The sequence below is a fragment of the Octodon degus genome, unplaced genomic scaffold, assembly GCF_000260255.1.
Source record: "Octodon degus isolate 3935 unplaced genomic scaffold, OctDeg1.0 scaffold00073, whole genome shotgun sequence".
NCBI classification, from domain to species: Eukaryota; Metazoa; Chordata; class Mammalia; order Rodentia; family Octodontidae; genus Octodon; species Octodon degus.
Window position 1 is genome coordinate 3,576,844 of NW_004524649.1, and position 69,415 is coordinate 3,646,258.

Consider the following 69,415-nt stretch of genomic DNA (forward strand, 5'->3'; position numbering starts at 1 on the left):
ACTATGCCATATGAAGGTGTCACCTTTGTTATTCTCCATTTTCCATAAGTAAAGCATCCACCTAATTTTAAAACTTGTCAGGAGACTTTCATGTCAACTGATAGAAAGCATCACATTTACTACTGACAATAATATAATTTGTATTTTCTCATCAGCGTTTATTTTGATTTGTTATTTATTGTTTCCCCTAGCAGATTTTTGTGAATATTTAATTTTACCTTTTCTAACTTTTTTGGTGTAAATTTTATAATTTCTTGAGGAAATGTTTGATTACATTTTAAAATCTGCATTCAGGATTATTTGTAGCAATTTTGACACCGTGTTAAATGTCATCTGCACACAAACACACACACACACACACACACACATATAAACTACTGTTGTTTTGAAAAGCTTCTGAATAATGAAAGACACATCTAATGCTGCCTCTGAAATATGATGCTCAAATGTTCCTGGCTTTGCAAGTCCATGAAGAAAATAAAAAGAATTGCTGGGAACAAAAGTTAAATTCCGGGGGCAGTGAGGTAGCTCAGCTGACTAAAGTGCCTTAGGCAAGCTGTGCCAGCTCCGCCCCTAGGGCTGACTGAGCCAGCCACAAAAAAAAGGAAGTTAAATTTCATGCCTAAGGTTTGGAGCCTCCTGTCAGGTACAGAGATTTTGGGTATAGAGACTTCCAGAAAGACATCGTTCCTCCCTGCCTGCTGATGCCCCAGCTCAGCACTCCAGGGTACCTGGCCTGGTGTCACTAGGCCTCTCTTAGGGCCACATGCATCAGGCCACAATGGCTCTGAGGACTCCAGCCTCACACTCAAGTCAGCGTGACCCCAGAGAACCAGATTGGGGACTGAAGGTTCAAACTGGGAATCTGCAGAGACCTCCCATCAAGAGAGGGGTCCAACACTCCCAAAAGTGGGCAAACCTCCTCCATTTGCTTCAATGTGGAAAAGCATGCACATAAATTTACCGAGTGGATCGTGACAAGTGAGAAGACCCCTTCTCCTGAGAAATCTCCTTTTATCCATCTTTCGCCGTCTTCTGACCTTGGGGCGGGGGGGTGGTCCTCAGATGACTTTGGCCTGATCTTTGGCAAGTGGATCCTGTCCCTTGCAGCCCAGTTCCCCAGTGTGCTGATTCAGTGTCCACATGACCCCAGATCTGCCTTCCAGGAGAGGCCAGTAGATCCTGCACTGGTCAGGGACAGGCTCTTCCTTTTCAGCCAGGGTTTCAGGGTTAATGCCATACCTACTTCCCGCTTGCTGGGGATCCTGGTCCCAGCATGTCAGTGTTGGAAACAGGGCCTAGCGAGGGGTCTCTGGGATACTGGAGCTTGCCCTTGACCATTGGGGGTATGAAGAGCAACAGCCCCTCCTGTCACTTTCTGCTTCTTTCTTAGCACACAATGTAGGCAGGTCACTCTGGCGTATGCTCTCCTCACAATTCCCTGTCCTCTCCACAGGCCCTAATGCACCCACCACTTGGACATGAGCTAAAATCAATCTTTCTGTTTCTGAGTTGCCACCTCAGATATTCCACTACATTAGTGGAATATTAATGGAAAAGGCTGATTGATACACAAGGGGAACATTGGCCACTGTGGCTCACCAGCAACAGTAATACACTGACCTGTACAGTCCGCCCAGTAGGATTTTGTACTTTATTTGCTATGACTTAATTGAAATGTAAATTCAACATATGCCAGTGCTTGCATACTAGTCAATATGGCCTGGACACTGGGGACCTGGACCTTTCTGAGACAGCTTCCTGGCCCACAGTGGGGTGGTAGTTCTCTTTTCCCTTCCACCTCCCCAGTGAGTCCTCTCTTTCAAGGTTCATCCCTCGGCCCTGCTCCATCTCTTCATCTAGCTCCTCTGTCTCAGTTACTCTTCTCTGCTGGGACAAATACCCCATACCCAGAATTAAGAAAGGATTTATTTAATTCATGGTCAGTAGAGGTTTCAGTCTATACTCAGCTAGCTCCAAGGCAAAGTGGCACATGGCAGAAAGCAACCATTCAGTAGCAGCAGAAAGTAAAGAGAATAAAGGGAGGGGCAGCAGCTATGCCATCTGGTAAGCCTCTCTCTTCTCACATTTTGTATGTGGAGCATCCACCCCAGGGCACTCACACCCACAATCTCAGCGTTGGATCAAGAATCACAAACACCAGAAGTGGCCCCATGACTGCATGAGGCACTGGGAGGACACCTACACACAAACCCTAATACCCTGGAAGAAAACCTTATTCCAGGCAGCAGCTAAGTTTCACGTTTTTCTACCATTTTGGTATGGACTGTGGAAGGGTGAGACTGTTCATATTTTCCTATCAAGAGAGAAGAGAATGAGGTGAATAGCTATAAACAACCACCCTCTGCAACAAGTTCTAGTTGAGGGAGCTGACCATTCTGGCTCTGCTTTGGCTGACAACAGATTTGATAATTTGGAATTGTGAGCTTTAGAACAGGGGTGGAGGGTATAGCGGTATAAGACAGAAGGCTGATATGCCCAGAGAGCAAAGAGCAATAAACAGAGTCCAAGGAAAACTGGTGTCTCTTGTAAATTCCAGCAAGCTGTGATACAAGGCCAGATAACACCTTTTCCTTTAGGTATCCTGTCTGTTCTTGTGATCCTTCACCTTGGATGTTATCTTGGCTAATATAGAGTTTGGTGAATGTCAGAAGGCAATACAGATAGCAATTTGTTTACACCAAATTAGTTATGTACATTCCTTAGCCTGTTTTAGCCCTCAATGAATGTGAGATATTTCGGTGGCTGGGGCTCACTTACAGCAGGACTAAGTTGAGTGAGACCTCTGAGGCTGTATTAATCCAGTCTTCCTTTACTTACAACATACAACAGAGGGGCCTTTCAAAAATGCACATTTTCTGGATCCAGGCACAAAAAGCTAGTTGTCTAGGTGTCAGTATTCTTGAGCCACTAAAATCCGGGCCTGGGAGCTGTTTGAACACGCTGAAGCACTGTGAGCTGTTAAGTTGCAGGGTTGGCCCAGTTCCCTACAAGGTTCTGCTCTGTCCACCTTTACAGCTTTTCTCTTCACGACTACATCTACTGCCACTTTCAGTTTTCTGCCTCTCCCTTCCTCCACAGCGCTCCCAAACACAGACCGTAGCTCTTCAAAGTCAGAATAGCACCTAGTAACTATAGGTGAGCCCTGGGGTGAGCTCAGAGTTCCCCTCACCTCTACAAGGTCCTGTGAGAATCTTTCCAGGAGCTTGGCCCCTCCAGCCTTGCTCTCTAAGGACAAGCTGTACTTCCTTTGGCCTGTCTTGCTTGCCAGTGGCCACAGCTATTTATTAATAGTGCAGAATTGCCATAAATCCTCCTTTGGCAGTGATTCGCCTATCTGTCCCAGCACTTCTGCCTTGGCATCGCCAAGCGTAAACAGTCTAGACATCGCTTTGGAAAGAGCTCCCTCTGGGACCGGCAGGGACCTCACTGGCACAGGACAGCCTCTATCTATGTCATACTTAAGATAAGGTTTCCTGGAAGACAAGAACTTTGCCCCAGGAGATCTAGCTTTGGGGCCAGCATCCCATAAAGGACAAGAAAGCTCTATGGCTTGTATCCATTTAATAGAATTCGATTTAAAGAGCGGATCCTACAACAAGCCGCTCATTTCAGTGTGTAACTCGCTTCTGACCAAGGAAGAGAGACCCAACAGAGAGCTGCAGTTTGGGGGAATTGAGAAACAACCCTGAGTTTACATCAGGGAGGACGATGCATTCGCAAACGTCTAGGAGAGGAGATGGAGATGAAAATAGCTGTTCCCGCCAGCTGCTGCTCCTTTGGCAGAGTCGGGTGGGCGGCGGCGGCGGCCGAGCCAACTGCTGTCACCGAGGCTCCGGAGCTCCCATCCCCCGCCCGCCAGTCGTGTCGAGCGCGGGGTCCTGGTGCTGCGGCTTCTAAGTCATCTTGGGGTCGGAGATATAACCCAGTGGCATAAACGACTGCCTGGCAAGGTCCTGAGTTCGATGCCCGGTACCAAAAAAAAAAAAAAAAAAAGGATCTTTACTGGAAGTCACGGGCCGTCTTCCGGTCCGCACACTAGGGTCCAACCGAGAACGCGACCCGGCCCCTAGCGGCCTCCCTGAGTTGTCCTAGGCAACTCCGCCGCGGGCAGCCGCAAACTCCAAGTCCCGGCAGGCCCTGCGCCGCGCCTGCGCGCCTACTCTCTTTACGCGTCACTCTGTGGGAGCCACGTACTACTAGTCCCGAGAGGCCTTGCGCCGCTCCCGCCCCCTTGCCCTCTACACCGACGCTCGGGACTATTCATGGACTACAAGTCCCGGCAAATCCCGCGCCGCGCCTGCGCACCCAGCCCTCGCTACCGGCTGAGCGCCTGCGCACTGCGCTCAACCAGCTAGAGGGAGGCCGAGACTAGCCGGCGCATCGCGAGCAGGTTGAGGAGTCTGTAGCGGCGGCGGGCGACATGGACAACGCGGGGAAGGAACGAGAGGCAGTGCAGCTGATGGCGGAGGCCGAGAAGCGAGTCAAGGCCTCGCACTCCTTCCTCCGAGGGCTGTTCGGGTGAGCGCCAGTGTGCGTGCCCTGTGGGTCCCCGCAGAGTCCCCACTTTCCGGACCCCGGAACGCGCTTAGGCGTCCGCCGCTCTCCAAGACCCTTCTGAGCCCCCACCCACCCCGCGCCCGGGCCCGCGCGCGCTCCTGAGCCCCGACTCTCACCCGGTACCCCAGAGCCTCTCAAGCGCCCCAGCTTTGCCGACCCGCAGGGGTGCAGGTTCCCCACGGGACCAGCCGATGGCCCCGCGCCTGGCCCGGGGCCCAGCGGGCGCTCGGCGTGGCTCCTGGGTGGAGGGTGCGGCTCCCCTGGCTCCGTGTTCTTCCTTTGGCAGAGACTGATCCGTGGCCGGGCCTGGTGAGGGAGGACACGGCTCCTGGCTGGAGTCGGCCGCGTTAGGGAATCCCGTTAATGCCCTGAAGGCTTCGCGGGAGGCAGAGCTGCACGGACAGCTTGTGGAGGAAATCTTGGCCGTTGATTATGTGAATGATTCAGCTGTTTAGGATCAGAAAGGGAGAGAAAGCGTGTGTTTTCTTTTTCCTTTTGGGAGATGAAGGCTCCTCTGATGTCACTCAGCAGATTTTTCTTGAGACGGACCAGCGATACATACGTAGCAAACCCGGCGTTATTAGACAGTTTTTCTGCACACAGTTCAACTCGGACTCTTAGTTCAGAAAACGCACCCTTCGAACTTTGGCTTGTTTTGCAAACATCATTCTTTGACTGCAAATTTGGGTGTTGAACTGTTATTGCTAACCCTCCAGTAAATGGGTACAGGCCAGTTTCATGCAGTTCATGGTAGTGTGGCTGCTAAGATCCGTTAAGAGGAAGGTCTGTATCCTCAGGGACCTCCCAGAGGACGCTTATCACAACTGGTTCCAGAATTTCTCTTGTGATGTGTAGTTGGACGATAGGGCTATTATAAGGCGTACTGCCTAGTATTGCTGATGCCAAACAGTAACTCCTTTATTTCACAAAGCATTTCAGATTCGCACAGATGAAATTGAATGTCATGGCAGCTCACACCGGGGGTGATTTTTCTTGTGTTGTGTATTCAATCAGATTGTGCCTCCCGGGGGAAGAGTTTGCAGCTGGCAGAGGAAAAAAGCTGCACCGGAGGAGTTTAGGCTAGGAGTTGTTTTGTTGTTTTTAGGAAACTAGGTCAGATCTTGAGCCAGTAGTCCTAAAAAGATTTCGAAGAACCTTTTAAAGAAACTGACCGTTGCTGGCCTGTCATTAAAGGGTCATGTAGGAAGACTCTTCATTCATTAGGGTTGTGCAAATGGTGCTGCATCTGAAACACTTACTCACCCCTGGGCTGAATACTCAACTCCGGTGACTAAAAGTTTATTTTGGCTCAAGTTTTCAGTCCACAGTGGGTTGGCTGGCTCTAGGGCCAAAGGCCCTAGAGAAGTTCAGCTGCTCCTCCCTGGGCAGCCCTGGAGCAGAAAGCCTGGAGGAGCTGGGACTGCGGTTGTAGCTCTCTGGGTCATGCTCCCACAGGCCAGGCCCCGCCTTCTCACAGCTACTTCTTCCCCACATTCCAGTCAGCTCCACAAGCGCCCCCCCCCAATATGGGAGGCATTTGGGGGAGAGACTAGATCTGAATCCTCACAGTAACTCAAGTGTAACAGGTTAATTTATAATCCCAGGTTTGGGACCAAGGACGTGTTAACTTTGCTTTTCTGTGGCTCAGTCTCCTTTCCTACAAAATAAAGATAACTGCATTTCATCATTTGTAAGGACAGGTGTGGTGGCGCATGCCTATATTCCCAGCACTGAGGAGGCTGATGCAGAAGGATCACCAGGAGTTCCAGGTCATCGTAGGCTACACAGTCAGTTCAAGGTTACATTGAACAGTATAGCAAGAGCCTGTCCTTAAAAACAGAAAAGAAAAATACGTTGTGAGGGTTTAGTGAGTTTATGTAAGGCATTCAGAACCATAGATATTGTCAGTGATAATTAATAGATAATTATCATAGTCATCAAAATGTTCAACTCGGTTCTTGTCAAGGAGCCAGGGCCCCAGATGGAGTAGATGACTTTTGTAGGATCTCAGAGTGAAAGGCTCAATCACTGGTATTCTAATGCAATGAATACCTGGGAGAGCTTTAAGCAGTTAAAGAACTGTGCAAGCATTACTTATGCTGAAAGAACTGTGTTCTTTACAGCAAAACTTGGCTCCTGGAAATCTTGGGGAAAGAAGAGTGCTTAGAATTCTAAGTCTTAATAGTATTATGTAATTACTTGAAGCAAAAAAAAAAAAAAAAAAAAAAAAAAAAACAGGTCTAGTTCCCTAAGATTTTGTATCAGTTTTGGACTATTAGAATCCTGCATTATGTGTGACATTGAATGCATTTGACATCATCTTTCTAGACCAGAATATGTGTTACTTGGCTCTTCCCTTTCTTGTTACTCTTTATTTAAAATAGTGCTGTCTGTCCTCAGGTCCAGCTCCTGAATTAACACATAATTAGGACACATTGACCTGAGTATCGTTGGGGCTCGCATACTTAGGGCTGACCCACTGGTGCTTTCAGCGGGACATAACATGTTTTTAGGATGTGGCAGCCATTAGAAGGTGCTGCAGATGTTGCTTGCCACCGATGATCTTAATGTCCTAACTACAGATTAAAGCCAGTTGTGAGTGCGTCTCGTCCCTCCCTTGGTGTGTGTGCCCTACCCACAATGGTTTTGTGACAGTTCTGTATTATGGAAACTGTTCCAGAGCTCTTGTTTTGTTGCTGTCAGTAAAGTAGATGGAAATAGGCATGGATACCCACAGGAACAGCCAGGAAGACTTCTGTGCCTTCTCTGCTCAGTACACAGCATTCCTTCCTGCAAGACCCACCAGTGCTCCCCACCCCTAGGCAGCAAAGCCTTCGGACTGGAGTGCTTGCTACTCTTCTGCCTAATGACCAGTTAAATAATGGTGTACAGCTGTGGAAACAAATTCAACCTTCTCTTTTCTGAAGAGCATAGTATAGTAAAACTACCACCGAAGGAGTTTTGTTTTTTGTTTCATCAAAGAGATAAATTTTGTAATTTTTAGTTTTTATTATAGTCTTTAAGAACTGCTGGTATGATCTCAAACTGGCCAGAGTATGACTGAGAGTTTTGAATTGCAGAGACCTCAACCTTACTAGCTTTTCTACCTTGTTGCTAGGAGACCAAGACCAGATAGAGGATAACATGCACAGTGCTCATCTGATGTGATATATCTTAAGCATGATAGGAAGTATGGACTGCATAGCCAGTGTTTGCTTTTTATCACTCCTCAATCTCAGAGCTTATCAAAGAGCAACAAATTGGCAGTGGCCCAATACTTGGGAGGCTGAGGCAGGAAGATTGCTGTGAGATGGAGAGCATAATGATTTTTTTAAAGTTTAATTTATACTTGAATCTCAATTGTGGCCAGATATAGTGCACACACCTGTAATCCCAGCACTGAGGATGACTGAGGCAGGAGGATTGCAAGTTCAAGTCCCACCTGAGCAACTTAGCAGAACTGTCTCAAATAAAAAAATAAAAAGGGTTGAGATTGTAGCCAGGTATGATGAGCCTAAGTTCAAGAGCTAGTTCTGGGGAAAGATGGAAGGAAAGAAAAAAGGCAGGCAGGCCCACCATTATAATTAAGACCTAGTTCCTCTTTTCTGGCCGGAGGCATGGAGGGTGTAGAAGAGAAGAAAAAGAAGATTCCTGCTGTGCCAGAAACCCTTAAGAAAAAGCAAAGACATTTCACAGAGATAAATCACCTGAGGGGACCGGGGAGATGGCTCAGTAGAATAAGCACTTCCCTGGCAAGCTCAAGGGTCTAAGTTCAATTCCCTTTTCTGCAAAAAAAAAAAAAAAAAAAAAGGTAAATCTCCTGAGAAGTTTGCTCAGAAGACACTTTGCAAGGCGAGGAGAAAGCTCATCTATGAAAAAGCCAGACACTGTCATAAGGAGTACAGACAGATGTACAGAACTGAGATCCGAATGGCTGGGATGGCGAGAAAAGCTGGCAACTTCTATGTCCCTGCAGAGCCCAAAGTGGCATTTGTCATCCGGATCGGGGTATCAGTGGTGTGAGTCCAAAGGTCCGCAAGGTGTTGCAGCTTCTCTGCCTTCACCAAATCTTCAGTGGTACCTTCGTTAAGCTCAACAAGGCTTCAATTAACATGCCGAGCATTGTGGAGCCATACATTGCATGGGGTACCCAAACCTGAAGTCAGTGAACAAACTAATATACAAGCGTGGCTATGGCAAAATCATTAAGCGAATTGCCTTGACGGATAATTCATTGATTGTTGGATCTCTTCGTAAATATGGACTCATCTGCATGGAGGATGTGATTCCTGAGATCTATACTGTTGGAAAACGCTTCGAAGAGGCAGATAACTTCCTATGGCCGGTCAAGTTACCTCCACGAGGTGGAATGAAGAAAAAGACCATCCATTTTGTGGACGGTGGCGATGCTGGACATAGGGAAGACCAGATCAACAGGCTTATTAGAAGGATGAACTAAGGTATCTCCCTTGGTGTTTTTATGATTTGGTCAGTTAATAAAGTATCTGCTTCCAAAATAAAAAAGATCTGAATGCTTTGCAAAGGTGGTCACATAGCTCCATTATATGCTCACAAAACTTAGACAATCTTCACTGAGGTAAAGTTAAGCAAAGAATACACAACTCCTAAGAAATATGCATTTTAGAGGCTGGCCAAATATAAAGCACCTGCAAGCAGGCTCAGAGGCTGGGCTTTGATCCCTGGGCCTGCCACACCAGCCCTTCCTCCCGGGGTGTGCTGAGAGGGCAATTGAGCCTGGGCGTGGTGGCACGGGCCTGTAATCTCAGTTCTTGAGAGGCTGTAAACAGGCGGATCACAAGTCAGATCTAGTAGTGAGACCCTGAGCACTCTGTAGATCCTTCCCTAAAAATACAAAAGAAATATTCATTTTAACAAATAGCTAGTAAATTGTAGATTCATCATTACCAGCTAGTAAATTATAGATTCATTGTTACTTCAAAAAAAATTCAATAGAACCCTCAATTAAATTTATACTGACACTATCAATTTCTCTTCTTTGTTCTTTCCTTGAGACAGACTCTTGTTATATAGTCCACTCTAACCCTGAACTCATTATGCTCAGGCTTACTTACCGAGGCAACGGGTAGTGTGATAAATACATGTATATAGTGCTTGGTAGGCCTAAGATAATCTACACTGGATAATACCCATCATTACGTGTGGAAAGACAGCATAGACTGTGGTTCTCATGTTTACTGTTCTGAAAAAAAAAAAAAAAAGAAAACCATGGTATAAAATTTCCAAACAAGATTATAGGAGAGTAACGATGGTTAGCACATTGTATATTCTTATCTTGCAGTAGTTGCTCATATTACAAGATACAGGCATGAGAAGTTTATCAAACAATATAGGTATAAACCTTTCTTTTCAGTGCCCTAATAACAATTAGTGGTATATCTTCACTATCATGTTTTTTTTCTTTTTCCCTTCTTTTTTCCTTTCCCACATTCCAGTTTCTCTTTTCTTTGAAACAGTTTCTTCCCATTTCACAATCTCTCTTGTACATTTTGGGGCTTCTTTACTCTTTTAGCCTAGGGTGACAATATGATGCTTACATATATGAGACCGATTTTAGCGTTGTATTTTGTTTTGGTTTTGGTACTGGGACTCGAACTCACAACTTCATGCTTGCCAGGCAGACAAGGCACTGCTAGGCTGTATCCCTGGCAGTGCTGTATTTTGAAGCCCTTTTCAGTATCTGGAAATCAGTAAGCTTTTTCTCCTCAGAGTTATTAATTGATGTAGAACCTCCTATTGAACTATGCTTGTATTCCTGGAACAAACTCTAGAGTATACTGTATTGCTTTTTAATGAAGTCTGTTGGATTCTGTTTTTATATATTTTATATAGGATTGTTTTACTTATAAATCTTTTTGTATAGTCATTATCAAGTTGAAGTGTTGATGTTACAGGTTCTTCATAAAAAGAATTTGATCTGTTACTTTTTTGCCAGTCTGGTCTTTGAAGGTTAAAGTAGAATCCACTTGTGATGAAACCAGTGGGCTTATTGGTAGTTATTTCCTTAATAACTTTCTCTTTTTCTCCTTGGGGGGCAGGGCCTGCCCATTAGCTCAGGTGTTTAAGTGCCTGCTGAAACAAAGCAGTCAGGCTCCGGATGCTGTGGTTCAATCCCCTCATCCTCAAGCCAAACCAGACCTGCCCCGAAGGCGTCCTGCGCAGCCCCCCAAAAAATAATAATAATAAAATAAAACTCCTCCTAGGAACTTATAATGTTTAAATTACCAATTTGCATTGCTCACCTTTTCACAGATTAATAAAACTCAGGTGTTCCAGTTAGCTATCCCCCCTGGCTGGATTTAGGATCCCTTTGGCTCCCCACAACTTCAAATGTGCTTTTAGTGTCTTCATTCTCCCCATGGGTTGCACTAGCAAGGAGTGCTGGATTGGAATTAACTTGCTAGAATTCCAATAACTTTCCATGAAAGTACAAATAATAAACTTCCTGGACAATGACAACGACTGGAAAGGACTCTCCAAAGCTGTGTTCAAGTTGGCTTTGAAATCTCTGTGTAGCCCAGGCTGGCCTCAAACTTGGAATCCTGTTGACTCAGCATTCTGCGTCCTGGGATTATAGGTGTGCCCTGCTCCATTTTCTTGTCCATTTCATCCATTGATAGACACCTGTGTTGTCCTGGGGCCTCTGTATCTTCTCTGTTGCAGAAATCTCTGCTTTTTATAGCTCATGAAAGAAGATGGGCTGTTTCAAAATATATTAAACCCAGCTATAAAATAATCTGTAATTACAGAAGTGAAGCATCAGATGAAAAAAATTTTGGAGTTGATACTATCACAGAATTGTTCTCTAGGGCAGAGAGATTTCTAAGCGTATTAAATCAGGCCTTCCTTTGCTAGATATGAGACGTGGGAAAAGCTGTAACATGGACAGGTCTTCCTGTAAGCTTGCGAAGCTGTTGGCACTGTCATTGTAACCCTGTCCCTTCCACCAGAGACTGGGCACCTGGCAGGAAGCGCTGCTGGCAAATTCGGAGCCCACCATGACCCCTATACTGCAGGGCATCCTGATGAGGAAGCCCATCTTTCCTGGTTCATCACTACAGTGCTGCCATTGTGACTTCAAAATATTTCTGCTCTAATAGCGGGTGATTTTAGCAGCAGTTTTATTTCTGTGTGGCAGCTGTCACGGCTTTCTTTCAGGTGCATCAACTAGTGTGTGTCATTCATTCCCACTACTTTGATACATCCCTCTCCCACCCACAACGCTGGTGCTGTAGTTGCCTGCAGTGCAGTCTTTGCCTTCAGATACCGCTGCTCTTCTATGGATGGGCAGAGTGTAGTCCTAGCTGCAGTGATAATGACTGGCACGATGCTGAAACGCCAGGCGTAAACCGAGCAAAGGACAGGAGTTCTGTAATTCTCTGCTGCACGTGTCTCTGAAAATAATGGCTGAAGCACATCTTAATTAAGCTAGTTTTATTTGGAAACCTGTAATGAGAATCACTACACAGTAATTACAGGTCAAGATCTCTGGTACTGTTTAGAAGCACACGATCTAAGAAGGTGGTAGTGCTTGGTGCTAGGGAGTGATGGCTGAGGCTGAAAATGCTCTCAGGTTAGGAATTTTCCACTGGGGAAACCTAGCTAATTTCTGGGAGGTTTGGGGTGTTTTTGTTTTTTTAAATAAGGAGTTGTGAAATGTTAAAAAAAAAAAAAAAAGGACATGAGGTGTGAGAGAAAGATTTGCTTATTTGGACACTTGTTTTTGGTGTGGTTCATTCGCCCCTTTTATTCACTTTGTGATGTCACCCAGGAAGGTTTTCTTATTGGGGTGGAGTAGCAGCTTTGTTGAAATAACAGCTGCTGTGCAGTTCACCTATCTAATGTGTAACATTCAGTGATACTTTTTGTGTATCCGTATCTGTGCAACCAGTTTTATTTTTTTTTTTTTTGTGTGTGTGTGTGTGTGTGTGTGTGTGTGTGTGTTTTGTGTGGTATCGAGGATCAGGGTATTGAACTTGGGACCTTGTGCTTTCCAGGCAGGTGCTTATGCCACTGAGCTAGATCCCCAGCTGTATGCAAAAAATTTTAGAATGTGGATCTTCACCCCCCAAAGGAAACAGTGCATCCCTTTACTCTCACTCCCTTTCCCCCACTTTCCGCGTGTTCCCAGAATCTGGTGACTTGTTTGGGTTGCCACAGAACACCTGAGGTCATACAGCTAATGAAGAGCAAGAGCGTCTCACAATTCTGGAGACTGGAGAGTGCAGGGGTGAAGCCCTGGTGAAGTCAGAGTAGGGTGAATGGTGGCAAGATTGTGTCCTCAGAGCAGAGAACTCTAAGGAGCCACTCTGTAAGCTCTTTCTGTAGTAGCATTAACCCGTTGATGGTGACCCAAGCATTTTCATAAGGCCCTACCTCCCCCAGTAGCACTGGGGACTGATTTTCAGCATGTGTTTGGGAAGCAACAGCACTGGGCAGCAGTCTGGATCTCCAGATTGGCCTATCCTAGAATTCTACATACCTGGAATCCTAATGTGACTGGCATCTTTCATTTCGTATGGCATTTTCAGGGCTCAGCCTTATGAAGTATTTTGGAATATCACTCGTTTTCATTGGTTGGTTATACTCTGTTGGATGTGTACACATTTTATTTATCTTTATCAGTTGATGTACATTTGAGATGTTTCTATTTAATGGCTGTTAGGATGAATACTACTGTGAGCATTTATATATAGTGTTTGTACAGACGTGTTTTCATTTCTCGGATAGAACTGCAGGAGCACATGGAACTTGTTTAACCTTTGAGCAGCTGTCAAGCCATTTTGCAGATTGGCAGCTACGCCAACTTATAGTTCTCCACGAGTAATTTCTGAGAGTCCCAGTTTCACCACATTGCTCCCCAGCAGTTCTCAGCCATCCAGATGTGTCACACACATGGTTTTAATTTGCATATCCTGTTGGCTGATGTTGAGGAGCTTGTGTTTGCTTAATGGGCACTGTATATCATTGGGAAAATGTCTATTTAAACCTTTACTTGGTTTTGAGCTGAGTTACCTTTATCCCAAGTTGTAGGATTTTTGAAGATCCTTGTATGTTATATGATGTACACGTATTTCTTCAGTACATGGGTTGTTACAATAACCATCTGGGTTGAGGACCTCCTGTGGGTCAGCTCTGCCAGGGCAACTATAGAATGATTATTATTTTTTTAATTCCCATTAGTGATAACCCAGAGGTAGAAATGATGTTACCCTTAGTTTATATATGCAAAGACATAGGCCTAAGCAAGTTAAGAACTAGCCAGATCAAGCTGTAGATGGGTAGTGTGTAAGGTCCAAGCCACTCGTGGGCCTCCTGTATGCACAGCCTGGCCTCTGCTGGGACGTGTGCCCACATGGCACTGCACACCTCGGGCCGGGGCTGGAGGTTCCTGCGTGCCTAGCATGTGGGTTCAGGCTGCGAGTGTTCATATAGAGTCTAGTCTGCAAGTGGGTGCTCCTGTCTCTGAGTTCTCTGAGTCTCTGACTGAGCACAGTCCACGGGGCCTCAGTTTTCCTGTGGTTATTTTTATTTGTAATGTAGTTAGACAAGATGGATGAAATGTCTTTCATAAATGAGCCTTAGCTTGGTAAAAGCAGCGCTGAATTAGGACTCTGGGGAATTACACATGATGAGTCTGGCTGTTACATAAGAAGGATCGCCTGAGCAGCCGAAGCATCCCCCAGCCCCGGTGGGGTCAGCTGATGGGTGCCCAGCTTTCCAGAACTCATTCACACAGCAGTGCAGGGCCATGTTCCCGGATGTCACAGAATGCCTTTCTGTCCCAGGAGGGCTTTACCCAGCACCTGTGGGCTGGGAGGATGGTGCCCTTCCCAGGCTGGCAGGTGGTACCTCATAGAGCAGGTTGCTGCCTCTTCTGTGCTGTAGCTCAGGTTTTTAAGTCTGCATAAACAGTAGTAAACTCTGGAAAATTGTAGGATAGCACCATCTTTACCTTTCAGAATTTAATCTTCTTTGAAAAATATACTTCTAGGATATAAGAGGATAATAGAGGTAATAGATGTGATCAAAATATGTGTATAGATTAAAATATCATATTGAAATCCAGTATTTTGTAAAATTAATAGGCACTAATAAAATATAACTTAAAAAAAAAAAGAACTGAAAGTTGGCCTGCTAAAAGGGATAGTGGGCTTCCAGACTGAAAGTAATTGTGGTGTAATCAGGTGTAACAGCAATAAATCAAGTTAAATTTTACTTTTAAAAATCTGCTTATTGGGGCCGGGGAAATGGCTCAGTGGAATAAGCACTTCCCTGGCAAGCGCAAGGGCCTGAGTTCAATCCCCGGTTCTGCAAAAAAAAAAAAAAAAAAAAAAAAAAAAAATCTGCTTATTACCAGACCAATGTAAAACTGAGTTTTCGTCATACTCTTTGGCGGGTGCTGCAAATTTAGCCAGGCAAGTCTGGAGTCTCTCATCAGCGATGTCTGCAGGCGGTCTGGATGGAGCCTTTCCACGTGTGCCTCAGTCTTCACATCTGGAGGGCGGGGTCCCTGACGTCTGCTCTGAAGAGCTCCGGGGACCCTGCAACACCTGTGGGACTCCTGACTCCTAGTGCTCGGGATGTGTCTGCAATAATACTGAGGGTGCTAAGATGAGGGACTTGGATGGCCGGTGTGATAAAATGTAACCTTGTATTTGAATTTTTTCTTAGAGGAAACACAAGAATAGAAGAGGCATGTGAAATGTATACTAGAGCTGCAAACATGTTCAAGATGGCTAAAAACTGGAGTGGTATGTACAACTTTTTATTTTTTGACTTTCAGACAAATAGTTAAAAATCATTTTGTAGGAGGACTGGACTGCTTTTATTTCCCATGGGCTGGAGACAAGAGTTAGTGCGATAAAGACCTCACCCCGGTGAATCCAGCTGGAAACCTAATGTCAGGCTTCAGCACGGGCAGTGTCAGGTTTAGTGTCTATAGACTGCCTAATACACTAAGCTTAAGATAACTGAAGAGAGGTAAAGTGACTTGAAATTAGGGAGAGTGATCTTTGCCGCTTACTAATGTGCTAAAACAGGTGCTACAGGAATGAGGTTGAAGCAGAACTCAATAAAGCCAGCAGGATAAAATACAAGTGCCTCATTTTCTTCGTGTAAGCATTAGTTGGGAATTTCTAACTGTTCCCAGCTCTGAGAAGGTGACTGAGTCCACTGGGAACTGCTGTTCGGGGGGATCTTTTGCAAGCACCCGAGCAGGTGCTCCCATTGCCTCAAGTCACAGGACAGAATCAGCAGGATTACTCTTGGCCTGCCAGGGGATGACTCTTTCCAACAGTGGCTTGAGAGGCTGGTATATCGCCTCCCTGAAAGAGAGTTTCAAGGCTTGGTTGGTGCCTCCAGGAGACCTGGTCCCTGGCTCTGGGCACGGTGCTGCGAGGTGGACAGCAATTTCCATGCCTCCTGTGAGCTGTTGCCCCTTTGCTTACAGGGCAGTTACTTTAAAATCATTTCAAAGGGAAAGTGCTTCTTTTATAGCTTTAGTTTTGGATAGGACTGTAGTTAGGGGAGATACTATGTTTTCGAAATGTGTCTACATCTGAATTATATATTGAAAAATGGAGAGGCGAAAATACTATACTGGTATCCTCACCTTTTGTTCACGTCTGTAACCCTAAGTTAAGTATCTTTCCCAAGAGAACACACACTTAATGATCTAGTGAGTGGATCGTCTCCCCCTCAATGCCGTCACCAGGCTGACGTGCCCACGCTGCACTCCCCCACCCTGTTCAGGCTCTTCTCTACAGTCATCTTAGCTTTCTGCCTGGGTCACTCTTCCCAGAAACTTCCTTCCCTTTGCTCCAGTGCCCTTCATCGTGGGCTGGCAACAGTAAATGGATCGTGTAGTGTTTGTTACTTCTGTTTGTGCTTTTGTTATTTAGTGGCCCTTATTAGAATATACACCTTGGAAGAGCAGGGTGCTTCCTTTATCCCTGCTGTCTCCAGGCCAGAATTTGTATCTGTAGCATAGCAGGTGTTCAATATATTTGTTAGTGAATGAATAATCAGACACCATTCCATCTCTGGGTGATTTTTAAAAGTTCTTTTATGATAAGCCACTGCCTTTGTTAACTCAGCTTTGGGAGATCATTATGGCAAGTATTAGAGCAGTTTTACAGATAAGGAAATGTAGCCTGAGAAGTTGGATGCCTTCACAGAGACCATTGAGTATGGCGTGTCTTAAAAGACACTTCCAGGCCTGGAGGGACCAAGCTGGCATTGCTAGCAGTGATTGAATGAGTACTCAGAGTGTACTCCCAAGCCAGAGGCCGGCTGGGAATGAGTCAGAGTGCAGGACTGCACTGCGTGGAGAGCAGAGGCTGCCAAGAGAGCCTGGGAGTTGTGCCCTCCGCTCAGCAGTGCACAGGGAGACCATGAGTGCTCCTAGGACAGCGGACATTGACTGTTGAAAATGCAGTGCTGGCAGGAGAGGGATGTAAGTTGTAAAGAACAATGGAATGTAAATATGTCCAAGCCCAGACAGAGTGAAGGGAAGATTTACACACTGTCATGAACTTGATGTGGCCTGGGCCTGGCCCTTCCAGGCACTCAGTGGAGCCATATGGCTGGGGCGCTCTGAGGAGGCAGAGCCTTCAGAGCCACTGTCCAGCTGGCGCCTCCCTCTCTGCCTCTTGGTGGTGAGCCACTCCCTGAAAACACCTTGGGCATCACCCTGGCAGAGGCCTGAGCCCTCCTCTGGCCTCCTGCCTGTGAGTCACCGAGCTGGTAGCATCTACTCTCTCTGGTGGGAGCCTCCCTTTGTCTGGAAATTGCCATAACCTAGTAATTTATAAAACAGAAACTTCTGCTTACAGTTTTGAAAGTGAGGATCCAGGTGGTCGCAGATTCAGGACAGCTGCCTACTGCCTCTAAGGTGGCAGACAGGACAAGGCAGCTGCCCTCAGCATCCTTCGTAGCCCCAGTTCTTGAGGGCTGAGCCTGATGAGGAGTGACTTAATCACGTTCCTGGAGCCCTGACCTTGATGCTGTCCTCAGACACATTATGTCCAATTCATGAATTCTTAGGGAACATGAGATTTTTTTTTTCCATTTAATAATAAAATTTTATTTTTTCCAAATGTATACCGCTTAAACCTCTTCATCATGCATCTTCACTGGTGGCAGAGGCATCTCCACTCTTTGTATTTCTGGTATAAATACCTTGAGCTCTGTGCTTTGATACCAGCTTGATAAGCCCTTTACTAAAGAGCTCCTAAAAGGCTGCTCTGGCCAGTGATCCACGGATCTTCAGTCTCTCAGAGATCAACTTCCTTACAGAGTTTGTCATAAGTAGCTTTATCAAACAGAGCCAGGTTGTTGAGCTTGTCCCCAACTTTGCCTTTGGACCACTTCTTTTTGGCCTTGCACCCAGATTTGTTCACTGGGTCTTTGTCTTTCTTGGCTGACTTTCCAGCATCTTGTTTCTTCTTGTCATCTTTAGGCAGCATTGCAGAGCCTGGAGAACAGCAGCTACCAGGAACATGAGATTTCGCAGAGCAGTACCTGTGTCATGCTGGTAGTTCTGCATTTTCAGAACTACCTGGTGCTCTTTTCATCAGAAACCAGGTCTTAGAGCAGGAACTGGCCCAGGCCAGACTGGCTCCAGGGTTTGTGTGGCCACTTCCGCCTGAGGTGGAAGTCCAGAACCCTGTGTGGTAATCAGTGGCACCTCTGGAGAGTGACATAGGACAGGGATGCAGCTAAAGCTTTAACACAACTGGATGCTTTATTTCCCACAAATTTAAAGCAGTTGGTTAGCCTTAGAATTGGGTACTGGTTTATGATTAGAAATATTTTAGATCTTTTTTTTTTTTTTTTTAGATAAGGTCTCCCTATGTAGTCTGAGCTGGCCTCAAACTCATCCTCTTTCCTTGGCCTCCTGAGTGTTAGGATTGCAGGTGTGCCCTGCCACACCTGGTACCGACTCTGGCCTTTATAAAATGTAGGCGCCCTGGACTTGCTGAACCGTGCTATGACTGGAATGCGGCTCTCTAGGAGGGCCAACACTTACAGCCTGGACTGTGGTGCATGGAGTCTTGTTCCTCTGTTTCACTGTGCTGTTGTCTTCTGCAGCTGCAGGAAATGCCTTTTGTCAGGCCGCCAAGCTCCACATGCAGCTTCAGAGCAAGCACGACTCTGCCACCAGCTTCGTAGATGCAGGGAATGCGTACAAGAAGGCGGACCCTCAAGGTAAGGCAGCTGCTGGGCTCTGCAGGACTGAGCCAGGTTGCTTCAGCCTCAGGGCTGGTGTCATGTCCTTTTGCGTCCTCTAAAATGCCAAAGGAATGTGGTAACTTCAGAAGATGTCATTCTTTAATTCTTTGTGGGTCTTCGTGTAGAGACACTATTTTGTACTTAGCATGACTGTGTGGTAATCAACACCATTTTCTTAAACTCCACTTTTGTTACATTTTGGAGACTCTTGGAAATTAACATTCATTTTATCTAAGAGTTCTTATATCTCAACTGTACAAAATATGGTTTTGATCAAGTAAGGAAAGTTTGCTGTTTTCCTTTTCCTGATTATCCAGTGAGTTTTAAGCTTCATTTGGTAGGAGATTGCTATATCCAGTAGTGAAAAACATCGCTTAGTCACACAGTGTTCATTTGCTTTGTTTTTCAGTGTATTTCAAAATTTTTATTTTGAGAAAAAAAAATGAAATCACATTTAAAGTGGTAAAGTGGTAAAATTCTGCATGTGTTCTTTTTTTAGTGTGAAGAGCATACTTAGCAATTGTCTTTCTTCCCACGTGTGTATGGATAGCTTTTGGATCTCCTTTTTTTCTTTGAGTCTTCCATTTTGTGTAACAAAAAAATCTCACTTTTATGAATAGGCATAAAGAAGTAAGGGGTCCCCAAAGGCTTTGTATAAAGATGGTTACAGCTCAGTGAAGGTGGGGTGTAGCCTCCATGAGCTCTGGGGTTTGGGGGTGAACTTAGAGTACAGTACAATGTGGCATGAAGATCCTGGTTTCAGACTCTTCCATGGCCTGTGAATGTTCATGTTGTAATTAGAGAGTCACGCAAGATCTCAGTTTGAGGCAGGAGGAAGCCCGTCTGAGTGCTGACGCTGGGGCAGGCATGTGGGGTTGGAAGTCGGCTCTTTATTGTATAGTTGTTATAGTTAATCCACATTTTTATGTGGTTACTGGAAAAAATGCTTTTAATTTTTGTCATTCTGCTTACTTTTCTAATTCTGGAATCGAGCTCTTCTGTGTTGCTGCCTCTTTCAAGCCAAAAGTGCTCAGCATGGAGCTGTCAGCCAGGTGGCAGCAGTGTGGGTGCCACCATTTTGTGACAGAGAAAACTTTCAGTTTTAGAAAATGATCATCACCATCCATCAGACTTTTTCCTTCCATTGTGGCTGTGTTAGTGCCCTGGAATTTGGCACCTTTCATATAGTGTTGGGCCTCACTGAACCGCAGCCTGAACAGGCATTTCAGAGCACACTTGGTTTTTGCTGCACAAAGGTAGACTGTAGACAGAAAGAGCACATTTACTTACACATATTAGCAGATGTTATTTGTTTATGGGGGTGACAGTGCTTGTGTGTGTGTCACCTGGGTAGAGTCCTCACTTCAAGGTTCTGAGTAACTGAGCTGCTAGCCCTCCAGCCCCCTCGCTCAGTTACACTCTTGCTGCTGGACTCATGCATGATGTGCTTGCTCCTTCGTAATGCCCACCCTGTGCCCTGATTGTACTTCATTGCCACTCTAATGACAGCCAAGAAAACAGGCTCACCTGAATCCTCTGTGACTGAATGGATTTTTCATTGTTTTTCTTAAATGCCTACGCTTCAGAGGCTATCAACTGCTTAAATGCAGCCATCGACATTTACACAGACATGGTAAGACGTTGCCTTGCTTGATGGCTGTGGGGTGGAGGCCCTGAGATGGCTTAGAGTTGGATTTTGGTTCTGTTCCCAGTCCAAGTGGCATTCTCATAGGTGAGGCTGGCAAATGACTCTGGCCTTCTCCCCTAGGGAAGGTTCACGATTGCCGCCAAGCACCACATCACCATCGCTGAGATCTACGAGACTGAGCTGGTGGACATTGAAAAGGTAAGCACTGGACACAGCTGCCCATAACCTCTGTGCATAGTAAGTGGACAGGGAGTCCGGGACCGACTCCTCTCTGGTGGCTGGGGTGGCAGAACAGTCACAGGAGGCCAAGTGGAACAGAGCCCGGTGGATCCCTCCCCTTCCTGCAGCTGTCACTAGCTCCCCACCCCCAAGGAGCAGCGGCCTTGTGCCTGGCCACCACACCCACCAACTTCTCCCTCCTCCCCTGCGTCATGTGCACTGAGCCCCTTGCTTCTCTCACTACCCTCACACAAGCCATATGAGCTCCTGCCAGGACCGCCGCCACCTGCAGAGTTCTGTTGTCCATGTGGCTTCTCATGTCTGTCATACCCACACATAGACTCCCCACGGCCTTCAGCCTCTGATGCCCATCGTCTTTTCCTCGAGGCCCGTCATGCCCCTTTAGCTCACACTCTCACCATGGCTGCTCAGGAGCTGCCTGCTGCCTCCCTGAGCTTCTTTCCTCTTGCTTCTTGCATGTGCATGTGGCCTGTGTGATATGCAGCTCCGCAGTGGTAGCAGGGCCCTGTGAGCCTGTGCTGGGCAAGTGTCCACCCCATCCTGACCCAACAGGTAGCAGGGGAGCCTCTGAGCAGCAACAAGACTGAGCTCACTGCCTTTTGGCGACTGCACTGTGTGCTCGTGCTGTGTGATGTTGATTCTTGCCCACCCCCCATAACTGCTATGCTTTGCAAGCAAGCTGAGATCCTGATAAACAGGGCTGCCTCACACCTCAGCACATTGTGTGAGCTTCTCTCTAGAAGGCTGCTGGTGGGTTCTGAGCCTCATGGCAGTTCCCCATGAGGGGTGAGTGCTAGGCAGGAGGGAGCAGAACCTTTGCTGGATCCGGGGTCCGGTCTGGGCATGGCATTTTCATGAGGAGGAGTGAATAGTTGGGGGCAGCACTGGCTTGGCTTCCTGGCCCATGGCAGTCAGAGCAGTGCTGTGGGGTGGGAGCCATGGTCTTGTGCCATCTCTGCTACTGGGTGTGGTCTCAGGCAGTTCACCACAAGAGTTGAGTCTCATAAAGTTGGTGTGGATAAATGAAACCGCCTGTAGCTGTTTTCCTCCTTTTTAACAAAATGGACACTGCTTCTGAAATCTGTTTCCTCAGTGTGCCTGCCATTCCAGTAACTGCCAGCCAGTAGGTGGCACCTTCCTTCTCCGGTGTGGCACTTCCCTTTACAAACTGGTGGGAGAAGAAGGCTTCCTTGCAGGCGCACAAGGATGGGCTCCTGCACTGTGGAGAAGCGCCTTTGCCTGCTCTGTCCTGATCAGACTCACAGGGTTGTGGTCAGGGATGTGCAAAATTCAAGTCTGAGAGAAAAATCCCCAAGGTTCTGTATTCACAAGTTTGCTACAAATTCAAGCTTCCCCTTTAGTGCTCCCCGGTGGCGTTCTTGATTACGCCCAGATGGTAGTGGTGGCATAGTGAGCTGTGCTTTTGCCTAAACTCAGTGGCCTCCCTTAATCCCAACAGAAACCCTGACTGCCGCAGCATGTGGGTCCTCTTGGAGGATCTGGCCGAGATCAGAGCAGCTGTGGCTCCTTCTGCTTCCAGCCCCCGCAGGACCTGATCTGACGCTTGGTGCAGTGCAGGGACAGCATGTGGCAGGTTTCTGATCTGTCCATTCCCAGAGTGTTAGTTTTAGAAGACTGGTCCCATTTAAGGCCCATGAGGCCGTCTCCTCCAGGGTCCTCCTTGTGGGAGCCATCTTCGGGTATGTTATGCCACACCTGCTCTCACTGGTTGTTGCGACTCTGCACTCTATGTGCGTGCCCCGGGGTGATGCACATCCACTCTGCCCTGACCTTTCTTCAAGTCTGGTCTCAGGCACCGCTTGGGAGAACATGGAGTTGGAAGATTGGTTTGATTAGAATTATTAAAATCCAAACTGAAAACTTGTGTTTTACTCTGACATAGGTAGTTATAGCTTTTAATTTTCCCAACTACAGTTTCCTGACCCAGCACCAGACCTTAATAGATACTAAGTTAAACCCTATTAATTTTTGGCCATCTCCCCTCCAAGAGAAAAAACAAAAAACAATAGCATTTCTGTGTGGCTTGGCTAGTGCACTGTTCTTTGATAACTGGTAAGAACTAGAAAGAAGACAGCTGCTTCCTCCATCCAGGCAGAGGAAATATTCTCTGATCTCTATAGAAAATCTGGTCTTGCTTTTTATGGCTTAGCCTGTTTATTACAGTGGCAAACAGTGCTGAACACTCCAGGCAGTTCAGAGGTTCAGGGGAGGGGTACCGGAGATTGAATCTATGGCCTGTGTGCGGCAGACAGCCACCGTACCACTGAGCAACCCTGCAGCCCTACAGGTTTTCAAGTAAGCATATTCACTTTTTCAAGTAAGCATGTTCACAAAGAACAGTGCACCAGCCAAGCCACACAGATTAAAGTATGGGCAGGAGTGGAGCATGGTCCCTCAGCTGTGCTGCCTCCTGTCTGTGTTCACTTACCATCTGTTTGTTGAGCACCTGCCCTGTGCTGGACTTGGTGCCATGTGCACGTGCCATACATTCGAAGTAAATTGCACAGCCTTCCTGGAGCTTGCCTCCAGCCCTTGGTCCCATGGTCCCATAGTCCCCTGGGCAGGATTACTTACTGGGCACATGACCCTAACACGAGTATCCAGCTCAGAGAAGTGTTCCAAAGGAACCTGTTCTTCCTGAGACTCCAGTATGCAACTGGATCATAAAGTACACCTCTTCCTTTATGATTATGGTGCCTTTGTTATTTTTGGAGGTATTAGAGATTAAATCCAAAACCTTTGCAGTGAGCTGTATCCCCAACTTTTTAAAAGAAAAATTTATTTAATTTGAGGCAAGGTCTTACTAAGTTACTAGACTGGACTCAACTTTGTGATCCTCCTGCCTCAGCCTCCCAAGGTGCTGGGATTACAGGCATGTGTCACCTTGCTCAGCTTGTTTTAGAAACTAGTAAGAAGTTTTCACCTTGATACTTTTTGCCCATTGCCTTTAAATCCTAGCCCTGTAGTCCAGTATATATAACCACTTAAGTTGTCTCTGGTGTTCCTCCTTTTATATATAATGCTGAGAAAAAATTACTTGTGGAGGCCTATTGGTTAGGCTAAGTGGCTGAAACCATGAGCACAAATATAATCATTCAAAGAAATGTCAGCCTTTGGTTTCAGGGGTTTTTAAAATTTATTTTGTATTTTTTTGATACTAGGAATTGAACTCAGGACCTTGTGCTTGCCACTGAACTATCCCCCTGGCCCTGCTTTTATTTTTTGTTAGTACTGGGGCTTGAACCCAGCATGTCATACATTTGAGTCAAGTGTCTTACCACACCAAGCTATGTCCTCAGCCCAGTGTGTCTTTTTCCAAACAGTACAAGGCCGATGTCCTAGGTGAGGTGTGTGGTATTCCAGAGCCTAGGGCAGTATTGGCTCTGCCAGCCTCACCACATGGCTTCAAAGGTGGCCCTGCTCTGTGGTCAGCACCACTGCCACCTGCAGAAAGGCAGAGGCTGGGCTTTATGGGCCGAGTCTGCCTCCAGGGAGCTCCCTGTGCTGGTGACCAAGGCAGGGGTGTCTACCGCAGTTCCCCAGCTATTCTCGTGGTTGGCTCTTATTCTTGCACCCAGCTCCTAACACTCTAGGGGCTGCCCTGCGCCACAGAGGTAAGTGGGCTGCCTACCGGAGGCTGAGCCTGAATCTCATTTTTACACACTGCCGGCTCCCTTACCCTGGTGCTTAGCAGGAAGCCATGTGCACAAGCCAGGATCCTGTAGACCATCACTATTTGTGTAAGTCTGCAAGGTGCAAATGGCTCCCATATCCTCAATTCACTGGGAAGAAGAAAGCATTTGTGCTATGTGAAAGTAAGTCAGTTAGACCACATTGTGCATGGATAAAGTTTCATGGGGACACAGCCACAGGTACATCTTGTGCATGGTCACACTACCATGGGAGAGAGCCACAGCACATACTGGGTGGCTCACAAAGCCCAAGACATCTGACTTGTTACAGAAAAGCTTCGTTGGATCCCTGGCTTAAAGCCTTGTATAGAGCCAACTCTTGCCCTGTGGAGGTAGAAACCTCAGCTTCTTCAGTATCATGGGACCCTTATCCCTGACTGTGACTTGTCCCCTTCTTTTGCTGCCTGTAACTCAGCATTCCTGTAAACAGCAGCCTTGTATAGTTTCTGGTTCTGGTGGATACTGTTCTCTCTCCTGATTTATTTCACTCCCTCTTCTGCCACACCAGGACAAAACCCCAGGCTGACCAGCCCTCAGCCAGGCTTTTCTCCACTTGGCCGGTAGCTGGGTGTCAAACATTCCAGTGCAGGAAGCGCACTTCCTCCAGGTGATGCTTACAGCATTGCTGAGCATAGTTTGCACTGCTAGAGTTAAGTCACAGGCTTGCCGTGTCCTAGGGCTCCTTATTGTGCTAAGGTAACAATCCAGCACAGCTGCTATGGGTTCAACTAGGTTGGAGTGCATTCTGCCCTTTGGGGTTATGTAGGAAGCAGGCTGGCAGAGTTCTGGCGCCTTTAATCTGTGACCTGTAGTGTCCCTCTAGATGTGACCATTGCTGTTGTAGCTTATGGGGCATAGGAGAGGCCTGGAGAAGGTGAAAATAACATGCATGACCCCAGCTCAGAAGCTGCCCTGGCCTTCTTGTTCCATTCTGTTAAGAGAGAACTCGCCCATCTTTCCTTCAGAAAAGCTGGAGAGACGTGCGCTGGGTGTTGGCTGGAGGGAAAGGAGAAAATCTTGCTGGATAGCAAGTGTTCTGCCACAGAGAGGCTTCTGCGTGTGTTTCCTAAGTAAAGCAGGCCAAGTTATGAGAGCTGTACCGTAGGCACAGGATGACTTACAGGAAAATAACTATGTGAACATAGTTTTTAAATGTAGCTCTTCAAATGGATTGAGAATAAAATTTGTGTATTTTTAGGCTATTGCACATTATGAACAGTCTGCCGATTATTACAAAGGAGAAGAATCTAATAGGTGAGTATTTTTTTGGTTTAAATTTATTTATTTATTTATTTATTTGTTATTAATTCATTTGGTACATAGTCTCACTGCACAGTTCAAACTCATAGTGATCTTCCTGTCTCAGTCTCCCCAGTGCTGAGATTACAGGTGTGTACCACCACACCAGGTTCTAGGGATCAAACTTGGGTCCTTGCACTTGCCAGGCAGGTGCTTAGACCATCAAACTGTCTCCCCAGCCCTTATTTTCTTGATATTAGATGGTGGATTTTATGTGTGTCATAAGAGATCATTTTTATATTGGGGTCTTTGCATGGAGTGAAAGGAAACTGGGCCTCGTGTGCACACCACTGTTTCCTGTGGTGCTTACTCGTTTGTTCTGCCTGGTTCCAGCTCTGCCAACAAGTGTCTGCTGAAGGTGGCCGCCTATGCTGCGCAGTTGGAGCAGTACCAGAAAGCCATCGAGATCTACGAGCAGGTGGGGTGCTTGCGTCACCCTTCTGAATTGGGCTCGTTCCTAGATTCCTTTTATGGGACATAGTTCACATGCTGCATAACTCATCCTTTCAGTTCAGAAGCCTGGCACTTTCACAGGGTGTGCAACCACTGCCACAACCTCATGCCAGCACCTTCCCAGCATCTCCAGTCTGCTGGCTCCCATTTGAGCTGTGATGGAATCTAGTTCTTTTCCATGCTGGCCATTCACTGGCTCTGTGTCTTCCCTATGTTCCCTTATTATTATTTTTTTTATCTGAATCTACTCTAGATTTACGAATCCCTTCTTTCATTATGGTTGTCATCTCTTTAGTCACCTCACTTTTCTTCAGAATACTTATTGATCTGTGTTGTTATTTCTGCTGCTACCGTCTCATAAAATCCTGCTGGTGGTTTTTGATTCTTCCACTGCACTGCCCTCTTGATTTGCTTTGAGTAAGTTAGGGGTTATGTGTTTTCTCTTTTTGTTACAAGCCTTCACTGAGGCTTGTAAATTGTTCACAGTAGGGGCCAGGGAGATAGCTCAGTAGAATAAGTGCTTGCCTAGCAAGCACAAGGGCCTGAGTTCAATCCCCAGTTCAATAAATAAATAAATAAATAAATAAATAAATAAAAATTGTTCACAGTATGTAGCTTTGTTACTAGTGTCAAAAACTTTTAGAAAATGACTATTTTTCAGAGTCTTTTGGTTTTTCAGTCTGTTTCATGATTCTACCTTTGTGTTAGGCATGATGGTACTTATAATCCCAGTGCTTGTGAAGCCAAAGCAGGAGGATTACTACCAGCTTGAGCCATCCTAAACTACACAGTGAGACCCTGTCTCAAAAAAGGTTTTTCTTCTGTAAAAAATTAAGAAAAACTAAAAAAAAAACCTTTTCTAAGGGCCAGCCAAATAGCTCAGCAGGTTAAAGTGCCTGCAAGCAGGCGCAAGCACTGGGGGTTCAATCCCCAGGCCTGCCATGCCTGTCCCGCCGCCCGGATGAACTGAGGCAGCAATTGAGACTTGGTGTGGTGGTGCACACCTGTAATCCCAGCTCTTGGGAGGCTTTAAATAGGCCACTATGAATCCAAGGTAGTAGTGAGACCCTGAACACCCTTCAGGGTCTCAGAGTAGTAGACCCTTCCCTAAAAATACAAGAAAAAAAGAAAAAAAACTTTCCTTCCTTAAAGAAAAAAGAATTTTAAAAATCAAAAACAAAAGGATTCTGCCTCTTCATTTCATTAGAAATAAAGGGTTGCTGCCTGTTTGGCCTATCACCCAGCTCTGTGGCACTGGACTGTAGTATTGTTTATGACCCCCAGATAATTTAGGCATTCACATACAAGGAAAGGAAACTGAACACAACTATGTCTGTCACCTCGGCTAAAAATGACAGTGAGCAATAGTGTCAAGCACAGGCTGGAAAACGACAAACTGTGATAACTATTCATTTTTCACCTTTAACCACAAGTACGAGATGTATGCAACAAAATCTAAATCAAGTCAGGAAATTGTATACAGGCTGCAGAGATAGCTCAGCAGTCTAAGCACCTGCCTGGCAAGCACAAGGACCTAGTCTCAATCCCCAGTACCACATGCCATGCTGGCCTCAGAATCCCAGATGCGCCATGCTGGCCCCGAAATAGGCATGGTGGTGCATGCCGGTAATCGCAGCACTGGGGAGGCTGAACAGGAGAATCACTATGAGTCCAATCTGTGTAGCAAGGCCCTGCATTAAAAACAAAAAAAGAAAACTATATACAGTAAACATCCTCCCTGTAGAGCCATTTTACCTTAAGGCAAGAAAATATAAAAAGTAAGAAGAAAAAGTAGAGAAATAGAAAAAGAAAAAGATTAGAAACAAGGCCAAGGGAGGATTTACCAGTTTCTCACACCTCAGGAAACTGGTAAAGAAGGCAGGAGAGAAGGAAAGAAGAAAAAATTGAACACAGTATTCGCATACTCACAACAAAACCAAACAATAAAAACAGACACCACCACCAGAGAAAGGCCCACAAGCAGTGGGGAATAAGAAATGTCTCTGCGATTTCAAGCCTGGGGTTGTGTTCGGGGGCCTGCAGTTGCATGGCACTGTCTGAGTCAGGGTGTCATTCTGCTCTCTCGGATCAGTACTGGTTGTGGCACTTTCAAATCCACAGAGCTTCAGGCTGACCCTGGCATTTGGTCATGGGGCTGGGGCCTGAATCATTTAGCATATAACCTTCTGGGCATCTCTACCTGGCCAGGGCTCCCTACCCTGGACATCTCCTGTGGCTGTCCCTCACCCAGCCACTATGAGGTTTTAACACCAGGAGCCCTGAGATGGACCAGACCCATGGCTGCTCTGAATCCTGAGTTCATTTATTACCTCTAAATAGCATCTGGCCAAACCAGGGCACAGGCGGTCACTTGCGCTGGAACCACTGCCAGCACAGCATCCGCTGCTGGGCTCTGTTCCACACGTGCACTCCTCCATAAGACCTCTGGAACCACCCGCATTCACTGTGTCTCGGTAGATTTTGATCTTCCTCTCACACCTGAGCTAGGAGCCTCCACCATCTTCCTAGAAGTCCCTCAGGTCTAACTTAATTCTCGTGCATGAGGAAATCAGCAGACTCCTTGCTGTTGTGTGATTCTGGGACCCTCACTGGAAACTTATTTCACTGTTACATGAGCCTTTATTTGTGGGCAGTGAATACAGTTGGAGGTTTGTCCATCTTTTGACCATGTTTATCTCAATTACTGTGTCTTTATGGGAAACTTTGAGACCACGAACTGTCCTGTGGTTTTTCTTTCTCAAGATGGTTTTGGCTCTTCTGGATCCCTTTGCAAATAAATTTCAGGATAAGCTTGTTAGTCTCTGTTTTTATAAGGATTCTGTTACATGTGAAGATCACCTTAAGGAATGTGCTCACCAGGGTTTTCCAGACACACAGTACCAGTGGGAGCTGTGCAAGTGCCTATGTGTGTGTTGTGTGTCCCTGCATGCCTGTGTCTGTAGAAGGAAGAGGAGAGGTGACGTTAAGGAGCAGGCTCCCTTGATGGGAGGCTAGAAAGTCCTAAGGTCCAGGTGGCAAGCCAAAGAGAAGAGGGCTCAATCCCAGTCCAGGTCTCCAGCCCTAAGCAGGTGGGGCGGCAGCTCTGGTGGTCAGGCGCTGAGGGTGAATCCATCACCCATCAGCCCTCAGTTCTGTTAGGCCTTCAGTTGGTGGGCCAGGCCCACCTGCAGGGAGGCCCACCTGCTGTACTCGTCCTGCTGTTCCAGATCTGCCCTGACAGCACCTCCAGGATGGCTTTCTCCAGTGTCCAGCAGAGAGGATCGTCATTTTAATAGTATTAGGTCTCAGTCTTCCCACGCAGGGGGCCATGCCATCTACTTAGATCTTCTCTGATTTAGCTCAACAGCAGTTTGTAGTTGTCATTGTAAGCTTTGTAATTCTTTGGTTAAATATATTCTTAAGTATTTTACTTTTTTTGAATGCTATTGAAAATGGAATAGTTTCCTTATTTTTCCTTTTCAAATTATATAGAAATACAGTTTTTGTTTGTTTTTTAATATGTATTTTAGTACAGGGACTACAGGCTTTCACTACATAGATGTAGTGATCCTCCTGTTTTTAACCTCCTAAGTGCTGGGATTACAGGCACGCACACCTGGTTTCAGTTGCCCTCTTAGCACACCCTAGGGGCAGGGCCAGGCTGGTGCACTGGGGATTGAACCCTGGTCCCTGTGCCTCTCTTAAGTAGGTGTTTTAGTCTGCTGAGCTAAACAGTTGTTTTTGCAAAACAATTTTGTGTCTTGCAACCATCCTGACTTTGTATGTTAGCTCTAATAGATTTTTGGGTGCTGTCTTGGTTACTTTTCTCTCATTGCTAGAACAAAATACACAGTACCCAAAATTAAGGCAGGAAAGGTTTATTTAGCTCACAGTGGAGGTTTCAGTTCATACTCAGCTGGCTCCAACACAGAGTGGCATGTGGCAAAGGGCAGCAGTTCATGGAAGCAGAAAACAGCAAAATAACAAGAGTAAATGGGAGGAGTAGCGGCAACAAATAGCAACTGAGAGCAAGTCTGACTCCCTTATGTTGTATTCAGGCTGCCTGCCCAGGCAGGTGTAGGACTCATACCCATAATTCCAGCACTGGGTCATGAATTAATCACAAAGTCTAGAGGTTCACCCATGATTTCAGGAGGCTTTGGGGGGACAACTAGACTCAAACCATAACAGGTGGCTTTTGGGGGATATTTTTGTATGTAAGCTCACATCATGTGCAAACAGCCATGCCTTATCTTTTCCTCTGCAGTCTGAATGACCTTTACTGCACTTGCTTGTCCACTCTCATTGCTGGAACCTCCAGTACAACATTAAATGAAACTACAGGAGCAGATCCTGTTCTCGTGTTCCTGCTCCTAAAGGAAAAGCTTTCAGACCTTTCCATTACATATGATGTTAGTGATGCTTCCCCCCCTCTCAGGACACGTAATTGATCCCAGAGCCTTCTCACTGATGTGTACGCATTGACCTTGTGATCCTCTTGCTTCAGCCTCCCATGGTTCTGCAATTATAGGCCTGTGCTACCATGCTTGGCATAGCTCTGGGTTTTTTGTAAATGTGTTTTATCAGTTTGAGGAGGGTCCTTTCTTTTCCTAGTCAGTGTTTTATCACCAAAAGATTTGAATTTTTTTAAAGAACATTTATGTATCCACTGAGGTGAGCATACAGCCTTATGGTATATTACATTCATCTTCAGGTATAGAACCAAACTTAGGTTCCTGGGATAAATCCTGTTTGGTCACTGCAAAGTTTCAGTGTCCCCCAAAATACCCTCCAATATAGTGATGTGCTAGAGGGACCCAGCTCACTGAAAACTATTCTGTCACAGTGAAGAATCATCCCAGAGAGGACCGCATGTGGGTCAGTGGAGGCCAGGCTCGTGATGCAGGCTGGGCAAGCTGTGGGTGTGAACACTGTCTGCTCCTGGTGGAGTGGGGCACACGGTGTGATGCACGAGAGCTCATGCTGGGCAGGCCCCTCAGCCTGCTGCCCTGAGTTTTTACTGGGGCTCAGCCATGTGGACCTGGTTGGTGACCTCACAGCTGGCCTGATTCTCCACTCAACCTAGGCCAAGCTATACCACATTTCCCCCGCTATGCAGCCCGTTCTGTGAGGCTGGGCAGCTCGAACCCTTGGAGGTAATCTCCAGGAGCCACAGGCAAGGCCAGTCCTCTGCTGGACAGGAGAAGCCTAACATGTGCTTCATGACGTGTAACCCTTCGCAAGGTGCCAGAGTAGACTTACTGATGTTTACTGAGGGTTTTGTGGGGATATTCACAAGGGATATGGATCTTGAGGGATGTGTGCATGCGCATGTGTGTGTGTGTATGTGTGACACTTTTGTCTAGTTTTGGAATCTAGATAATTCTGTCTTCAGAATGAAGAGTTTGTAAAGGATTAATGGTAATTCTTAATAGTTTGGTGGAAGTTTGATGATTTTTCTCTATTTCTTTTCTTTTTTTAAATTTTTTTCTTTGGCGGAACCGGGAATTGAACTCAGACCTTTGCGCTTGCCAGGGAAGCACTTATTCTACTGAGCCATCTTCCCAGCCCCCTTCTTTTCATTTTTACTGATTTCTATCTTCATTTCCTGTCTGCTTTCTTTGGCTTTATTTTGTTCTTTTTGTTTGGGCATCTGTGATGGAAGCTTGCTTAGCTTTCTGCGGTTCCTGATTGTTGTATATGCATCTTAAGTGGTTTCAGGTACTTTTTTAAGCACTGTATTGATTGATTGATTGATTGATTGATTGATTGCAGTACCAGGAATCAAACTCGTGACCTTGCACTTGCCAGGTAGGCATTTATGCCGCACTGTTTTATATGTGTATCATATTGTTTAATTTTAATGCATTTAATTAGTTTTTGTGTGGGTTTTTTTGTTTTGTTTTTCTGTGCAGGGTCTCAATACATAGCTCAGACTTGTAGTGATCCTCCTGATTTCTGCCTCCCTAGGCTGGGATTATAGGCATTGTGCCACTGTACCCGGACTCCATTGCTGCCTCAGTGTTCCCAGGGATAGGGCCAGTGTGGCATATGGTACCAGGGATCGAACCCTGGCCCCTGTGCTTACCCAAGCAAGTGCTTAGTCCACTGAGCTATGCTTCTGGCCCCTTCGTTTCATTGTATTCATTGATTTCTCTTGAAACTTCACAGGCCCATATAGTCAGTTTTATGTAATTTGCATGTGTTTGGATATTTTCCTGTTGTCTTTCTCTTGCTACTTTGCAGTTTGATTCCGCTGTGGATGGAGAACACACCTTGGGTGATTTCCATCCCCAGAGGCTTACTGAGGGCAGCTGAAAGGCTGTGTGGCTCTGAGGAGGTGGCCTGTCCAGGCCTGTTCTGTGCTGCTGCTGCTGTTGCTGTTGCTGCTGCCGCCACCGCCACTGCCGCCGCTGCCTCCACTGGATGGTTGCTCTGTGTGCTGGTCAAGGCCTCTTGGCTGATGACTGTTGGACTCTGAGAACTTGTGGATTTCTATCTATTTGTGCCCATTGTTGAGAGTTAGGTATCGAAGCCTTCAGGTGTCATTATGGACTTAAATCTCACTCTCCTTTCATTCTGCCTTTGTCTGACAATTTTGCAGCTCTGGATTGCTGTTCTTAGTAGATTGACCATTTTATCCTTGTATAATGTTCTGTTTTTGATAATACCTTCTCTGAAGACTATTCAGTGTACCTTATAACCTCTTCTTTTTTTCTTTGCAGTACTGGGGATTGAACCTAGGGCCATTGTGTTGAGCTATACCCTCAGCCCTTTAAACATTTTGGCTTTTGTTTTGACATAAGGTCTTGGTCAAACTTGTAGTCATCCTGCCTCAGCCTCTCAGTGTGCATCACCACACCCAGTTCTCTTCCATTTTCTTTTTTCTTTTTTCTTTCGGAATCGGGGATTGAACTCAGGATCTTGCACTTGCTAGGCAAGCACTTATTCTATTGAGCTATCTCTCTAGCCCTTCCATTTTCTTTTGATCCACGTTTATACATATTTCTTGAGCCTTCTCCTTTTAAGTAGCCTATAATTATTATAACTGAAGTAAGTATCTTGAGTTTCTTATAGTTGGTACCATTTTTAAATGTACTCTGCCAATCTCTGTTTCTTAATTATTGTATTTAAATCAAACACATTTAATTTCTGATATGCTAGGTCTGATCTGTCATTCTATGGTTGCTTTTTATTTGTGCTGTTTTTCATGCCTCTTTTCTTTATCCTTCCTTTTGTAGGTTGCTTGCTTTCATTTACTGTGATTTCGAGTAGCTTTTTTCAGTGGTTGCTTGGGTATTGCATTATATATGTGTAGCTTGTTCCAGACTGGTGTCATGATTTTGTCAGTTCAGCGAGATAGTCTTATCCCATCTTGTGTCTCATGGCCCTCCCCTTCACTATGTGATTGTCTCAGTATTTTGGCTGCAGAGTTAGAACCTCATCTGTTGGTGTTGGAAGTTTTCTTCTGCCATCAAGCAGTTTAGAAATGCAGAAGGAGAAGGAAAGCCTGCTGGGCTGTGTTCTTTGTTCCCGGGTTCCTGCTACTGTGGCCTTTCTCATTGGAGAGCATCCGTGTGCCACCAGGGCAACCTCTGGTACCAACTCGCACACATTTTCTGTCTTTGCAAGCATCTGGACTTCCCTGTTCATGACATGTTTTCCTCAAGTGTTCTGCTCTGGGTTGATCGTTCTTTTCCTTCCATGTAAAGAATATTTAGTGTTGCTCTTTCCATGCTAGATCAGTATTATTTTTCTCAGGCCATGTTTAGGTTCTTTTGCTTGCTTTCAAGTTTCAGAAGTTTAATTATAATAGGCTCACAGTAAATACCTTTGCATTGTCCTACTTGAGCTTTCCTAACCTTGAATGACATTGGTAGAATGTTTAGCTAAACCACAAGAGGGTGGTGAGTGTTTTCTGAAGGGCAGCAGCAGAATGCAGAGTGGCTTTGCTGCTGTCCCATGGCAGAGCTTGGCTGTAACTCTGCCTTCTGTGCCAGGTTGGGGCAAGCACAATGGACAACCCTCTGCTGAAATACAGCGCCAAGGACTACTTTTTCAAGGCAGCACTCTGCCACTTCATCGTGGACGAGCTGAACGCCAAGGTAAGGTCGCACTGCTGTCCTCCGTGGGGTCCAGCCGGAGTGTGTGTAGTCCATCTGCAGAGGGAGTCAGTGCTGTGGACCCATTGCCAGACTAGGAAGGCTGTTCTCCTCAAGCTCTGCTTCACGCTGTGCTCTAGAGAAGTTAAGAAGGAAACAGGAAAGCAAAGCAATTGAGGAGCGGAGTTAGCTGAGGATGGCTGGAAATCACAGTGGAATCTGGGGGTAGGGCAAGGACTTGGCACCAAGTGGCCATTGGGGCTGCAGAAGGAAGAGCTCGTGGGCATCTGTCCCGTGGCTCACTGAGGGTTGGGGAGGAAGCTGAGGAAGAGCCTCTCTACCTGGCAGATGCAGCATGCTACTGGGGAATCAGAGGCTTCCTTCTCCAGTGAATCTAAAGTTGATGAATGCCTTCTCTCCCTCAGCTTGCTCTCGAGAAATATGAGGAGATGTTTCCAGCATTTACTGATTCAAGAGAGTGTAAATTATTGAAAGTGAGTAATTATAAACCTTAAAGAAACAGCCTTTGCTCTTGGGTGATGGCGCCTCCATGAGTCTGGGTATGACGTGATTGATGCTTGCATCTGTCCACTCACACCCACAGCTGGGCAGTGCACTGCTCTTCCCGCAGCGCACAGCTGCCTGCGGGGTGAGGACCAGGGCCTGTGTGCCTCTCCAGAGCGAGGCCCCTGGGTGGGGCACCCCTTGCCCCATTCCCTGAGGTTCTGGACACCCCCTTAATGCGGCACCAAGGTTTAAAGTATCCATTTAGAAGTGGAACTTTAAGGGCCCTAACAGTTAATTGTTCTTTCATTTCTTTTCACTGCTACCAGAAACTTCTAGAAGCTCATGAAGAACAGAACAGTGAAGCTTACACTGAAGCAGTAAGTTAGACCCTTAGGTGCATTTTTGAAGATATATTTTATAGAAACAACTTCTCATTGCTGTTACATAAATTCTGAATTTTTTTTTAATTATTTATTTATTTATTTGTGTGTGTGTGTGTGTGTGTGTGTGTGTGTGTGTGTGTGTGTGGCCAGTGCAGCCCACCAGGGGGCGGGGCTGGCTGGCATGTGGTGCTGGGGATTGAACCGTGGTCCTTGTGCTTTGCTAAGCTTGTTTTAAGTAGGTGCTTTAGACCACTGAGCCATCTCACCAGCCCAATTCTGAATTTTTTTTAACATGATTCCAGCAGTATTTTCCAAAGGTCATGTTTTTATTTTCTTCACAAATTAGCCTAGTAATGGTGAACCGTTTAGAGCTTTCAGTTATAACAGACAGCTGCTGCAGCCCATGTGCTATGGGTCCGCCTCTCCCCGCAGCAGGCAGTTCCATTCATGAGTAGCCATCTGATTTTTTTTCTTTTGGTGGGGGTTACCAAGAATTGAACTCAGGACCTTGTGCCTGCCCGGCAGGTGTTTGTGCAGCTGAGTTATAGACCCAGCTGTCATCACTATTCTTGACTGAGGCTCAAAATGAGCTTAGCTGTGAGGCTCCTTTGAGAGAAGATACTGTGTGCTGGGGTTATTTGCTTTTTCAGTTTTTTTCTTTTGAAAATGATATGATTCATAAATAAATATAAAGTAAACTTAACTCAGATATAAAAATATAAAAACTGGAGCCAGGGATGTAGTGCAGCAGCATAGTGCCTGCCTGGCAAGCACAAGGTCCTAGTACAAATTTGATTCCTGGTACAAAATAAAAAAGTATAAAGACTAAATTCATTGTATTGTGGTATAAAATAGATCTCTTTTCCTTTGTCTTTTGTGTTTTGCCATCATTTCCCATATTATGTTTAGAATCAAGTAGATTACTCCATGTCCTCTGTTTGTGTGTTAATTATAAGCCAGGCATGGTGGTGCCTACCTGTAATCCTAGTACTCTGAGGTGGGCAGATTGCTGTAACTTCGAGGCCAGCCTGGGGTACATCGTTCAAGGCTGACCTGAGCCACAGAATAAGTCCCTCTCTCAGAAATATGTTCATCAGGACCCTGAAAATACCTTCCTACTTAGTGTTTTCCCCAAACCACTTGCATCCTGTTCCAGTGGTGCTCTCTGGCAGCTCCGTAAGATGCTTAATGGCATTCGGCTCTGGCTCCTCCCAGCTCTGCCCCCACCACAAGGTGGATTCTGCACATCATCCCCGAGTCCGGCTTCCTGTCACTTCAGTTTTGGTGTTTCCTTGCACACCTCCATATACAAAGTAGGAAAAAAATACAGGTATCTGGCACCAGTGCCCTGAAATAATGCAAAATAAAGTTTTAAAACGCTTTTTGTGGTGCTGGGGGTTAACGCAGGCCACGCTGTAGTGGGCTAATGAAGGAAGCTGGTGGGTTATTGCGGGAAGGGCAATAACAGCATGGCTCACTGCCATAGTGTTTGAGTGTTTCCTCTGAGTAATTCCTGATCCTCGTTCCTTAAACCAGGTGAAAGAGTTTGACTCGATATCGCGCTTGGACCAGTGGCTGACCACTATGTTGCTACGTATCAAGAAGTCCATCCAGGGCGATGGCGAAGGGGACGGGGACCTAAAGTGAAGCGTCTCTGTCTTCATGGCATGTAGCGCCTTCCTCTTTAGTTTGTGTTAGGGCAAAGTGATCCCATGGGATACCCATTTAATGGCTTCATTCTGTTGCCTGTGAGCCCAGCAATCTGTGTTGTTCACGCCATGTCTGCGTGACTGTGAAGCGGCTGAGTGGAGGCTCCTGTTACTGTTGTGTTCGTGACGACCAAGTCCATTTCATGCTCGGCCCCCAGAGCTAGGCGAGAAGAGCTTCAGAGCTTCCTTCCGTGATGTCCACAGGCCCCTCTTTCATGCTGCTGTGTTTGTGCTCTGTTCCCTAGACTGCAGGACTCATCTCGCTAAGAGATGCTTCACTGACTGTGCGTTGGCATCTGGATGTATTCTTTTGGTGTGTTCAGTCTGGGGTGGATATTAGGATGAATTTATGACCTCATTAACAATCGTTTCTTTTTATTCTCTAATATTTTGACAGCGCTAGTGACAGCTTGCTTTGCTTTTCTATTGTCTGTGTGCTTACATGTGTGTGGCAGAGCTCAAAGCAGTAGTGTCTGCAGGAATCACTTGCTTTGGCAGGAGCAGCTCACGGGCAGGACTGGCTTCTTGTGTGGATGAAAGTCAAGGTGGGTTTTATGGGTTTGCACTCATGCACATACCCCCAAGTTTCTAAAATGTGTGGGAAGCGGAACTGGTGCTTTCTCAGGAGACCATCTCTGCTTTGTGTGGGGTGAGAGTGCAGTCATTGGGGTGTCTTGCTCTTCGTTCGTGTCTGTACACTTGCAGGCGCTGCACTGTGTGCCATGCTGTGCTCGTGACAGTCTTGTCAGGTGTGTGGACTCTCCCTGGTCAGTGTGTGAGTGTGTGATTGCCTTCGCCATCTGTTGAGTGCTCAGGATGGCACGGGAAGTGAGTGTGCCTGGTCAGGTGAGCCTCCTGCCTCCATCCAGGCACTGGCTTGCGTCCGAGCTAGTGGGTTTATTGCAGCCTGTGCTGTCCTCTCAGGTCCATGACCTGTGTGTGCTCTTGAGCTGAGCGTGTGGTCATTACGGGTACTGTACTCAGACATGGGCCTATTCCCGGAGTATCCTGTGCATATTTTTGTGCGGAAGTGGTTTGAGATGCATATGTTGCCTGACGTCTCACACACCCCTTTCTAAATTGTGAAGATTTAGGGGGTGAGGAGTACCTGATGAGGTTGCCATACATTGTGGCCCTTGGCTAGGCTTGTTAGGCTTTTGCTGTGAAGAAGAATGGCTTTTCCAGGCCAGCAGAGAGGCTGGAGGAGGAGGACAGAGAGCAGGTCATCAATAAGTAGAAAAGCACATGCTGAGCCTGATGTGGAGGTCACTGTTGGGCGACTCAGCCACTGTGTTGATGGGCCAAGTGTCCTGGGGTGCCAGAAGCTCGGTGGTGTCCCAGCGTCCAGTTGAGTGGGTATAGAGGAACAGATCCTGGAGTTTCACCTGCAGGGTTCTTGATTCTAGAATGAAAGCACCCATCAGTGAGGGGAGGGCTTGGACCAAAGCCAGAGTGGGTGCACCTCGACACCCAGGTAGAATGTACTCTGAAGGAATGGCCAGAGGAAAGTGATTTCTGTTGCCGCACCTAGTGTTCCAAGCCAGCCTCATGCACACCTGGAGCGAGAGGGCAGGTGGCTGTGAGTCCGTTTTAGCACCAGCCACCAAGGAGCTGTGTTTGTACACCAGCTCAGACTCTTCTTGGCCTTGTGAAGTAGATGCCAGGTGCTGTCTCTGGGCGTTTTGTTTAGCGTTCAGCATGAGCCCTCACAGGTCCATTGTAAGAAGGTATAGTTTTCACAAACATCAGCTGTATTATTTCACCAAGTCAGAAAGTGGCTTATTTCTATTAAAATAAATGCTAGGACCACTTCCTGGAGTAAGAAATAAGTTTTGTTTCTAGTATTTCATGTGCCAGGGATATAGCTCAGCAGCACAGTACCTGCCTGGCAAGCATAAGGTCCTGAGTTCGATTCCCAATACCAAAAAAATAAGTCTTGAAGCTCCCTGGTGGTCTAGTGCTTAGGATTTGGCACTCTAATATTTCACGTGAAAAGAGTAAAAATAATTACAATGGCAAGAACAGACCTGCCAGAATCAGTGAAAGGAGAATGAGAAAAGAGCCCAGGCAGTCACATGCGAACTCGCTTCCCCGCTGTCCTGTGGACGCAGGGCAGTACTGGTCTCAGGATGCCCGGGAGGTGGTGGTGCAAACTTCAGAATGCCATCCCTGAGCAGAACAGAATGATCATTTATGTTCCAGTTCTTGTCTTTTCGCAGCTCTGGGGTCACTTCATAGTTAAAGTCAGTTCGTATTTCTTACAGGAAAGCTTTGCTTTTTGTGGCAACAATTTTATAGCTTGTGTGAATTCCTTTTTTATTTAATGATCTGAAAACAGTATTTTTGCACACTTGTGACCATGCGTGGCGGCGTCACTGTAACCGAAGTACACGCACCAGCCCTTGTGCAGTCATTGTTCCTCCGGTGTTGCGCATTCCCAGTGTTCAAACGCAGACCTTCGAGACTTCTGTGGAGCTCTGCGGCACCGCATGCCTGTGCCCTGCCCACTGCAGCGTGACCTGAGACCACAGCAGGCTCCTGCCTGTGAGATCCCAAGTTGCCCTTGCAGGAAGCAACAGTATGACAACCAACCACATAACAATAAACCTACCTTAGCAAAAAGAGTGTATTTGTTTTATGTGAACCTGTACAGTAAATAAAGTATAAATTATGACTATCTTAATGAGTCTTTCCTACATTGACATGTTCAGAAGTAACTTACTTTCCTCAAAGTTTAGGTAGTGTCATTCATATTCTGCAGGTCCTCACGCAGGCAGGCCAAGGTGCAGAAAGGAACCCCAGCTCCACTGCTGCTGGTCACTGAGTGTGCGTGGCAGCTGCTGGCCTCGGGCACCCATCCTTTCCCCAAGGTCTGAGGGCTCCATGCTTACTTGCACGTGGAGTGGTGCTGGAGGCCTGTGTGCTGTGCAGAGACAAGGACCCCAGAAGCCAGGCCCTGTCTCCAGGAACAGGTGGCTCTGTGGGGTATGGCACCAGCTCCTCCTGCCATGCTGTCGCACAGCCTTGACAGATTATAGCTCTTCAAGTAATTTCAGAGCAGGCTTGAGGAACGCCTGGAAGAACAGGCTGTCCCAGGCCAGAAGAGGTAAGAACTGTTAGGCATGGAAAGCCCCATGGGTCTGCTCAGTTTCCTAACAGGAAGAAGTCAGGTCTACCTGTGCTGCCTGGGAAAGAGGTTGTACAGAACACCAGAGGACAGTTTCTGGGCAGCCAGCGACCCATGTGACCCACGGGCCTGGTGTAGCCGGTCAGCTCCCTCTGCGCCCATCTGGCTGCCTGTGCACCCAAGCCCTGGTATGAGTGCCTTCCCCCAGCTACAATACTGTTGCTGTTCCTGGCCCACAAGGTGTAGAGCTGGCTCACTGCACAAGCGCCCATTTCATTTCAGAAGTGTGTAAGTCCTTAATATGACAAGGTGTGACATCATGCCGGTCAAGGCCAGCTCACTGCATGGCAGATCTGCCCAGATGGTCACCACAGATGGCAGTCTCCAGAGGGCTGCTCCACTTCCTGGCCCTTTTTCCCAGCTGTATAGTACATAAGCTTAGTAAAACCAAAGGCTGCAGGGCTGGTGAGATGGCTCAGTGGTCTAAAGCACCTACTTAGAACAAGCTTAGCAAAGCACAGGGACTGCGGTTCAATCCCCAGCACCACATGCCAGCCAGCCCCGCCCCCTGGTGGGCTGAGCTGGCCACACACACACACACATAAATAAAATTTAAAAAATAATAATTAAAAAAAAAAACAAAGGCTGCAGAGCCTAGGCTGAGTGTTTCTTTCACACAGAACAATTACAGTGGCCCCAGGTCACCTCCATAACCTGACACCTTGGGAGCTATGTGCCACACCACTCAAGAATTGTCCTCATCGCCTGCTTGGCACAGACATACTGGGTTGGCCTTGCATTTACCAGTGGGGCTGTATTTGCACTGGGAGAATTAGAGGACCCAACACGTCTCCTGCAGTGAGGTCCCGGAACTGTGGGCACCTTGCTTTCAGGGACAGTTGTACGCTGATGTGGGGAAGGGGACAGAGGCAAATACAGTGTAAGTCATGTCCCTGGTCACACTGAGGGGACAGGCAGGAGTGCCCTGGTGTTCACACCTTGCCAGCTCCTGTACAGCAGGGCCCATCTCCCCCTGCATGCTTTTGGAGTCCAGTTAGGTAGCTCGGCAGACCCTGACTTAAGTGTCACTGTATATGTGATTAACATTAATCTTCTACAGACACTAATTTATGATCCTATAAATAAACTTGTACCTGGAGAACTACTTCAAAAAGAAGACATTTATTAACACATTAAACAACTTTGTGCAGAACTTCTAAAGAAACAAATTCAAGACAAAAATTCTTCCAGCAGGTAACAAAATACTCTATTGTTTGAATTCCTTTCCATCAAGATGATTTTATCCCATAAAATAATCCATCAGTTGTGCAGTCTCTTCTTCAGACTGGAACGGCTATGTGCAGTCACCAGGTTTTGTTCTGTAAACACAGCTGGGACACAATGACGTGGTCATAACTGAATCTGGAGTAATTCAGTCAGGCTATCATGCAGTGTGAGATGTCACCAGTGCCAAGCACACAGGCTTCCCCGGTCCTCAGACACAGTAGGAGTCAGAGCAACAGCTGCAGAAGGAACCTGTTTCCACGCCCTGCAGCCAGCCTGGCACCTACCTCAGTGCAAGGGCGAAGCGCCTTCCTTGACAAGGACGGGTGTGTGTGCAGCAAGTTTAATAAATTAAGGATGCGGGGGGAAAAAAATCCACCAGGAATAGAACTCTCCCTTGAAGTTGCTCCTCTGAAACTAATAGGCTTAGACTTATGTTCAGATCAAAGCCTTTCACAAACACAGCCACATACCCAGGGCCCTGGAGCAGCAGTGACAGCAGAATCCTTTCTGGTAGTAACTTAGTTCAGCAGGAGAAAGCCGGAGGAGCACTGAGGCCCGCAACTGGCTCCCAATAAGGCACAGTCTGAGACAGGCATGCACGGGCTTTGGGCCCTTTGAGGCTCTTGCTGCTCCCAAGGGAGCGGGTCTGTGGCAACTGCTAGCTGGCTGCAACCTCTCAGTTTGCAAAGGAAGAGGTGGGGGTTCTGGAACGACAAATCAAGTGAGAAAAACCTAGCACAAACATGAATTCTCCACAACATAAGACTTGGCTCTTGTCACCCCATGTTTTGCTACGTGTCACTAAAGCCCCTTACTGCACTTGTCACGCCTCTCCAAAGTACTACACTACCTCACTAGATTCTTTGGTAGGGCAGCCTTCACCTTTTATGAATGAAACTAAACAGCCACATGTCATTTCTCAAGTAGGTTTCTTGACAAACTCAGCTGCACATGTGAGATGGGACATGCCCACTTATGAGAGTTCCATTTGTCCTTCCTGTTTTAGGGCTGGCAAGTAGGGTTTGGAATGAATGCAGTAACCTCTCGTCCTTTGAGGGTTCCCACAGCAGAGCCAACAGCTTCAGCTCCATAAGGAAGCAGCAGCTGAAATGATACGGTCCTGGCTGTATTTTGGCTTGGGAGAAAACACTTTGAAGCACGTGGCATCTGAGGCAGGGAGGGGCCTGGAAGACTGAGCTGAGCACTCAGGAGCTGGGTGCTGCTGCCCTTTGTGTGGTGGACGAGTGTGGGCCAAGCGTCAGGCAATGCACACGGCCTGCACCAGGGCTCCAGGAGCGGAGATCATGCAAGTCAGTGCACCGAGGGAAACATTTGGTGTGATGGAAACGTGCTCCGTCAGGAGCATCTGCAGAAGCCACACCAGCCCACACCTTGCACGTGGACAGTGAGAGACTTCTCAGCTGCTGTGCATCGCGGAGCAGGGCTGCTGCCGGCAGACCACTCACTCGATGCTGCTCAGAGAGTGAAGCTGTGTGGGCATCGAGTCTGTCTGCGGGGTCAGCTCACCAAGCTCACCCATGGCAGTGGCAAGCAGAGCATCCTGGGATACCACAGAGGTGTCTACCTTGCAGGGTGCTTGTGCACCACTGTGTTCCTGCCCAGCAGGCGCAGAGCCTGACATGGTGGCCAGGCTGTCAAAGTGGCCGTTTTCGGCAAAGGACAGCAACTTATCCGGAAGTTTGGGGGGCACATACTCTTCATCAGGCTGCTCTGTCTTGTGCTCCTCATCATTCTTGGGTGAGCCATCTACAATAACAAGGAAAGACTTCCATGGAGTATTCTTATCGTGGATCTACAAAACAAACAGCACAGAGTCACTACAAGCGCCTCTCTAATCTCCCAACTTAAGATACTCCTAACAAGGGAATCTCTCAAAACAATCCTTGTCGGGGCCGGGGAGATAGTTCAGTAGAATAAACGCTTGCCTGGCAAGCACAAGGGCCTGAGTTCAATCCCTGGCACAATCACTGTCAACATAAATTCTGCCACTGCTGCAATGAAGACCCCTTTCACCAACAGCTGTGAAGCATTTGGCCGCGCACCAGGGACACTGCTATCATTGTGCAGTATGGACTGTGCCAACATGGTGGCGCCACTGCCTCCCCCAGCCCAGTGTGTCTCCCAGGATGCCCGTTATTTACTGAGGTGTGCCTCCGGAGGGTGGACTTGTCGGTGAATGTCCGTCCACATGCGTTACACATGAATGGCTTCTCCCCCGTGTGAATGCGACGGTGGCGTTGGAGGGCGTTGAGCTGGGTGAACTGCTTCCCACACTGGTCACAACAGTAGGGCCGCTCCCCTAGGCGGAGAGAAAGAAGTGACTGGGAGAGCGACCTCTTCACCTGCTGTGATGACTACACAGCGGAGCACACTGTCCGCAAGTGACCCCTTCACCTGCTGTGATCACTGCTGAGCACACTGTCCGAAAGCCCTGGAAATCCTCAGCACTCACGTAAGCCTAAATCCAACAGCGGGAGGGAGCAATCTGTCTGAGTCACAGACTTCATGTCTATACCAATAGTGGGCCAGAATGTGCCTGGAGCTGGTATTCCATCTGCAGAGATGACACTGTCTTTCCATAGTTAGAGAAGCAACCTCCAAGTCCCTAGTAACTGTGTGTGTGTGTGTGTGTGTGTGTGTGTGTGTGTGTGTGCTTATGAGCATACACACCATTACTCTTAGGGATAATCTGAATGTAGGCTGTACGTATCTATAGTGACACCAACACCCAGTGTCTCATTTCTGCAAAGTGACAAGGGTGGCCCCTGCGGGCACATATAAATGTTCTATCCTCAGGATCAGAACAGGCCCCAAAAGTGCTATTATAACATCAGGGTTTGACCATTTTTGGGGGGGAGGTAGGTAAAGCTTCCAAAATGCTTCCTAGGAAATCTGAAACCCTGGAGCCAAATCTCTTGCCACCTTACACTGCCTCCCTGGGACACTGTGGCCATACCTGTGTGGACTTTTACATGCTGGTAGAGTGAGTTCCGCTGTGCGAAAGTCCTGAAACACATTTCACACTTATAGGGCTTGGAGCCTGTATGGATTCTATTGTGGTGCTTTAAGTACTCCTTAGAAGCAAAACTCTTGCCACATGTTTCACACATAAAAGGCTTTTCACCTACATGAAAAGATGAAAGAAAATTAGAAGCAATACTTACGCATTGAAAGCAGGTGGGAAGAGTAGGTCCACACTCTTAAATGCCCCTTGGTGGGTGGCATGTTAGGCCTCCTAATTAAAACTATTATAAAACATAAATTCACACAGGACACTTGCTACTTGCTGAAAGCTGGTGCTGAGCCTCCTTAGAAGGCCAAGAAATACTCCATGAGACTGGAATTCCAGCTGCTATTCGGCCAGCTTACATCTTCGAATAATTTTTTTTTTTTTTTTTTTGGCTGGCTCAGGCTGCCTTAAGCGCAGGTCTCCTAAGGCATGGGGGGTAAGCTCACATCTTAGAAACCTACTTACTCCAAACAAAGACACAGTTTCACTTCTGTTTGGATTGTTAAATTTTTTTTTAAAAAAAAAACATTGCTGTGGATCTTTATCAGAATAAAGGACACTGTTAAAAGGAGAAGTTTTCAGTGGGTACGTACTGTACTTAGCATACTACACTGCCATGCTGTACGAAGCTAGCTCTAGGGCAGCAGCCCCAGTCTCCAGCCTGCAGGGCGCTGCCAACAGTTGAACAGCTCACTTTTTGTAGCCTCAGACTTTCATTCTCACAGCTTGGGCTCATCTAGTGAGCAGGAGTGCCCTGGTTTCACAAAGAGCAAAGTTAAAATGCTAGCTTTACCAAAACTTGAACACATTAATTATCATCCACTACCAACTCTGGTTATGCATGGGCCCTGAGAGTGCCCCGCCCCACGGGGCCCTGGGGCTGCTCCCCTGCAGTACGCCTGTTCACACTAAACGCACAGCTCCATCTTGTCTGCATTTGAACTCAACACCTTTATGACCGTGCTTAGAAGTCCAAAACATAAGGAACTGTACAATCGCCACAGCATGCATGGTTAGATTGTGTATGTTTCTGTGTAGCTCACAACAGGATGCTGAGGCTCACAGACAGATCCAGGATAAAGCCAAATTAATAAATGTTCTCCCTCCTATGCTCAAATTACACTGGAAGGATTTGGGGAAATAGAGGAGTTGATCCCACCATCTCACACAACAAGGAATCAGACAGCAGTTGGTTTTCTTCTGATCTTCCATAGAGTTGGGATTAACTGTGGGTTTAATTGAGCATTTTTAAACTCAGCCTCCAAGCCCAGACATATTCATGCCGCTCAGAGCCCGTACTCTGGATGGCCATGTTGTAAGCCAGGGCCCACATCTACCTGAGGGAGCTGACTGAACCATTTCTTGTGGCAGAATTACAGCGTATCACTTTTGTCATAGTCTGGACAGTTTCTATAAGGACAGATACCTGGAAATGGGCTGCATCCCTGGGACCTGTTTTGCACCTCTGGAAACAGACCCGGAAGCCAGGATTCTGCCGAGTCTCCAGCATGAGATTTTTACTCTTCTAGATCAGAAAGCTAGGATGGCTTTAGCCTACACCTCCTGGCAAAACCAGCAGTTTCCCTCCACAGCTAGGAAAGAGTGCATCAGCGCAGCGTGGTATTTACCTGTGTGGACCCTTTTGTGGTAAATCAGCATGTGGTTCTGAGTGAATCTCGCCCCACACTCATCACAGACAAAAGGCTTTTCCCCTGTATGAATTCTGAAAGCACAACATCCAGAGGTGACTCAGGGTGGGTTTCAAGGCTCACTCTATAATACAATGTCTACTCCATACTGCCAATACCATCAGCTCCGAGGGAGGGGCCGAGAGCTGTCTCCACCCCACTGTGCCCAGAGCGTCTGGGCAGGGCCAGGAGGTGGGCCTGGTACCCTGTGAGTCCATAGAGCTGGGACCAATGCCTTGCCCACTGTGCAAAGCTCATGCCACTGGGCCTATGCAGGGACTGTGCCCCACAGCCAGCTAGTAATTGTGATACTTCCTCCTTTAGGATGATCAGGCACAACACCCTGGCAACAGTTGCTGACAAAATACTATATGGTCAAGCCTTTCCCCTCAATTCCTCACATGCCTGGTCTGGAAAGAAGTTGCTCTGGACACTGGGGCGTGTGTCCGAGCAGTGCCTGCCAGCACTTCACCATGACCAGCCAGGCATCACCGCACTCCTCCTGCATGAGTTTTCACTTCCCACACTGAGGACAGCGGGCCTGGGAGTGGTTGTGGCCGTGGGACAGCGTAGGAGCTTAACTGCCCTATGGGAATGGGCTGGAGCTGGACAGAAAGTTACTTGGAAATGGACTGCCACCCCCTACAGCTCAAAACTTCACAGTACAGTCCTGATCCCAGATTAACCAGGCCACACCTTGCACACAGAGCCAGCAGGTGTCATCTCATTGACTGTCCCCAGCTCTTCCTGGGGGTACAGAGGGAACCAGAATGGGTCCCTTGGCTGGTCTAGACCTGCAGTGTGACTCTGGGTCGTGAAAGACGGTAGGTCTCCTGCCCCCAGCCTCCACGAGGGTGGGAGTGCCATTTCCCAGTGCCTCGCTACCTCCTCCGAAGAGAACGCATGCTGTCCCCAAGCCATCACCCAACTCTGGCCACCTGGACTGAGTGCCGCCAGCCCACCCATGCCTTCCCACTCCTCCCCACGCCTCCCAGCCCAAATACTGTACCTCAAGTGGGTCTTGAGCGCCGAGGGCTGCGAGAAGCGTGCACCGCAGTCAGGGCAGCCATGAGGCCGGTCACCCGTGTGGGTACGCGAGTGCAGGCGCAGCGCTGTCTTGGAGCTCAGGCCCTTGCCACACTCGGCGCAGCGGTGGCGCGCACCACCGCCCTCGTGCACGTGCAGCACATGCCGCCGCACATCCTTCTGGCGCTTGAACTTCTTCCCGCACAGCTCACAGGGGAAGTGGCGCTCACTGCTGTGCACCAGCAGCTGGTGGCTCCGGAGGTTGCAGCGATTGGCGAAGGTCTGGCCGCAGGTGTCACAGCGGTACACCACCTCGGTGGCCACACCATGGTGCTGCTGGACATGCTTCAGGAAGCTCTTCTCATACAGGAAGGCCTTGTCACAGAGCGTGCACTTCAGATTGCTTTTCTTCCTGCCCTCGTCGCCCTCACCGTCGCCTTCACCCTCAGCCTCCTTCTCAGGTTCCACTGCCTTCGCCCCCTGCAGCGCTCCCTCCGGCTCCACAGGGCAGTCCTGGCCCACAGCTGCAGCCTGTGCTGTCTCTGGGGGTGCCCTTTCCGCATCCAGCACTGTCTCTGTGGCAGCCTCAGTCTCAGCAGGCACACTGCTGTTGGGCTGCTCCTGCGGGCGCTCACAGTCCCCCACAACCACGTCCTCTGCACTCTTCTGCTGCTCTCGGAGTCGTCTTGTGTATTTCTTTTTAGGGATTTCTACAAACACCTTCCTCCCAGCCAGCCTTCCACTCGCTCTTCTGATTTTAGAGTAGGGAGGTTTAGCCACATCTCTTTTCCTGTCTAGCTTCTCCTTGGGCTTCCTGGGTGGCATATCCGACGACAAGCCGTTGCTGATCCTGTCCCCTGTGTGATCTGAGGAGCCCACAAGACCATTGCAGTGGGCACTCTCCTTGGCTGAACTTGCCTCAGAGTCTGCTGCAGCACTGGCCTGGGGACCACTGCTGGCCTCAGCCTTTTGAGACTCTGAGAAGTTCTGCAATTCCAAAAGGACTGACTCTAACATCTGCTTCTTTAACTGGAAACAAGTTTCGGACAGGTCCAAACACTTGAGCTTTTCAGCCATCTCCAGCATCCGCTCCACCCGGTCTTCCTCCACCTGGACCTTGGTGGTATAGACAAACTCAAGAAAGGAGGCAAAGTCAGCCACCTGCACCTCATGTAAGTACACATTAGTCTTGGCCCCATCCACCCTCTTCTCATTCAGGAACAGATCCTTAAAGAACTTGCTGGTGGCTGCCAGCACCGCTTTGTGGGCCATGAAGTCTTCTCGGATGCCCTGGCACTCCACACTAATGGTGACGTCGCACAGGTGGCCGAGCAGGCGGAGCTTGTGCATTTCCTGCAGCAGGTGAAGTGGTGAGGATTTGGATTCCAGCAGAACCGTGCCACTTTCCATTTTCCTTCTTTCCAAACAGCTTTGAAAGCAAAAGCAAGAGTTACATTGAGCACATGTATCCACATCAGCAAAGGAGAAAGGAGGAGGGCTACTCCGGCTCCTGGGAGGATGTGAGCACACTCACAATGTCACTTGTCTTGTGTGACGCCAAAAATAAATACCTTTCTACTTTCTACTTCCTGCTACATTCTTACAACTGCACAAAAGGTCTTGGCAAAATCTCCCCCACTGATAAACATCAATGACTAAAGTTAAGACTGACAAAACGCAACAAAACAACTTGCTTATCTGGGCCATTTATCATTTGCTCACAGGCATACCCACACCTGTAACGTAAGTTACAGCAACAATCATGCCTAGTTCAATGATTAGGAAACCTGATCATTCAAATCAGACACACGCCGGCGGTCCTGTGGAGACTTCAAGCATTACTGCTGCTAAAAACAACCAACTAAATAGAGCATGGCTTTCCACAAGAAAAACTTCCTGAAAAGCAGTCCTCAATCCTATCCCCGTTGCAACACCCTGAACACAGCAGATGTCATCTCACTGACTGTGGTACCTCAGTTCACAAATGCTTGCTTGTGAACAACTAAACAGAAGTATTTTCCAAAATTCTGTTTTTGTCTGCAAACTCCACAGCAGGTGAAAAACAGGACCACAACCATCTTTCCTGCACAAACACAAACATGGCCACCTTTTGGAAAAGCAGGGAACAAATTAAGCACACAAACCAATGTCCCACTGTATCTTGAATCACAGGCACTCTGTGGAAAGTCATGGGAGTCCATAGCTATTAGCACTGTGCTACTGGAGCCAGGGACGTAATGTCCAAGCCGAGACTTCCCTAGATGGCAGGCGCACAATGAGCACAGTGCGTCAGGTGCTTAGAGCTTCCCACAAACAGCTGGAGGTGGCATGTGCTTTGATCCCGTTCCATAGATGCAGAACTAATGTAAGAACAGTAAGCATAATCGAGAACTGGAGCCCCCTGACATTCTCATCAGAGCCTCATCACCACTCCTCCCACTCCACTGGGACTCCTGGCCCTGGGTCCCCCCCCCCCCTTTGCTCCTTCTGAGGTGTCCAAAGATTCTTCCAGTTGTACTTTCTCCTTGGGGTTCACCCACCTTCTGTTCCTGAGCCAACCTTCCTCTTTCAAGGCCCCTGAATCTACTTCTTCACCCTCCAGAGCATTCACCTTCTTGCCAGCCTCCTTTCCCCCACATCTTGAACTTCACCTGGGGTTCCACACGTTGAGCACAGAACTCCTGTCACTGTCTGAAGAGCCAGTCCCGCCCTTCTTCCCGATAAAGGTGCTGCCTGTACCTGTGGAGGTGGTGTGTAGTGTCCAAAGCTCCAGACAACAAGGCCTGAGTGTATGCTGGTTTGACAGTGACCCCAGCCCCCACCAGGGGACAACAGGATGCAGATCTTGTCTGACATCGTGTGGCCAGCTCTCAGCCTTCCAGGCTGGCCCTCCAGGGGAGTCCTCCTAGGACAAGTGGGCTCTTAGTTTGAGTTCCCAGTTCGCTCTGGGCTAACAGGCACAGGTCACCGTCAGGGGCCACCCTCAGCCTGGGGATCGCGCCTCCCACTGCAAGTCACTCTATGCTGGCGCCTCCCAGGAGGAGCACCAGTGTCTCTCAACCCAGGTCCTCCTTTCCCGGGATCTTGCCCTGTCTGGCATCCCCAGCTCACGGGGCCAGGCCTTCACCAGGGGGCCCTGCCCTCTGCGGTGTCCCTAAGTCATGGGCCAGGTCTCCTCCTGGAGACTCTGACCTCCGCCGCGTCCCTAGGTCACAGGCCAGGCCTTCCTCAGGGGACCCTGACCTCCGCCGTGTACCCAGGTCAGGGGCGAGGGCCTCCCCAAGGGAGCCTGTCTTCCACTGTGGCCCCAGCTACGGGGCCAGGCCTTCCCGAGAGGACCCTGCCGTGTGGGATGTCCTCAGCTCACTGGCCCAGGCTTCCCCTCCCCGAGACCTTTCCCCAGGACGGTGACTGGGTTTGAGGTCCAGTTGTGCATCTTGCCCCGCCAAGTCCTCACTCAGGACCGGCACCAAGCCAAGCACTGAGCACAACCGCACTCACCTCGGCCCGGGCCGCAGTCACTGGACCAGGCCCGGAGCAGCCGCCGGCGGGGCGGGGGCGGACCCGGGTCTGGCGCAGATGATTGGCTGAAGCGGGTCCCGCCCCCATAAATCCCCGCCCTTCGCACCCGGGGACAGAGGTGCGTGCACACGTCCGGCTGCAAAGACGCTGGGGCGGGGCTACGTGAGCCAACGTGCGGTGGGCGGGGCGACCGACTGGTGCATTAGAATTTCGCCAGCACCAGCACCAGCTCTGCGGCTCGCGCCTGCGCAGCACAAAGTACCCGCGGGAGCCGGCGAGGTACCTTGGATGGGAACTTCGGGCGCTAGCAAGCGCTGGCGTCTGCTGTCCTGGTGCTGCTGGCTGCAGCGACTGCAGCCTTGCCATAGACAGAGCCGCCAGACGACCGCTCCACCGGGCAGACGCGCTGCAGGGAAAAGATCTTTCGGAGCCAGCTTCTGACTATACAGGTAGACTGCAGTTAGAGCAACTACAGAGAGACTTGAGAGGTGCCAGGGAGCGCAGTTAGTATGGGAATTTGTCGGAAAGTTAACGAAGGAAGAAGCCGGAAACCAGGAAGACCAGGAAAAACAGCCCACTCGCCCACCTCCATTAAATGCAAAGGAGATAAAGGGCAGTCATCTGAGGACTCTTATTTAAAATATGTAAAAGACACACACCCCTATACACGTTTATATGTATGTTCTCGGTTTAGCATCACTATACTTGCACCAAATATATTTTTGCGTGTTCATTAAGTTTAAATTGACTTTCTGTACCCCTTCCTATCCATCACCAAAGGACATAAAGCTATCAAAGGTCAGAAAGAACGTAGATAGAGGCGCTCAGGTTAGGATCAAAGGCAGTCCGACAGGCAATCAGATGGCGACAACTTGCAGGTGCCCGTGTTGGGGGTGGGGAAATTACTAGTCCTAAATAAAAAGGTGCCCAGGACAAAATCCACAGATATTCATTTCTGATGCCCCCCCCCCCACAACTCTCCTAGAGTAACTGTTTACCTTTCTTTTCCTGTCTTTTCCAAACCGTCTTATTTTACATATTTATTTATTTATTTAGTGTGTGGCCAGCTCAGCCCACCAGGGGGCGGGCGAGCTGGCATATTGAACCGCGGTTCCTGTGCTTTGCTTGGCTTAGCTTGTTCTAAGTAGGTGCTTTAGATCACTGAGCCATCTCACCAGCCCTAAACCGTCTTATTTTAAAGTCTTAAAGCCTGCCTCTCGACTTCACTACGGAAGCTGAGTGTTGACTTCCCACAGCAAGATCCTGGTAACTTGAGCCTTTCAAAAGAGCATGAGGGGGCGGGGATATGTACACCCTGCCCCAGATATGACACCAGCTGTGAGATTTAAAAGGACCGACTCCACTTGATATAAGAATGGACCTGCAAATGATATAGGGCAAGAAATATAACTCCCAACCTGTTAGATGTCAGATATTACAAGTTCGTGTTCCCCCAATTTTTATTTTCTCCGAATGCCTTCAGGGCATGTTTGGCTGGCTGAGTTGTGGGGATCGAACCACAGCAACCTGAACCAGAGTGCTTTGTTGAAGCAGCCACTTAAACAACTGAGCTACAGGGCAGGCCCCACCATCACATTCTTTCAAGCTAAGTTTGAAACCACAAGCTTGTGGCCATCATAGCTATAGTTAATGGCTAAGGAAACAAAAATCTCATCTCCCTTGTTTTCAGACTATGGAGGGGTTAAATTGTTGATCGCAAGGGGCCTCTGCCCGTGTTAGAAAAGCTCACATTCAGTCTCTGAAGACAAGATAAAGCTACAGATGTGGGCTGCTGACATTCCTTATTCCAGAGCAATAAAGCTACCAACTTAGAGATCAGTTCTCTTAATTGGCAAGATTTACTGCCCCGTTCCACTTCTGAAGACCACCAATTTTCTCATGCCTTTGCTTCCAATGCGCCCTCCTCTTGCTGCACCCCTCAAATCTGTGGAAACCCAGTAAATACTGTGGGTGACCCAGAAAGTCTTAGCTCCTGAGAAGGCTGAACTTCCTCAGCTCCCCAGGTATATTACACTATCTCTTTTATTTAAGCCTTCCCTGTAAGTCATTTTAGGACATTAGGGAGTAGGCCAAGTCCCCAATATGGGTAGTTGCCAGCTGCCTGTCCAGAGCCTGCTAAAGATTAGCTTTAGTCTAACATTACAACTGCATCAGAAAGACTTCTGGGTGAGCAGGAAGGGCCTGCAGGACCCACACACTGTGCTGCTCACACATACTGTGTCACCAGTGAGAGGCCTGGGCCCCTACCCCAGGCTCAAGGTACTATAGACAACTGAGTTAGGTGGAGGTGATATAGGGGGATGAAACTCCCAACTTGAAACACACCTGGGATGAGTGTGTGTTCTCTAAAACCAAAGAATGAATTTTAGGAACAAATGAAGTTAAGAGCAAAATATATTTATGGAGGAAAGAAAGCTTCCATTGGCTAGAGAGACACAGAAGGGGTACTCGAGTGGGTTGCCCCGGAATCTGCATTTTTAGGGATTTTTATAGAGCAAAATCACGAGGTGAGGCAGGTCTACGGTAGAAAACATAGGAACTCTCATATGAGGTGGGACAAAACTGTGATCAAGCAGTAAGATTACAAGCACAATTGCTCAAGTAAAACTGATTAAATCCAGCACCAAATGGGGAAGCGAATCGTGTAGACAGCGGGAATGAATGTAGAACAGAGGCTAACCCTGTAGGGGTTGCATTAGTGACTCTTCCTGGCTTCCTCAAATTAATAAGCATCTGTCTGATCTTTTGTCTTAAGGTCTGGCCCACAAAGGGAGCATCCTTCTCTCGCACAGTTGCAAGGTATCTTGTCTTCTGTGCTGTTTCCTTCAAGGGCCTAGCCCTGTCTGACTGTGTGTAATATTTCCTTCTTTTTTTTTTTTTTTTTTTTTTTTTTTGGCGGAACAGGGTATTGAACTCAGGCCCTTGTGCTTGCCAGGGAAGTGCTTATTCCACTGAGTCATCTTCCCGGCCCCTAATATTTCTATCTACCTCAGCTGCCTACAACAGATGTGTTATAGGCAGTCAGACAGGGCTAGGCTCTCAAAAGAATCCATGCAGAAGAAGAGAACCCATTAAAACTACATATGGAGGCACACCTATTGAAGAACAGACCTCAAGATAAAGATGGGATGACCAGGCCTACCTGCTTCCCCAAGGGATCAGCAATAGTCTGTAATTGGTTTCATGTGGTCCACAAGCGGTAGCTAGACATCAGTCAGTCACCCAGAGCAGTGACCATGAACTCCTGACACATCTCTGCCAAAAATGTCCTTGTTCTTGCCCCATACACTTGCCATGTGACGCACTTTCCCATTTGATCACCGTTACTTAAGCAACTACACTTACATTCTCATTGATCATGGCTTTGTTCCATGTTGTGCCCACCTCATGATTTTACTCTATAAAACTTTAAGAAGTGGGCTCTTTGGCTTCTCAGGAGCTGTTTTTCTCAATAAATATTTCCTACTTAACCTCCATTTTTCCTTAGAATTCATCCATAAAATTTTGGGGAGGGGCCTGCCCCTTAACTCAGTTGTTTAAGTGGCTGCTTCAACAAAGCACTCAGGCTCAGGTTGCTGTGGTTCGATCCCCACAACTCCAGCCAGCCAAACATGCCCTGAAGGCATTCAGAGCTAGCCAAAAAAAAAAAAGAATGTGATGTCTTCTAGTGTTGGGAAAGACTCACCGGCACCGGCTGCAAACAAAAACACATGGATACTCAGTGTCAGCAAAGCGAGGGCTCGAGCAAAAAGGCTGCCGCCTGCCTTCTAGCTTGATTTTATATATCTTGAGTCTCAGCCTTCAGGTTAGTTTAAGTAAACATAACAAGATCCCATCATATGTGTCCAAGATTAATGTTGAGGCTGTACGTGAGAACCTGCTAGGCATCTGGGAGAAAGGACGCAAAAACAGGGTGTCCTTGAGTACCAAGTGTTCTTGGTTACTCCTGCTGCTGTTGTTGCCCTGTTTTCTTGTTCCTCCTCCCACATGCCCTCCAGGTTGTTTAGCATGTCTCTATATTAACTCTTCCTTATCCCAACACTCTAGTGTACAGACAAGGTCCAGGCCCATATCAAGCTCAAGACTGTTGTTGAGAGTTAGGAAAACCTCAGGGTCTCAAAACCAAGTGGGGGCTCTACATAAAGAGTGAACAGGGAACCTCTTTCTGAGGGTGCACATCGTGTTGTACAGCAGTGACACAACCAGGGATGGATACAGAGATGGTGAGAGGCAGATCCTGAGCATTCACCTGCTGCCTGTTAAAAGCAGGACTTGTGCTTTCTCCCCGGATGGCCAGGGATTTAAACGCCATGAAACTTAATTATTCACCCAGGCCTACACATGCCCAATTGGTAACAAAAAGCAAAACAGTCTCTTTCTAGCTCTGTATATGGACTTGTTAATCATGTAGGGAGTGTGTGTCTAATAATTGGAAAAAAAAAAAACAAGCTTCTCCCATAAACACACTCCCCAAAGACTGAAGACAGCAGAGTGGGTGATTGCCAGAGACCTCCAATTATGCCTGAGAAGTCTCCATCACTGTTCCAAACCTGGGATGGTCTGGAAAGGAACCCATCCCCAGCCATAAAGACTCCAGAGCTATGACACTAAGCCTGAACTCATGACCAGGACCTCAACTGTCCCCTCCTGCTTTCTGAGCTGGAGTCCTTTCCTATCTTCTAACTTTACACTGAAGGCTTTTTTTTTAATGTAAGTTGATAAATCAGTTTTAATTGCATTATTACTAAAAGTGAGGACCCCAGCTAATGGTGACGCCTCCTGCCAGAACTGTCTGCTCCTCTTGGGATGATGTCTGAGGCATCTCTTACCCGTGTCCTTTGTGGACTGCAGATATGTGGGTTGACAGCTCAGCCTCTGTCCCCTGGGCAGGATGATCTTGGATACAGTCACTATCAGGTCATCCTGAAAGCAGCCAGGCTGGAGACAGCCATGAGATGAGCAGTGTGCATTCCCAGCACACACTGGCCAAGTTCTGCACAGACATGCTGGGCAAAAAGGCTTAAAACACCTCGCACATGGTCTCATTTCCTAATGCTAAAGAAACAAACCGATGGACCTGCCATGTGCGACCCAGGAGAGCCTATGACACCTGCAGGGCAGGGCCAGCACTGTCTCAGCCTCTGTGAGGAGAAACTCAAGGAGAGAGGTCCCTAGGTGCTTCTCCTCAAGGGTTCCAGAAATTGTGGCCAGTACCACAACCAATGAGTGCTACACACACGGCTGTGGCTGGGAAGGGCAGGGAAGCCGAAGGCAACTGATGACAAGTGTTCGCTTGCAGCTGGAGCACTAGACAAATGATGGGCACTGGGACAGCATATTCACATGCAACGGTCCCATCCAGCCCCAGACTCCACAAGGTTGGACGCACGGCCATACGAGGGAGTGCCTCTGGTCCTGTACTGCAGATGCGACTGGAGCTGGCAGCTCTGTGTGCTGACCTTGTCAGACTGCAATGGCGGCAACACACTTGCGTGGCTCTGCATGCAGCTCCCAAGCAGTCAGGCCTGGGAAGCCCATCCACGGGGGTTGGGGTAGTCAGTGCCTGGCTCAGCTCTCAGGATGAGGCGTCTGCAGGTTGGTATGTCAGTACCAATGAATTAAGAAAACACGACGTGCCGGCCAAGGCCCACCAGTCCTTCAGATGACTCCTGCTCTCTTCCCGACGACATCTGCCCCCCCCCTTGATGCATGAGCCAGCTCTGGTGGCTGTGAGGACCTAGAGTAGTGGTGGTACAACTATGGCACGTGTGTCGTTTTTCTTTTAAGACAAAACACGTTAGTGTAGGAGCTGTTCTTTCTAAACTAAAATCTCGGTATTCTGGTTTAATTGTAATGTGGGCACTTTTTGATAAATTACTGATTTGTGGTTGCAATTTGGGTGCTCTTCTCTGAAAAGTTTGCCATCACTGCCCTAGTCTGGCACAAGCCAGCAGCAGAAACTGGAGGCCAGCCTTGACAGTGACGAGCAACTGGCTGTGTCAGCTGTTGGCATCCAGCATTATCTTGTGTAACTGGAGACGTCAGACTACTGGCAGAGCTGCACTTTAACGACTCATGATTTCCACCTGCACTGAGCACAAGAACCCGGGGCTGCCCGCAACAGATATGACCACGCCCCTAGAGGTGTGTAAGCCGCAAGGCCACAGGCAGTTGCAGGGTGTCACTGTAAGGAAGCAGTATGCTCCTGCAGAGTAACAGTGGAGCTGGAAGGTACACCCGGCAAGGCACAGTAGGACCGGACCGGGTTCAAGGCCCCAAGCAACTGCAGAGGCTCTGCTGCGCATGCCTAAGAGTGCAGCATGCAGCCGACTGGGATTTCCGCAGATCCAGTGGTCACTAAACACAGCCAGAGAACACAGCGCCCGGACGAGACCCTGACGCACAGACGATGGGCCCTGACCAGAAGAGAAAGTACCAGAGAAAACGAAAAGATGGCACGTGAATAAAGTCAGTATAAAATAAGCGCAAGATGTTTTAAAAAGTCTGGTGGCAGGGAGATGTTCACCTCGTTCTAAGACAGCTACACTCTTTTTCATAGTTTTTGGTTTAAAAATAAGACTTCACAAACACAAGTGAAAGAAAATTTAACAAATTCTCAAGGAACCGCGCCACCCGGAACCCCCCTTCCCCGCTCCTAGCCCCGCCCACCGAGCTCCGTCTGCCGTCACGCTAAAGGTGACCCGCGGCGGGACACGCCCACTCTGGCCCTGCTCCGCCCCTTGGACTTTGGAGACAAGGGCGGAGCTGGGGTTTTGACATCACGTAGCGCCGGTCTCCTTCCCAGCAGACAGCCGGTGTTTTCTGATTGTTTCTGGACGGTCGCGATGAGATGATGTCACGACGCTGGCTGTGGGTCAGCGGCCAGGCCGCCTCGGGAGGCGTGGTCTGGCCCCTGGTATCCCGCGCGCTCCGGTAGCCCCATCCGCTGCAGCTGGCGTGCGCCTGGTCGCTGGCGAGTACCGCGTGCTCAAAAGCCCCTTGTTTGGGCCGGGCTCCTCCGCGAGCCGGGAATGGTCTGCGGCGGCTAGCGGCGTTCTGTACTTGGGAGTTCGCGTTTAACACCTCGTACGTCTTTATCTGCCTTAAATTTGGTGGAAGTATCACCGCTTTTTTTTAACGTTTTTAAGATGAATATGTTTTCATGAGAGCCTAGTGTTTCCGTGAAACGTCTATCTGGAGACTTCTCGACCTGGCTTAGTTTACCTGTTCTCTAGCAGATTCCTGCAACCGCAGTGTCGAAATACATTTAGAATTATTCAAATAATTTAAAACGAAGACGTGCATGCAATTACAAATGCAAAATTAAGACAGCCAAGAACCAGTGTCTTAGCCCCACATTAAAATCCTAGAAGACAGGTTCTAGAGACAGTTGTCTTTGATTTTTGGCCAATGCTTCTAGAAAGTCCATGCGTATAATTATGTACTGGAGTGTCATTTTTTTTTTTTTTTTTTCCAACTCTCAAGTCAGTTTCCTCATTTGTAAAATGGGGTTAGCAATAATGCAAAGCCTCTTCAGCAGTTCTTGGGATGTCCTTGGTGCCTGTGATAAATGTTTCCTTCAAAGAATGAGTTTTGTTTCTCTGACCACCAATGAATCTGATTGTTTCCTGTTCACATCACAAAGTTCTACCTCTTGTTTTCAAATCTGCACAATTATCCCTCCCGTGGCAACATAATTACCACCGAAGAGTCGCTTACTGGGGATATTTAGGGCCCTCTTTACCTATCACAAAGAATGCTGTGACCAGTGACAATTCGGCGCTTTCTCTTTCCCTTGAGGACAAAAGAGAAATTGTGGGTTCAGGCCCCCCGGGCTGATCCAAACCAACAGCAAAGATGTACAGATTTTATAGCTCCTGTGGGGTGGAAAGGGCCTAGAAGATGACTCCACACAAGGAGATAGTTGTGCTGGCGCTCTTGTGTTTCATGACCCTTGAAGTGCCAGTCTCACGCTTAATTAAGACTTCACCTTGGGGTATGATTTTTACTATGCTAATGAAGGTAATTACAGTTTACTGTAGAGGCCTTTCCAAGTTAGCCTTGCCTCCTGGAATTTGCCCCTTACCTTCTTGGAAGTTTGATTGGGTTTTGGAGTAGGGCAGATCACTCCCCAGCCTACATGGGTTTGGTTTTATTTATTTATTTTTTTTATTATTAATTTTAGGGAAGGGTCTACAGGGTGTTCAGGGTCTCACTACATAGTGATCCACCTGTTTACAGCCTCCCAAGAGCTGGGATGGCAGGTGTGCGCCACCACGCCCAGTCCCAATTGCCATCTCAGGCCCCTGTGCCTGCTTGCAGGCGCTTTAACCCACTCAGCTATTTAGTCGGCCCTCCAGGGGTTTGATATTACTGGTCCTGTTTTTCTCTAGTTTCTTGGCATCTCTGCATAATCTGTGAAGGCTGAGCAGCTTCCGTCCTCCCATCTCCTGGTATGGTGTGTTATCTTCACTCTGTAGCCTTGAAGACGCTGTTTTGGGGTTTTTTGTTTGTTTTAATCTCTCCGTTCCTTGGTGTGTTTTATAGCCCCACAAGATGAATAGGTAGGACAGCTCCCTCACATGTGATATCAGGTCCCCCCTTGGTGTCATCAGGGGATTGGTCCAGGGACTCCTTTGTGTACCCCAAGCCCAGAGTCTCAAGTCCTTTATGTAACCTGAAGCAGAACTGCATATAATCTGTGCTCATCCTCCTATATACTGTAAATCACCCCAAGGTTACTTATAATACTCAGTAAATGTAAGTACCTTTGCAAATAGTTATGCTGTATTGCTTAGGGTTGGGAAATAATGAAGAAGAATGTTACATGTTCAATACAGATACATTTTAAAAATCATTTCTGGCTGCAGTTAGTTGAATACACAGGTATGTAATTTACATGTATGGAGAGCTAGCGGATGTGGACATGGCCAGGGACTAAGTGGCTGGTAATGATAATGGAAAGGGGTCAGTGCTGTGGGACGGAAAACTTTGTTCACAGTTGCGCAGAGGCCAGCCCACTGTCTAGCCTGTGAAAAGGGCTTTCACGGTGGCTTCCTTAACCCTAGGACCTGACACTTAATTACACAGGCTCGGGCTGCCTGAGTCCTGAATATACTGAAGCAGCCAGGGACCCAGGTTCCTTTTCCCTCAGCCTGTTCAGTCTCTGATGTTGGGCCCAGATCCTGGAGCCAGCCAACATCTCAAGGACAGGATGCCACACCAACTGGCTTTGCCCTATGCAGCCCACATTTCTGGTACATGCCTCCTCCACCCCCAGCCTACCCCTACTCCTGCTGGAGACAGAGGACTGAGGTGAGGGTGAGCAGAGTGGAAACCTCAGGCACAGAGCAGGTGTGTGAGCTCAGGTGGTTCCAGAGGGGCCCTGCGCTGGCACAGTGCAGATCAGTGCTGCCCCTCAACCCTGGACAAAGGACAAAGGACAAAGCCAGCCTGCATTCCATTTGCTATTTACAGAAGAAAGGCTGGGCTTTTGCTGTGTAGAGTGGGAGGGGAGCAGGGATGGGGTGTAAGGTGGGCTAAAGCAGCATCTACCCTGATCCCCAAACTCCAGGTCTGCATGCTCCAAATGCAGCTCCTACCAGCTTCTTCCTCCTGCTCAGAGACAATAGATTTGCTGTCAAGTTGTGATAGTTTCCTTATTAAACCTACACATAGGGCAGACTAAAAGCAATCCAATAATAGAAAACACAAAGACAAAAAAAGATAAAAGAAGGGCCGGCCAAATAGCTCAGTGGATTAAAGAACCTGCAAGCAGGCACACAGGCCTGGGGTTCAATCCCTAGCCCTGCATGCAAACCCTGTCCCCCCACCCCCCATGCTAAAATGGCAATTGAGACTGGGCGTGGTAGCACATAATCCCAGCTCTTGGGAGGTTGTCAATAGGCAGATCACAAGGAGTTCAATCTAGTAGTGAGACCTTGAACACCCTGTAGACTCTTCCCTAAAATACAAAAAAAAAAAAAAAAAAAAAAAAAAAGATAAAAGGTTAGTAATAAGAGCCCTTCCTCAGATGAATAGGTTCTGAGGAGTATGCTAAGTGAGTGACAGCTCCTCTTTGCCTTTGACTGGACCTGGAAAGACACTGGGAAGCAGAGAAGCTGATTTGTCTGAGCTTGGTTTCTTTGAAATGCATCTGGCCTGCCACTCATTGCAGGAGGAACAACACAATTTGTACTTCTTTTTGGAACACTGCCCTGGGTATTCAGACCCCAGGAGCTCTTCTTTTCATTATACCATTTCCAGTATGTACTCTCCCGCCCTTCTCCTTTTGGCTGGAGATTTCATTCTTGGAATCTGTGAGCCTACGAGCTTTGTTTGCATGGAATTAACTGATTTTCAGGATGATGAAAGCCTGCCAGGACTGGTCATTTCCCAGTTAGGCTGCAGCACTCTGGGCAGCCCCTCCATGTGGCCCTGTGTGCTGGTGACCCTTCACCCCAGGGCTCCATGCCTTGTGCTCCTGTGCCAGCTGCGCCTGCTGAGGTGGCCTGTTACTCCTCATCTGTTGACCCTGATCTTCACCATGAGACTTTACTGGACCCACAGGGAGCATGCTATGAGGAGAAGATTTCAAGTTCATAATCTAAGCTCCCAATTTAAGAAAATTTTAAAGGGCAAAGCCAAAACAAGCAGGAAGAAGGAAGCTACAAAACTACAAACTAAACTGATAACAAAAGCAGTAGAGAAAAAAATTCACAAAACAAACTGATTCTTGAAAAGTCAATGCAGCTGGGCCTGTAATCCCAGCCCACCTGTCATCCCAGCACTCAGAAGGCCGAGCGAGGCAAGATGATTACTACAAATTCAAGGTCAGCCTGGGCTATGCAAGTGAATCCAAGCCAAGCTGAACTACCTAACAAGACGTTATTCTCAAAAGAGAAACAAAAATGTCAATAGAACTGGTAAATCTGTAAGAAGATAAATGTAAATAATATCAGGAGGGGGCACAATCGCTACAAAGTTAAGGGGATGTCATGAATAGTGTGCAGGTGTGAACTGCACAACACAGATGACCCGTCCAGCCCTCTGAAGGCATTGTAGGGGCCAAGAGACTACAGGATGAGAATCTAGGAGCAGTGCTGGGTTTTTTCTTCCAACAGAGGCCCAGAGGGAAATGCTCTAAGAGAAGCAGCATCTTAAGCATAGTGGTGCACGCCTGTAGTCCCAGCTGCTCAGGAGGCTGAGGCAGGAAGATGACTTGAGCCCAGGAATTGGAGACCAGTCCGTGTAACAGAGACCCTGTCTCAAGAAAACCAAACCAAGTCTTAACACCAGCAGCAGCCTTAGCATGTAGTGGGTGGGACTAGGCAGGGGTCTAGCTGTCTTATCTAACAGCAATGGAGACAGCTCAGTGTCTGTCACCTCCATCACACCCCTGCCAGGCAGGGCCTCCTCCTTCTCCTGCACATCAGCCCACCTTCCCATGGATCCCCCTGCCCACCCTGCTCCACTAGTTTGACCTCGCCAGACCGAAGCCACAGAACCCACAGACTCTGCTGTGTCTTTCAGGGGGACCGGAAGTGGGAGCAAGCAAGGCAGCAGGAGCTGAGAATGCAGTGCACCGTCCCTTCTCTCCTGCACCACGGGGCTTGCAAGCTGGGTCACAGTGGACAGGATGGGTGTTTATGGCTACTCTTCAGTCAGCGAAATCTTTAAAATCGATTTAGGATGATTTCATCCAAGGTGAATCTAGGTGAAGACATGCGCTTTCTTGCTTCTGTGGCTCTTAAGTGTTAATTTTGTCATGGAGTCAGATTTGCTCATGGACACCTTTGCCTGGCTGCCCCCAAGCCTTGGGAAGGTGCGGATGGGTAAGAGTCCTAGGGTCCAGCCAGGGAGCCCCAAGCTTTGTCTGCACTGTTTTTCCCAGGTCCACTTGCAGCCCTGCTCCTGCTCTCCTGTTCCCTTACCCTTGTCCTCACTGCCCCAGGATAGGCATTCAGGACAGGATGGGAGTGTGGTGGCTTTCACCCATGAGACTCAATGCAGCTGTTGGGTGCTTAGTTTAGTGTCCAGGGCTACAAGAAGGGCCAGTGTGTGAGCCTGGCTGGGATCCTCCTCACCCTGCCTTCCTAGGGGTCTGGGCCCACACCAGGCCAGGTACAGAGGGGACGCTGCTGCCCTGTCCTTGTGGAGGTCTAGGGGGTGGCAGGTGGCCAGCAGTGTATTCATTCCTGTTTCAGAATGGGATGTGCTCATAGAACCAGGATGGATCTGGACTGGGACCTGGCCTAGATCTCCTATTACCTGTATGAGGATACAATGGTCAATACATTGTGTTAACTTGAGAAATCTAGCAGCTTTAACTAAGTAACTCAGTTCTACAGCCTGGGGTGAAAAGAACACGCCCTCACCTACTCTAGAATGTGGTTCATTGTGTCAATTTGAGAAGTTTAGAAGTTTGGTTAAGCCACTCAGCAGGGAGCCAGGGTCCTTACTTTGTAACATCCTCAACTTGTGAAAGAGGAGGGCACAGAGATGGGGCCTGACGTAGGGTGGTAGCTTCTTCCAATACAAGGGAGGAAAAGATGCTTGCCCTGTTCCTTTTGCTCTTGTTGCTTTTGCCATCTTCTGCTGCCTTGAATGGCTGCTCCTCCACATAACCCTGCCTCGGGGCCAGCTGAGTATGGACTGAAGCCTCTACAAACCGTGAACTAAACAAACCTTTCCTCCCTTAATTTTGGTGGTACTGGGGATCTAGTTCAGGACCTTCTGTTTGCCAGGTAGCTACTTAATTTTGGGAGTTGGGTATTTTGTCTCAGCAACAGGAGAAAAGTAACCAAAACAGAGGGGTACCTTGAAACGATGAAATAAAGACACATTTAGTAATACACAAAGGGAGGCTTGGAGGCCAGTGCCTCAGGTTGGGCAGAGGCCAGACTCTCCAAGCCAGTCACTACTTATTGGTATACACCGCAATGGGGGGCTACTGAGTGGATGATGATTGGTGAAAGGGAAAATCTTGGGATGACTGAGAGTGGAGGTGACCCCCATGCTAAGAAGGATCTTGCCTTGGAGTGTTTTTTAATTTTATTTTTTGGTTATGGGACTCAAACTTAGGACCTTCCACTTGCCAGGCAGGTGCTGTGCCATTGAGCTATGATCCCTGGCCCTGATATTAGTGGTTTTAGACACAGTGGGTCGGAGAGGATGGCCCATCCTAGAGTCAATGGGAAATTTCAAAAGGGTGATACTAATAATCCCAAACCTCCATTTATCCCTTAGTGAATTCATGGTCCCCAACAGAGTGAAGGAGAGGGCTGCCAAAGCTTCTGCAGCCTCTGAGCCACTCTGCAGGAGTGTGTGTGTGTGTGATGTGAAGCTCTAGGGGCAGAGCCTCTGCCCAGCACCTCCTTCCACATGACCATGTGCTGAGTGCTGGAACACTGCACTGGGCACACCTCCTCCCTGACCCTCCTCCCTGCCCATGCTGGCTCCCATGGGCTATGTTCATCTGGGATCCCAGGTCTCAGACAGCCCCGCACCACCCTGCACTGTGGTTTGGGCCTGGCATTCCTTCCTAGCTCCTGGCTCTCATCATTGCCTCAGTGTAATCACTTGCCTTGCTTGGTTAGGCACCAGCCCGTGCGACTTGTCTGACCACTCCTTGGCTTTGAAGCTGCAGTCACACAAGACTTAATGACAGGGGCGTGTTGTGGAAACTGTGTCCTCAGACACTGTGTGAACTCACAAGATGGGACCTACACACTCACAGCCACAAACAAGGACAGTGTAGTCTTCCCACGTCTGTGTTGGTCTGCGCTGCCTGAAACATTAGCAGGGCTGACTACTCATCGGCCACTTTCTCCCAGCACAGCAGGAACACAACCCTGCACCACCTCCGATGGACCAATCAGCAGAGGCAAGTGCTTTCTTAGATCAGTGCACTGAGGATATATACTCCACAATGATGGCTCATGACAGAGTCCATCGTCACAAAACAACCTTGGGGGACATGAACTGGGAGACCCCAGTCACCAGAGACCCGGCTCCTCCTAGCTCAAGGACTCCACCTCTCAGGCATGGCTGAACTGTCCTGAGCTCAGGCAAACTAGCTGGTAGCTGAGCTGAAGTCCTTCTGAACATGAGGCTTCAGGGCTCTGTGCTTGGGGGTTGGGGCTCAGTAGGACCCTGCCATCTGTTCCTCTACTCACCAGGAGTCTCTGTTCTCCAGCACGTCCCCTCGTCAGAGTTGGGGACCCTATCCCAAGCTCATTACTCACAACAGCTCTTACTCACTGGTCAGGGAGCAATAGGTCCTTCTCCAGATTGTCTGCAATCAGAGCTGGGCCTGCCAGTAGTTCTGGTGCCCAGCCCCGTTTTCCCAAAAGCAGGGGTCGCTCTGAGTGTAAAGCAGCTGTTCCTGCATAAGCAATTACTACCTAACTGTAGTTTGTCTGCTCTCATCATTCAACTCTGAGCTCAATGTGAGATGGCACCAAGGCCCGGGCTCAGTGATGCCGAGTAAGGGACAAGAATGCACACATCCAGGTGGTCAGCCCTGCCCTGGAGGCCCTGGTACACAGCCTGCAGTACTGTGCAGGGTTCCAGTGCACAGCAGCCTGTGATCCCCATGTCTGGGTCTGTATGCACACGGTACTGGAGTGTGCGTGTGCGTGAGCGCATGTGCAATGCAGGACCCCACACTCCTGCAGTTGCCTCTGCCTTTAACTCTCCTCCTGCTCAAGGCCCAGTGGAATGCATCAGGCACAGGGAGCAAAACAACTTGTATTAACAGTTTATTTCTGAATACCCAGAACCAGGTCTCTACCAGGCAAATAGAAAAATAGAAAAGTTTCCTACTTTTAAAAAGCAACTATGATAGTAAGTGTACACTCAAGAAAAGGGCTCCTGGGATCAACACAAGGAGTTCAGCCTCAGCACCTGCAGTCAATGGCACTGGAACAACAAAGGAGCATGTCCTCACATTCTGAGAGCAGAAATGGTGCTCTCCAGAGCTAGGGCCACAGCCCAGGCCTTGGTTACCCACTAGCTGGCCCAGTCCTGGAACCGGAAACAGTCACTTGCAATCTTCCACACTGTGTTGTTGGGGGAGGCCTGGGCAGTGAGGATGAAGTTCTGGTTGAAGTCCCGTTGTTTGTTGCCTTCAAACTTCACTGACCCACAGATGACAACAAGGACCGTGGTCTGGCTTGGTGTAGCCTCATCATGGACGGGCTGGCAGTCGACTACATTGATCTGGAACTCGCTGGAGGGCAGCAATTCAAAGAACTCACTCAAGGAGTCTTGTCCTGAAACCGCGTTTCCGTTCCACACCAAGGTGGCCGTGCCCATGTAGAGGCGGGACAGCAGGCGCCGTCGCTTATCCATGGTGGTATAGTAGACATTGACAAACTCCTCGGCTGCTCTGCAGGCCTGGTCCACATAGGTCTTGAAGTCCACAGATGCCATCTCAGTCTAAGAGGAAGGAGGCCTTAGACCTGTGGAGCCAGGGGCTGTGGGTGGGAAGGGTGAGAACTCCCATGAACGCCGGCCTTCCTCCTGCCCAGACAGTGCGTCCCACTGTGGCAAATGGCTGCATACTGCAGGGAGGTGACACCTGTATGCTTGCCTTCAAACTTTATCATTCCATTATTACACAAAGCACATCTGAGCACCGAAGGCCACTCCTTGCCAGCCAGCTGGAGCAGGGGCCACTGCCCCAGAGAACAGGCAGCTGCTCATTCTAGGTAAAGACAGCACATGGGGCTGAAGTGGGAAGTGGCCACTGGCCCAGTAAAGGCCGAGCAAAGACAGTGTGCACCCCTTGGTCAGGGACTCTGGGAAAGGTGACCTGCGCTCACCCACATGGCTGGGAGTGGGGCAAAGAGAGGTAGGCTTTCAACAGAGCAAGAGCACAAATGAGGTGAGAAGGGCTGCAGTTCCAGCTACAGGATGAAGAAGTAAACTTAAGGCCTGTGCGGCAGCAATGCCCCATTTCTTTAAAGGAAAAATCCCTAAAGCACCAAGAAATATTGACATCTGGGCTTCCTGTGTTGGGCAAAACTGTAACACTCTTTTATCATGATTAAAATATTCCCAGGGGGGGCCTCAATAGAAGAGGTTACTGTGGACATGTTCATATCTACAAACCGAAACTGTGAATAACATTTTCATTTTAAAGCCTTCATTTAAAAAAAAAAAAAAAATCAGCTTATGAAACAGGTAAAAGATACCTTTAGCTTCAGAGTATGGCCTTAATATTAGAAAGCCTGTTTGCTTACTGAGGGCTGTCGAAGGCATATACTTATTTTTGTTTTCGAGAGAAGGTCTTGCTATGTAGCTCAGGCCAGCCTTAAACTCACCCAGGATGGAAAGCTAGACTTTTCTTTCTTTCTTTCTTTCTTTCTTTCTTTCTTTCTTTCTTTCTTTCTTTCTTTTTAAAGGAGGAGAGGTTTATTTTGGCTCACAGTTTGTAGAGGTTTCAGTTTATAGTTGGCTGGCTCCAAGGCAGGGTGGCATGGCAGAAAACAAGAAGGTGGCAAAGCAGCAAACTAGGAAGCATCAGCCTTCCATTCTCTTCATATTTTGGGGGGTGTGGTGGTGGTGGTGGTGGGGGTCTCACCATGTAGGCTGGCTGTGAACTCCCGTGGTCCTCCTGCCTCAGCCTTCCACGTGCTGGGATCACAGGTGGGCACCTGGCATAAAAACGAGGAATTCTTAAGGCAAAGAGCTGGGAAGGGTCAGGCCCTAGAAACGAGTAGTCAGGAGCCGAGCTAAGACGCTGCTCTTACTCTGCAAGCTCTGAGTTGTTAGCTGCTACGTGCTCTACACAGCTGGTGCCACATGGGTACACGGGCCGTGCCCAGGAGGGAAAGAGACACACACACACACACACACACACACACACGCCTCACTCAGCGCTGTCAGAAGGGAAGGGCCCTGAAAATCCTGCCTGGACCATGCTGTCCTTTCCTCTGCTCCTGCACTTGGAAGCAAGTGGCCAAGATCACAGCTCCCGGGCGCTCGCCCCGCCCCGCCCCTGCCCACCCAGTCCCGCACCAGGTACCGGGCACCGACCCTTCTCCGCCGCCCCCTCGCCCCGCCCCCTCCCGAGCACGCCCTCCGCCCCACCCCCGCAGCCCGGCTCCCTCCCTCTCAGGCCCAGGACTCGACCCAGCTCCCTCAAAGAGCTGCGGCTGCGACTGGAACAAAGCAGGGGGCCGGGCGCGGAGCCCTCCTGCCCTCGGCCTCATGGGTCGCCGCCCTGAGCGAGCCTCCGCCTCGGGACGGAGATCGCCTCGCTCCTGCGCAGCGCGTGGGCAGCCGACTCTGCGACCCCGCGGCCCTCACCTGCGCCGCGCCCGCCTGTCTCCGCGAGGCCGCTATGAAGCTCGCCCGCCGGCGCCACGCTCCGGCGCCGTTGGCCTCGGCGGCGTGCGGATAGGCCACCGCCTACCTGTCTTTTGGAGGCTCCGCCCCGGTCGCCGGTTGGGGGCGGAGAACGCGCCGCTCACTCCGCGGTTCCCTCAGGCGACCTGACCCGCTTAGTCCCGCCCCCTCGTGATGGGCAGCAAGCTTAGCCAATGGGGAGGCGCTCCGGAGGGCCGTGGCTTCTAGAGAAGCTCCTTCCAAGGGAAGCGCCTTCCCAGAAGACCCGGGCAAATCCGAGGTAGAGTTTTTATTGGTCGGGTCGATTAGATTAGATTTCTGATTGGATCAGCCGTTTCAGGCCCCACCCCCTAAAAGTGGGAGTGGCTCCCCTGGTCTGGGTCTTGGACCGTAGGGCGGGAGGGTCGCGAGGATTCAGTCGTCCGCGAGCTGTGCCCTTCGCTTCTTCCGTTCCATCTGCTCTCCTGGGTTCGGGGTATCTGCTGCGATCTCCGAGGTCCTCTCCCAGCCATATTCTCTCCTCTCCCCTTCTCGACGTAAGCCACGTGGAGGTGAAGTCGGAAGGCGCGGGGCAGAGGACCACGCGGTCCCGGGAGAGACGGGCCGGGGCCGCCGGCACCGCCCAGTGGTCGCCATCCTTCTGCTATCAGCCGTGCCCAGGCATAACTGGAACCACAGCAGCGTTTCACTGAGTGTTACGAACAGGAGGCTTCACAGAACAGAACCATTCAGTGCTCATCCTGGAAATGTAAAGTGCAGATTAAAACAAAAACCTGTTTCCTGTACAGTGAACTCTTGGGACCGAACAGGACCTTGCTTCCTGTGCCGTTCAGGGCAGAGCAGCTGAACCTGCTCCATCCGGGCTTCCCTGGTCTCCGGTTGTCGCCCTCTAGCGTCATGCTTTGGGGACCAGGAGAAGGGGCTGCTTAGTGTGGGCCACCCGCCTCCATCAGGAAGGCAGCAGCCTGTTGTTGTTTATTATTCTTTTCGAGATCTCGTTATGCAGTTGAAATTGGCCTTGAGCGTAGCCCAGGCTGGTCTACAAACAATTGTCCTGCCTCAGCCTCCCCACTGCTGGGAATGCAATCCTGGGTTACTAAAACGTTGAGCTTGAGGCTGGACAGGTGTCTTGGTAGTAGTAGTCTTCAGAATGGTTTTACTGTATAATCGCCCTGGACAGTGCTGAGAGTTCACTGGACAGCAACCATACACTGCCCCGGGGAGGACATGGAACCCGGTCTGGGGCATGGCTGCTGCCCTTCCCTTGTGTGTCCCATCCTCTCTTCATTCCCGAGAAGTTAGGGCGGATTGCTGTTCTGGTTTTATGGATGAAGAGATGGAGAGACAAATTAAGTAGCCAGCCCGGTGTTACAGAGGCCTTTGGAACCTTGAAGTGCTATTTGGCAGAACCTTCTCCAGCTCCCAGAACTGCCAAAACCCAGGCCTCTA

General features: G+C 48.4%; 3 protein-coding genes across 12 annotated transcripts; 1 reads left to right on the forward strand and 2 right to left on the reverse strand.

Moving 5' to 3' along the window:
* Nucleotides 1-4,391: 4,391 nt before the first annotated feature.
* On the forward strand, nucleotides 4,392-39,565 carry Napb (NSF attachment protein beta). Its single transcript, XM_004635577.2, has 11 exons — nucleotides 4,392-4,542; nucleotides 15,295-15,374; nucleotides 18,715-18,831; nucleotides 20,442-20,488; nucleotides 20,624-20,701; nucleotides 25,655-25,710; nucleotides 26,089-26,173; nucleotides 34,209-34,313; nucleotides 34,736-34,804; nucleotides 35,144-35,194; nucleotides 36,737-39,565. The coding sequence occupies exons 1-11, from the start codon at nucleotides 4,445-4,447 to the stop codon at nucleotides 36,845-36,847; spliced, it is 897 nt and encodes a 298-aa protein (XP_004635634.1). The 5' UTR covers nucleotides 4,392-4,444; the 3' UTR covers nucleotides 36,848-39,565.
* On the reverse strand, nucleotides 16,821-50,627 carry Gzf1 (GDNF inducible zinc finger protein 1). Of its 7 annotated transcripts, none has more exons than XR_002821990.1 (8): nucleotides 50,570-50,627; nucleotides 47,052-48,497; nucleotides 45,983-46,077; nucleotides 44,301-44,468; nucleotides 43,486-43,643; nucleotides 42,126-43,136; nucleotides 25,263-25,273; nucleotides 16,821-16,831 (listed from the first exon to the last, which is right to left on the reverse strand). XR_002821990.1 is itself a non-coding variant. In XM_023720111.1 (6 exons), exons 2-6 carry the CDS (start codon nucleotides 48,476-48,478, stop codon nucleotides 42,786-42,788), a joined length of 2,199 nt encoding a protein of 732 aa, XP_023575879.1. In that variant the 5' UTR covers nucleotides 48,479-48,497; nucleotides 49,609-49,801; the 3' UTR covers nucleotides 42,125-42,785. The 7 variants fall into 7 exon arrangements, 2 of the variants coding, with proteins under 2 accessions (XP_023575879.1, XP_023575880.1); XR_002821989.1 differs by lacking the exon at nucleotides 50,570-50,627 and adding an exon at nucleotides 49,808-50,563; XR_002821991.1 differs by lacking the exon at nucleotides 50,570-50,627 and adding an exon at nucleotides 49,680-49,801.
* Nucleotides 50,628-65,360: 14,733 nt separating this feature from the next.
* Nucleotides 65,361-67,243, reverse strand: Nxt1 (nuclear transport factor 2 like export factor 1). 4 transcript variants are annotated; one of them, XM_023720077.1, is made up of 2 exons: nucleotides 67,200-67,243; nucleotides 65,361-66,090 (listed from the first exon to the last, which is right to left on the reverse strand). In XM_023720077.1, exon 2 carries the CDS (start codon nucleotides 66,044-66,046, stop codon nucleotides 65,624-65,626), a length of 423 nt encoding a protein of 140 aa, XP_023575845.1. In that variant the 5' UTR covers nucleotides 66,047-66,090; nucleotides 67,200-67,243; the 3' UTR covers nucleotides 65,361-65,623. The 4 variants fall into 4 exon arrangements, with proteins under 4 accessions (XP_023575845.1, XP_004635636.1, XP_023575847.1 ...); XM_004635579.2 differs by having other exon boundaries at nucleotides 65,361-66,075; nucleotides 67,200-67,241; XM_023720079.1 differs by lacking the exon at nucleotides 67,200-67,243 and adding an exon at nucleotides 66,940-66,956 and having other exon boundaries at nucleotides 65,361-66,075.
* Nucleotides 67,244-69,415: the final 2,172 nt, after the last annotated feature.

What these genes read in the sequence shown, in the direction of transcription:
- Nxt1 (XM_023720077.1), bottom strand. Translation starts at nt 66,046, where the DNA reads ATGGCATCTGTGGACTTCAAGACCTATGTGGACCAGGCCTGCAGAGCA.
- Napb (XM_004635577.2), top strand. Translation starts at nt 4,445, where the DNA reads ATGGACAACGCGGGGAAGGAACGAGAGGCAGTGCAGCTGATGGCGGAG. An exon ending in CCATCGAGATCTACGAGCAG is followed by an intron (nt 26,174 to 34,208) that starts GTGGGGTGCTTG and finishes CTTCTGTGCCAG; the next exon opens with GTTGGGGCAAGCACAATGGA. An exon ending in GAGAGTGTAAATTATTGAAA is followed by an intron (nt 34,805 to 35,143) that starts GTGAGTAATTAT and finishes CACTGCTACCAG; the next exon opens with AAACTTCTAGAAGCTCATGA.
- Gzf1 (XM_023720111.1), bottom strand. Translation starts at nt 48,478, where the DNA reads ATGGAAAGTGGCACGGTTCTGCTGGAATCCAAATCCTCACCACTTCAC. An exon ending in CCACAAAAGGGTCCACACAG is followed by an intron (nt 44,469 to 45,982) that starts GTAAATACCACG and finishes CTTTTCATGTAG; the next exon opens with GTGAAAAGCCTTTTATGTGT. An exon ending in CCCTCCGGAGGCACACCTCA is followed by an intron (nt 43,137 to 43,485) that starts GTAAATAACGGG and finishes TTTGTTTTGTAG; the next exon opens with ATCCACGATAAGAATACTCC.